This window comes from Buteo buteo, chromosome 24 (genome assembly GCF_964188355.1).
Source record: "Buteo buteo chromosome 24, bButBut1.hap1.1, whole genome shotgun sequence".
In the NCBI taxonomy this organism is placed as follows: Eukaryota; Metazoa; Chordata; class Aves; order Accipitriformes; family Accipitridae; genus Buteo; species Buteo buteo.
The window spans coordinates 14,825,744-14,896,778 of record NC_134194.1 but is presented as its reverse complement, the minus strand read 5'-3'; the positions used below and the strand labels follow the sequence as shown (position 1 = coordinate 14,896,778).

The 71,035-nt window shown below is 40.6% G+C and overlaps 4 protein-coding genes across 5 annotated transcripts; 1 reads left to right on the top strand and 3 right to left on the bottom strand.

The window, feature by feature from the left end:
• Positions 1-15,729: 15,729 nt before the first annotated feature.
• MAT2B (methionine adenosyltransferase 2 non-catalytic beta subunit) lies at positions 15,730-27,914 on the bottom strand. Its single transcript, XM_075056301.1, has 7 exons — positions 27,748-27,914; positions 23,595-23,789; positions 22,570-22,684; positions 22,118-22,270; positions 18,522-18,715; positions 17,441-17,554; positions 15,730-16,396 (listed from the first exon to the last, which is right to left on the bottom strand). Exons 1-7 carry the CDS (start codon positions 27,808-27,810, stop codon positions 16,226-16,228), a joined length of 1,005 nt encoding a protein of 334 aa, XP_074912402.1. The 5' UTR covers positions 27,811-27,914; the 3' UTR covers positions 15,730-16,225.
• A 3,696-nt stretch (positions 27,915-31,610) lies between these two features.
• HMMR (hyaluronan mediated motility receptor) lies at positions 31,611-47,917 on the bottom strand. Its single transcript, XM_075056681.1, has 18 exons — positions 47,832-47,917; positions 46,599-46,697; positions 45,899-45,975; positions 44,968-45,048; positions 44,024-44,212; positions 43,623-43,709; positions 43,000-43,100; positions 41,816-41,890; positions 40,604-40,782; positions 39,625-39,773; positions 39,068-39,282; positions 38,324-38,440; positions 37,285-37,443; positions 35,440-35,592; positions 35,230-35,329; positions 34,808-34,984; positions 34,115-34,277; positions 31,611-33,341 (listed from the first exon to the last, which is right to left on the bottom strand). The coding sequence occupies exons 1-18, from the start codon at positions 47,875-47,877 to the stop codon at positions 33,322-33,324; spliced, it is 2,187 nt and encodes a 728-aa protein (XP_074912782.1). The 5' UTR covers positions 47,878-47,917; the 3' UTR covers positions 31,611-33,321.
• Positions 47,918-48,083: 166 nt separating this feature from the next.
• On the top strand, positions 48,084-54,485 carry NUDCD2 (NudC domain containing 2). Of its 2 annotated transcripts, none has more exons than XM_075056219.1 (4): positions 48,084-48,332; positions 49,445-49,493; positions 50,775-50,926; positions 51,868-54,485. In XM_075056219.1, exons 1-4 carry the CDS (start codon positions 48,153-48,155, stop codon positions 51,949-51,951), a joined length of 465 nt encoding a protein of 154 aa, XP_074912320.1. In that variant the 5' UTR covers positions 48,084-48,152; the 3' UTR covers positions 51,952-54,485. The 2 variants fall into 2 exon arrangements, with proteins under 2 accessions (XP_074912320.1, XP_074912319.1); XM_075056218.1 differs by having other exon boundaries at positions 48,084-48,341.
• A 138-nt stretch (positions 54,486-54,623) lies between these two features.
• Positions 54,624-61,797, bottom strand: CCNG1 (cyclin G1). The gene is made up of 7 exons (XM_075056216.1): positions 61,580-61,797; positions 60,590-60,853; positions 59,236-59,489; positions 58,577-58,655; positions 58,396-58,494; positions 56,870-57,064; positions 54,624-56,201 (listed from the first exon to the last, which is right to left on the bottom strand). The coding sequence occupies exons 2-6, from the start codon at positions 60,851-60,853 to the stop codon at positions 56,873-56,875; spliced, it is 888 nt and encodes a 295-aa protein (XP_074912317.1). The 5' UTR covers positions 61,580-61,797; the 3' UTR covers positions 54,624-56,201; positions 56,870-56,872.
• Between the last annotated feature and the right edge of the window lie 9,238 nt (positions 61,798-71,035).

Genomic DNA, 71,035 nt, shown 5'->3' with positions numbered 1-71,035 from the left:
TTCTTATATACTATCCTCATCATTTACCACCGCTGTTGCAGCAACACAAGAAAGCCCTAGTCACAGGCAGAGGCTCTCAGCCTCAGACACACACTTCAAAGTCAAAGCGAACACCACAGCAGCTTCCAAGGACAGACTGAACAAGTAAGCAACGCTCAAAGAGGAAAAGCTGTTGCAAATAATCTTCGCTGCCTTGCTTCAGTTTAAGTCTATTACATCTCTTGTCTTTGGCAGTGCACACAGAGATTTAGATTAAACAAGATGACGACTCCCCGAAAAAACCCAAACAACAAAAACAAAACCCCCCAAACAAACAAACAAAACCCCAAGCCACCACAACACACACACACACAACCCCCACCTTTCTCACAATAGAATGGTTAAGCATGAGAACAGATCATTTAACGAGACAGTACGCTTTCCAGAAAAGGCTGGTCTCAAGAAGAGGCTTGCTGAACTCTTCTAGGAATAGCTGTGTTTGCTTTTGCACTGAGGCTGGGCACTAGAGTAGACTTCTTCCCAAATCAGCATCTGTAGCTCACCTGTCCTGAAACACACTAGCTTTACACAAATTCCACCCTACTGTAGTTCACAGGCTGTTCACATCATTATCACATACTAAGCTGCACTACTTAATGCGTTACTAGAAGCCATTAGCATCTACCCTGCATTGCTTGTTCCTTTTGTAGGGAAAAACAGCATGCTCAAAAACCAGCTATTGTTTTTATAGACATTGAGATGATTGCTAGCTGCACTTACCTTAGGGAACAAGGCCAAGGAAAAGAGGTGGGTTTTTACCTCACCTGAAGGAAGAGGTAGGGATGTTCATAACTCTCCATTCTATAACCTCTTCCCAGCACAAAACCAAAATAAAAATGTATTCTTAAGACTTGCCCTTAATCTATAAAAGGAGTGTAACTACCATCTAGAAACTAGCACTAAGCTCCTTTGTACTTACTACAGGCTGCAGTTCAGTACTGCCATGATGACCCTGAACCTCACTTAAAGTTCAGAGGAATCTTATTCTTTTTATTCTTGTGAACTAAATAAAGGGAAATACAGGGAGCAAGCAGAGTATGATGATACGCTAATGCAAAATACCCGTGAGCAGTATTACAGTAACCCACTACCCACAGATAGTCCAAACAGAAACTACGATAGAGACACATTTGTAGCCGTAAAACACGCTAACTCAGAACAGCACGTGCATTACCTAGAACACCTGTAAGAGCTATACTTTTTATAGCAAAAACGGCACGTAAAGCACTTGGAGACACAGCTAAGGCTCCACAGAAGTTCTCACAGCCTCAGTAGTCACTGAGGTTACACCAGCACAATAGCAAGTGCATAGCAAAACCACAAAGCTTCACACCTCAACAGCCAACTCATTTTACAACTTGGAGAAGTCAAAAGTATTAAAAAATCGGGGGGGGGGGGGAGGAATTCCTCAAGACTCCTTTTAAGTAAGCAGCTTAAATCATTATACTTTAAAAAAAATTAAGCCCATAGAACCTAAGCAAGCACAGCAGTCTTCTCCTGAAATTTTCTCCAGACAGGGTAACTTACTGCAAAAGAAAGAACAAGACAGCAGTCCTGAACATAACCCTGAAATAATCCTAAATGCTTGTAAGCAAAAAACCAAAACAAACAAAACCAATAAAACCAAACCTGCAGCCACTCCCTCAAGCCTACGCTGCCGAACCACCACCCCTCTCCTGGTCCCTCAGCCGGCCGGCGCCATTTTGGATTTTACAACCGTCCCCCGCCACTTGTGGCGCGCGCAGCCCGCCGGGGAGGGGGCGCTGCAGCCGCCGGCGGCGGCGGAGGAGGAGGAGGAGGAGGGGGGCACCCGCCGGCCTGAGGTGAGCCCTCGGTCTTTACTTTCTGCTTTCACGTTTCTCCTGTGCGGGTGGGTGTGACGCACGTTATGGGCCCTCATTCTCTTCTGCTAGAAGGAAGCTTTCCTTCTCTTCTTGCTAGAAGCCCCCATGAAACAGTCCACTTTGTGCTTGAGCGCTAGAAGATGAGGCCGTCACCTGTGAAAGTTACTCTGAGCAATTTGATTTCCCGATGTAAACCAGGTGAAGCCTTCAGCGCAGAATTAAAATGAGCTTTTGAAGTTATTTCAGTTTTACAGCTCTGGCTGTTCTGAGATCCCTGAGGCGTGCCAGATGCCTCACTGCAGAAGCGGTGGCACTGCCAGCAGCGAGGCCTTAAACAGGAGAGCCCTTATGCAGGACGTGCATTAGATGGGCACTGACTAAAACTGCAACCTAAGAGATGAAAAACTCACTGGGGTCCAATCTGTGAAGAGTTTTCCAGCCCAGCCAAAGCACTCTAAGGTGAAAATGTCCCTGCTCTGCCCTGAGCTAAGTTCTGAAATTTTTCATGTAGAATAAAAGCAAAATCATAAGAATGGCTGCTGGAGATGGAAATAAAAATGAAGATGGAGACCCAGAGAGTTGTCCTGCCTCCACTGGTTTCCATCCCTGAGTTAATGCAACACATGGTCTTAACACATGTTTTAGCACATCCTAAAATGGGTGACTGACTTAATTACTACCAGGGTACTTGATGCCAGGTTGGAGCCCTTCCTCTGTTCCTAAATTCTGTGAAAGTAGATATTCATAAGTGAATACAGGATCAAGCCTTCGCTATAGAAACTGCCGCAGTGACTCAGGTTATATTAGGACAGTACTAAAGTCAGTAGGGGTTACTTACATGCAATAGAGAGAAACACAAAGCCTCAGGGGTTCACTAAGCAGTCTCGGAAAATCAGATGGAGAATTTTTGTAATAAAAGTGTTACATGATATTTATGCCTGTTGTCTCTACCTGCTATAATCCAGTCCATTAGCTATCTTTTCTCAAGCTATGTTTATGGACTTTGAAAATGAGTCATCTTTTGGTTTATGTAGGATTAAGAAATTTTCCCCTCCCTCCCCATAATCCAGATAAATGATATCCACTCTCTCTGTCCTGCCTACTCAGAGCTGCCAAGCACATTTATCTTTCCTAATCTTCTTTTCCAGGATCCATGCTGACTACCCCTTAAGCAATTACATATATCTAAATGTTCCGTGTGCATAATTGCTCTCCATGTATTTTCTGCTGCTGAGATCAGATTTACAAGCCTGCGGTGTTCTCAATCTTCTTCTAGTCATTCTGCTTCTATTAGATGCTCACTGGTGCCTAATGCCATGCTTTGTCCCTTAATATATTATCAGTAAAATACATACTTCTTGAAGAGAAAGTCAAAATGGCCACCACTAATGCTCAAGAAGGGAAACTTTCCAAGCTACGTGTCTCTACTCTCACCCAGCCCAGAGGCTTTTCCTTTCATACAGGCCTGACAATTTCGAAAAGCCAAGTTGAAAGTTCTTAACACTTCCATGGCCAGGGAGAAGCAGGAGGGGCTGCCCATGGGGCAGGCGAGCAGGCCGAGCTCCTCACTGTCTGGCCGCAGCCCCTCCGCACCCGACGGCGAGCGGGCAGTGGCCGTAACCCCAGCCAGCCCCGGGGGCAAAGGCCCCGGGAGGTTTCCCTCAGCTCTTCCCCACAGAGCCTCCCCCAGCAGCCTGATCCTGGAGCATGCTGCGGTGGGTCAGGGCAGAGCCCGCGCTGCAGCCAAATCCAGCCAGGGCCAGGGAAAAGGGGCTGCAGGGCCAGTGGCACCCTCGGGGCCCTGACATCTCTCTGCAGTATGCCCTGATGATCTAAATCTGTATCTCCAAGCCTATCGCTCCACTATTAAATACATTCCCCAGCATTTTTTGTATCTGTTCGATATTTGTTCTGTTTCCTATGTTGTCCCTAGTAGTTATTGCCCTACTCTTAGCCTTCTGGGTTATATCTCTCCTTTCCCTACTGGAAGTCCTCTTCAAAAAAATCAAACAATAAAGAGGCCAATCATAACCTGAGATCTGAAACTAAAATAGAAATAGGAGAAAGACTGAATACGGAGGGTAGTATTTTGGGGAACTTGCATCCAACTCCACATGTATTGCCCCAGAGAGAGGAGGAAATAAGGGTCCTTTGCTCTGTACTGTGGGGGGCCCAGAGCCAGTGTTTCCAGAGTTCCCCTCCTTTTGTCTGGACTCCCTGTTTCTAACTCACTCTCTTCACTTCCTCCGCATTAGTTTAACATTGACCTCCAGAAGTGAAGCCTCTAGATCTGTGGGATATGCAAGCACTTACCAGGAATGCCCCCATGGTCACGGTTTGATGAATCAGTTTTCTAGAAGCTGAAGAAGCTATACTTATCTCCTGATAGAATAAACTAGAACAGCTCTCAGCAGGAGGGAGGAGGACATTGTGGAAAGTTCCCCACTTAATTGCAATGAATAGATAATGAAGAGAGGGGATGTCAGAAGTAGAAGTAAAGCTTCAAATAAGTGTTACGTATCCAGTTCACATTGACTGGATACATAATATTCCTTCTGTGCTTTTAAAAGTCAGGTTGAAATGAACAGTACTCTTACAAAGTATGCAGGCCATGTGTGAATTGAGACAAGCACTGCCTGCTGCAGAATGGTTAGAGACTCAGAGCGTGTAGGATAGGTATTTGCATGTTCCGCTCAGTCTCTGCTCCCAAGCAGCCTTGAAATGCCTTTGTAAAAGAAAATTGTATAACATGTTGAACATTGCTTACATCTCAGTATGATGAAGTATCTCTGTAAGGCAGAGGTTTGCTCTTACAGTATTGTTATTTAAATCTTGTTTGCATGAAAAGATGAGATGAATATTATGCATGTTAATATTTTAGTTATTGAGTCAAGTATATCTTCATTTACACTAATATATTTAACTTGTTTTCAGAAAGAGGACTTTGTTTATGGATACTGGTTATCTTGTACTTTCACTGTGTCTCTTTATACTTTTTTTATTCTTAGTATCTGTTGCCTTTGTGTATCACTGCCATCCGGGTACACAGTTGCATTTATATTGGAGCTAACTATCCACGAAGGACTTGAAACAGTCATGCACAGACTTGGTTCCTGTTTGTTTTTCCTTTAGCTAATCAGAGGAAGTATAGTCCTCCATAGTCCGGGAAGTATGGTACTCTAGGTCCTCAGGGAGAAAATCAGAAGCTACTGCTTCACCTATGTGAATCGAGCAGCTCTTCATAATGTCTCTTTGATGTTCACACAACTGAGAGGGGAAAAAAAATACCTGCTGCTGTCACCCACTGGGCTATGTCTGCCTGTATTGCCTGTTCTTGCAAGAAACAGTAAAAGTATTGCAAGACCATTGATTTACAATTTAGATTAATTATTTTGAGAAAGTATACAGAACATTGTAAAGAGGAATGTATTTTGCTTTCATTTGGACCCTTCTCCTTTTCACAAACTCTTCCCTTCCTCCTGTCTTCCTGTGGAAACTGAACTTGGGCAAAATAAAGCCCCCTTGTATTTTCAGTTCTTCAGACCTACACCCATCTTTTGAAACTCCACTGTTGCAAAGCATGTTCTGCTCAAAATATTTCTCTTCCCACTCCTGCTAGAATACTGAAATATATAATTAATCTTGACCTTGTGCCTTGTCAGCTTTTAATACTTCTAATTGCCTGTCTGCTCCAGCATAATCATAAAACCTTTTAACATCTCACTTACTCCAGTTTCCAGAATTTGACCTTCTTCAGCCTTTCTTATGAATAATGGGCCAAATAAATTCACTTAGACTGCTGGAAGTGCCAACATCATTCATCTTCATCTTTTCTTATGGGGTTTCCCCATGGCTATTTGCTGCTTATAAATATAAAATAGTGTTTCACTTACTTCTACATTTTCTTAGTTCTCTTAACCTTTTTCTATCATGGGATTGTAGGATAATTCAGGTTAGAAGGGACCACAGGAGGTCTCTAATCTGACCTCCTGCTCTAAAAAGGGCCAGCTCTGAGGTAAGAACAGGTGGCTTTATTCATCTGGTCTTGAAAATGTCCAAGGACAGAGACTGCACAGCCTCCCTGGGCAACCTTTTCCAGTGTCTGACTGTCCTCATGGCATGAAAGGCTTTCTTTATGTCCAGTCTGAACCAGTCATGTTTCAGTTTATGCTAATTGTCTCTTCTTCAACAGCTCTTCAACAGCTCCCTGTCTGCCAGGACCCCAGGGCCTTTCCCGCAGAACTGCTCCCCAGCCTGGATCAACTGCAAAGGGCTCTTCCTTCCCAGGTACAGCACTTGGCATTTGTCCTTGATGAATTTCTTAAGGTCTCAACTGTCCATTCCTGTAGCCTGTTTAGATCCATCTGAATGGAAGCCTTGCCCTTGAGCATACCAATTGCTCCTCACAATTTGGTGCCATCTGCAGACTTGTTGAGCATGCACTCCATCACCTCCCCCAGGTCATAGATTCATCCCATTTGTTTCTTCCAGCTGTTACAGAGAAGGACACCATTTTCTTTAGAGTAGAAATGGTGCAGTTGGCATTGTCCTTCCAATATTTGTCTCAGGGCTGGTGTTTGCCTTGGATATAAGTTCTTCGTGGTTGTTGTTAACTAATTAAACTTATATGGGTATTTGTGCTACCTCTTTGTATCTCCTGAGTCAACCGAACTAAGTGGCTAGGACTGGTATACGAATCCAAGCTTCTTTTTTATTGATTCTTTAACCTTGACTCCCATTAAGCCTTTTTTCCATACCTTATTGCCCATCCATCATTCAGGACTTTAAAAACTACTGTCCTGATTTTCCTATATTCTAATGACTCAGAATTTGTGAGCCATTCACTATTAGATGATGATCAGTAATTCTGAAAATTAGACCATTAGCTTGTTGAGTTAAAAATAAAAATACACTGGTTGAATCAATAGGCAAGAAGAGCACCTGGTTTTTAAAATTGTAAAGTAGAGGTCTGTTTTGGAAACTTCCCACACAGGCAGTGGCAACAAGCACAACAAGGTATGCATCAAACTTATCAGACAAATAAAGTCTCTCTCTCTCTCTCTGAAATAAGGATCAGAAACTCCAAGCAATTAAAATTCCTACTGATGACTAAAAAGATTATGTGCTGGAGTGCTGATAGAAGGGGGAAGAGGATAGCAGGAGGTCAGAAAATATTTTTATGTACAACCAGGGGTTAAAAGTACATCAGGCCTGAAGGTTCAAAAGGAGCTTTTACTGGACATAGGGGCCAAATGTGTCTTTTTTGTCTTCTGGCAGTGGGCCAACCTGAGGGACTAAGAGCCTGTTACTACAACCGCTAACCATGTAAGCTGTTCCCTTAGTTCAAATGGTAGAAGCGTGTGCATTGGTACAAGAGAGCTTTTTCCTGTAAAATGTTTCTCTAATTTTTCTGCTCTACTGCTAATAAACTGTGTGAGCAATCAGCTTTTCCAGATTTCTTTAAAGTAAAATCTACACTACAAGCTGTTTAGCCCCTCCTTTGCCTTTTGTCAACACAACAATCCCATAAAATGCAGTGCAAGCCCTATCTACACATATTCTTCCTAGTACAGAATTGTCACTGGGGCTGGGGTAGGATCAGTGGCTTTGGGGATCTGATCAGGTCCATCCCCCTGTGACTGCACTCAGTGCCACCCCTACCACTTCCTAGACTGCAGTAAGAAGATTTGGAACTTAACTGTTCCACTCTTTGATACCAGTATGAATTACAGTAACCCCTACAGAGTACTATCAAAACTTAAAAATACATGTAAGGGCACAATCTGTATCCTTATTCACTTCTCATCAAGATACTCCCAAGCACTGATGCTTCAAAGTTTTATGCCTGTGCTTAAATGTAGGCATGATAAGGAACCATACTGAAATCAGTGGAACATTAAGCACAGACAGAAATATTTTCTGTAATAGTTTTCTTAATGTAATTCCTAATCCCTGCTGTCTACACACTTTTTCTTTTCCCATAACTATTAAGGACAATTTTTCATGCTGGCAAATGCCCTGTAACATTACACAGCAGTCATTATTTTGGAAGCTAGTGTCACAAAACAGCCAATCCTCCTTGAGAGCCCTTTCTCACATTATAAAGAAGCCATTTCAGACAGAAGTCTCATTTCTCTAAGGTTTTAATTAAATACAAATTCAGGCAAATAAGAGTTATAAAGTAAACAAACAACACTGCAAAGCCACAAGTTCCCTGAGCTCAAAGCTACAACTCAAGGTCCCTCAAGACAGTGCTAAGTTTACCATTCAATTTATCTCTGAACTCCAAAATCTCATCAAAACCACTGTATATTGTAGGAGGCTATATATTTCTATCTTATTATACAGTTCATCTAAGCTCCTGTTACATTGTAATCCCTAGATGCTCAAGCATTTTTATATATGCATGACTGGTTGTAAAGTTAACACATTAAACCAGCAGCTTAAATAAAGATGTGCCACTTAAAAAGAGTATCTGGTTTTGATTTAATTATATAGCATGTAGGAACAGAATGGTTAAAAACTTGGATAACTTGTAATTAGTGAGTTAGTGTAAAACAACCTCGCATAAATTAGGTTAGAAATCACAGATATAATTTGAAATTAAGTTATCTGACAGGTATGCACAGGTCTGTCAGAGTTCGCTAATGTGATTTCTCTTTTCATTTAGGAAATAAATTAGATTTAAATTTGGATTGTCCGTTTTGGCATATTACTGCAGCCAATAATCAAAGAGAGAAAAGTTCCAAAGCAAAATGAAACACTGTTTTGAAACTTGGTTCCTGCCACCCCACACCCAATGTACACAGAGAACACCTCAGTCCTCACGGCCCTGCAGCTTCTAGCCCTGTCACCAGTCCATGCACACACAGTACCTCACATGTGAGCATCTAATTCTGCCCTCATACCCCACTGAGTGCTTGTCCTGCTTTTTGCCTGCTCTGACAGATGCCACACAGGCACACATCACCAGGAAGCTCCTGCAGATACCTCCTCAAGGTATGTTAGCGTGGTTTGGAGCAAGAGTTAGCCTGCTGCCATCACGCTCTCCACACACAGCATACTTTCTGAGGCTCCTGAGTAGATGTGCAATCCCTCTGAAGCACATACTGGCAAGGGGGAAAATCCTCCTTAACACACTTAGTTGTTTCTTGTGATATTAACCTCTCAAAAATTGGTTTCAGCCAGCTGTCCCAATTTAGATACCCATATTCATCTCTGTAGCAGAAAAGACTCGAATGCAATGAGTTCAGCCACAGGCTTATGCGTGCGTGATGTTATTATAGGTGGGTGTTGTCAGGCAAGGCTGAGTGAATTATTTCAGCAGAGCTTGAGCACACTGAAGAACAACTTCATTCAAAGGTATTATTTTTTAATGAAGTTTCTCTATGAATCTGTATTAAGAACTGAACTAACACATTACACAAATACTGAAGCAAAGAAAGCCTGGACAGCAAGATGACTGGATTTTAAGAAGTAGTCTGCTCACTGTATTTCACAGAATTTGAGTTGTTCTCTGACTGTTATACTCCTCATTATAAAATACACACATGAAAATCCCCAACCCCACTGCTTCAGTTGTAGTCCCCATGTTTTACAACAGCCTTTTAAATGCATCTTCTCAAAGGCCCATAATGGGTATGGGAAGGGAAAACTACTGACACAGTTGCACCTTAAGCCATTTTAACTTTATGAATCAGTATACTAGTTCTGAGTGGACTACAAAACAACTGTAGCCTAGTGGAGTGATCTGGATATTAGAATGTTGTCTCGCCTTTGCTCAGGGATGCAGTGTTTGGTGCAAATTGCTTCTGCCTTCCTTCAGCTGTAGTAATTTAATATGGAACTGACAGGTGCATTGATCACTTGGCCAGATCCTCCTCCAGATAGCAGACAGAAGATGGGAAAAGTGCCAGTCTGCCATTTTGTAACTTAGATTTCTTTTTATGCGATGAGAAATGTCACCAACTTCTGTCAACCTGGTTTTATTTGAAATCTATTGTATAATATACAGTAGGAAATGAGAGATGCTAAAAGATTGTTTTGAACTGAAATGATATTTTCCTAGAGTTTTACATGTTTGCAAAAATGTGGCTCTTAACCAAAAGGATTTCATACATCGTCTGATGTTCCCGTTTCACCTTCACCCCATAAACTATGAATCCCAGAGTACCAAAGCAGAGTAGAGATGTAGAGCTATGACATAATTTTATTTTTCTTTCAGCATTTAACAGAGAAAATATTAAATTTTGAAAGTTGAGAGAATCTAGCACTCCAGAATCCAGCAAGTTCAGTTCATACATTTGCTATTTATTTTTTTAAAAAAAATTGTTTACAAAACCCTTAGCAAATTGGGAATTTGCCTATTAGCAAACTGGAAATATGGAAAGCCAGGAGGCAGTTTAAACCTTACTTTTGAAAAAGAAAAAAAAAAAAAAACCAACCCCAAACTGGCAACAATCTATTTCATAAATCTGATGGGCATCAAAGTCCAGCTGTGCACAAAAGCCCTTGGAGATTACTGGCAGTGGCACTTCGGCTACAGAGCTTCTACTGGAAAGCAAACACTTCTTATACCTTAGTGCTTCCCAAAACAGCCAAGAAATTTCCTCAAATGACTCACTCCTGAAAAATGTCAGGTTTCTATTGAACTCACAGGAGCCCAACTTTCTGGGAAATTGGTAGTAGATATTGCTTCATGGCTTCAAGACCATTGGTCTAATAAGAAGTCTCTACCTTTCCCTGATGGCTTTTCAGTTTATCAGTTACAAGAAAAGCATACCATTTTTGGAATGGATCCATACTTTAGTTACTTACAACAAACTTTTAACAGCAAAATGGAGTCAACTGGAGAGAACAACAACTCTGTGAAGGTTTACAGTGACAACCTCTTTGCAGTGCCTCAGCCCAGCAATAAATCAGAAAGTACTGAGTTTAAAAACAGAGTTCTGTCACTGTTTGATGAACAACATGACTCTTTTCTGTCCACAGATATTAACAGATATCACTGCTATGAAGCCATGCTAACAAAATTAGCTTTAGAAGGTAGAAAAAGGGCTCAACATTAAGTTAACAAGTTACATTTCTCTTGAAATGGAGTAAATAGGTTGTATTGATTTTTTTTTTAAATTCCAATATTGCCTTTCCCTAGAACAACAGTGGAGACCTAGAACTAAAACATTCATAAAATGCTAACTTAAAACTTTGTTGTACTTTCATTTTGTTTAGGGACAAATCTATATGGTCTTTATCTCATCTTTATATAGAAATAAATCAGAAGACACCAGATGATACAAGAAACTTCATTTCATTCATTAAAATCTGTCCTTTGGGTTTAGAAGGCCTGGAAGATAAAAAGGGAAGTGCATCTTTGCAGTTTAAACAGAAAATGAGACTGTAAAACCAGCTACTTTCCTTTCTTTATCCCCTTTGCTGACAGAAAGCAATGAATAAATTAATATAAAGACCAAATAACCCTAGAATGGGGATTCGGGCAGGACTGACTCTATATTGCCATACTTTCACAATCACTAAGCTGGTAGAAATTGGCATTGCTTCTGTAAAAAGAAGCCATTCTTTTCTCTGCACACAAAGATTGTGTCTCATGTGATCACAATGATTTTGACCTCAAACTGTTCCTGGGCTCTTGCTGACCAATACAAAGACCTACAGAGCCATGGAGCCACAACCACAAACCCAGAGAAGAAAAGGGAATAATATGACTGATTCTTTAAACAGCAACATAGCTTAAAAGTGATTGGAAAATTACAGTACCAGTACCACCGTCTCTTGCAATATCTATAGTGCTCTCTTAAATATCTATAACCAAAGGAGGGAAATGTCATGAAAGGTGTCTGTCTAGTAATAGAGTGTCTTAGAGACTACGTTCTCCAGGGCAACTTCTTCTATGCTTTGTGGTGGGGGGGATGCTGAGGATGCAGATTCCCTCTGACAAGATATAACTGAACAGTAGTCTTTTCTTCACAGAAAATGACACTTAACTGATTTTTCATTTCCTACTGGAACCCATGAAATAATGATTCCTTATTCTTGACTTGGTACAAAAAAAAAAGGTAAGAGGAACTGTTTTTTCCTGTATTTTGGTTTAAATATTTATGTCAAAGATGATAGACTGTTACTGATTTTGTACTGTTATCATATGTAAAAGCTATGATTTTCACCTTTCAAGCATTAAGAACAATTTTTCTTGGCAGGAAAACTATGTAGTGAACAGACATGACATTTAAGAACATACTTGCCTTTCACCTTTGTAATCTGTCACAGCCTGCAGGTTATGGTAGTAAAATAAAGAAATGATAGCCGGATGGAGTTTGGTATTTATTTTTCATAGACTACATATGGAGCAAAATGGAAAATATATCACTAAATAAATATAGATTGCTAAATTTTATCATTAACATACTGAAATACAGCGCATATTTATCTGAACAGAATCCAGATCTTAACACATATTTATACAAAAGGATTGACTACCTCAGCTTGGGACTTGCCACATCTTTCATTGTGACAGCTTGATGTTCATGATCATTTTGCCAGAACTTAGGCAGAATTACCCCAAAACTCTTGGTTAAAAGGATTAATGTAGTGAATCTTCAATCTAGGTTATACTTTTGAGCCGAGCTGTAAAAGTTAATGAATTAAAGGAGCTACCCGTTTAACCCAGTTATAGTCAGTGTGACTTCAAAACTTAAGTTGATTTTCCTTACACTTCAAAATAAATTTTGAATTGTTGAAACTGTACCTAAGCCATTTTTTAACAGCACTAGTAACAAAATCCTTGGACTGCAGCCTAGCTAGGAATATAGTTTTCATTGAACATAGCCTTTGAATACATGTAAACAACTTTCTGTGGAAGGGGTGCAATAGGAGGTAGGAAAAGTCATATCGCCTTAACATTTGATTTTTCTGTATCTTTGGTCATCCAACTATTCCAAGCATGCAACTGAGAGAATCATGTTTGTTTGATACATCTCTTGTCATCTTTGTATCTTCCAGTCATACTGTCATCCTTTGAAACTTACTCCAGAGTTACAACACTTCACTGTAACTAGCTCCAGATCCTTTTCAAATGAATATATTGTCCCTCTTTTTGAGTGGAAAAAATTAAGAACTGGGCTGGGTAACAACATATACAAGGTGCAACATATACATAAATTAAATCACGCTGCCAACACCTTATAAGGAAATATTGTCTGGAATGTTGCTTAAGAAGCAAGAGTTCCCCTGACCACACTTTCCTGTTTGAAGAACTGTAGATTTTACTAAACACAAAAGTGATTCTACAAATGTAGAACTCAAGAAAAAAACAAACTCCATACATGTTTTTAGTCTTTTTTTTTTTTTAACCTGGAAAGGTCCACGTACCCTAGGATGAAATGTATAGATTAATCCCATTTAAGAGTGGGTAAGGTTGAACCACCCCCATATTTAAGAATCAAAACCACTTAGAAACTTGGATAGTCAACACCTATATTTCAGTGCTCAAAAAAAACCGAGAACAAAAGAAAAAAGGAATGAAAAACAGTGATTAGCTGCCATCTAAGTTTCCTTGAGAACTACAAACACATGTTCCAGATACAAGTTCCAAAATTCTGCTCCTATAGCACATTTGTTTTTCAGTTTCAAGAGTATCCATCAGCCCTGCAAGATAATTGAAGGAGGTATTTGTCTGCCCATGTCACCTGCAGTAGTTGCAGCAGTCTTAACAGACCACTGGCTGCTGAACAAACCAGGGCAGGTGGGGGGGTAAATTATACACTTTTATTTCACAGTTTAGTGTTTAGACCACTAAGACTGGGACTCACTTACTTGCTCAGTGTGAGGAGAAATCAAAATTGCAATTTTCTCCTCCCAGTAAGATGCCCAACTCATCCCTATTAGGTGCTTTACATTTGGGAGAGAAGTCATCCTTTTTCCTTCCTGATCAAACTGCTCCATTTACAATAATGGATGCAGTGCCAATTAACTTATGCCAGTTGAAGGGTATGGATAAGTTAGAGCCCTTTTCTGTAGGTGGAAGAGACAGTTTTGCATCATCTTGGGGAAGAAAAAAAAAAAAGAAAATAAAGCCCCTTCCACTAAAAAAAAAAAAAAAAAAAAAAAGAGAGAGAGAGAGAAAGAGAATTGGATAGTGCCCTAGTCAGTACAGTAACATCTTTCTTCTTTTTTTGTGGATCTAGCAATACGCAATTTGAGAACAGTTTAACAAAAATCAGCAATAAATCCAGAATGGTATATACTGCCTTCCAAATATTGATGTATTTTCCCACATTTTTAAAATGGAAATTAAATAAAAAGCAAACCACTTACAGAATTATTTACCTACTTGATTTTAATAAAATTCTGTCACTTCTGATTATGTATGCCAAGGAAAAAAAAAAAACAAAACCACACCACACAATGAAATAGCAAGTCTACTGTCCACCTCAGTGTTCCTTAAATTTTTTCTTCTTGTCGCTTTTCTCCTTATCTCCAATTTTTCATATCAGTTTTAAATTTACTGTGATTTTTTAAAAAATATGGCATCAAATTGAATAAAAACTTAGCTGCCTGCAAGCGGAGGGGGATGTACTTGGCATCTTCCTGATCAAACACTGAGGCCCAGGATGTTTAGGCTTGTATTTTCAAAACCTTCTGTACCTTTTTTTTTGTGTGTGTACATTTATCCCATCCCCAAGGCAGCAGCACACTGACACAGTAACACTAATCCAACCTAATCTAACTCTGGAAAGAGTTCATTGAATTAAGGGGTGTGGGGGGGTGGAAATCACTGAAGGGGCACACAGATTGCAAGAAGAATTGCAAACATTTATGATTCAGATAAACGAACCATGATGGTAAAGAAAGAATCAACAACTGTTTCTCATGCTGGCAACATATATTTATTGTCATTTTGGAGATAGGTTACCATGTGTATATCAGGACTTCACACTAAAAACAAATCGGGATTATGAACTCTTAGCATATGCCAGTTGGAAATTAAAGGACTGAATATAAAGCTGACCTTTAGAAGATATTCATTCAGTTGGTCAATTTTTGTGTCCACCCCCCCCCCTTTTTTTTTTTTTTTAATTAAAAGCTGAGCATCTTCCCCTTCCCCTTCATTTCAACCTCAGAAAAATAAATGATCATCCAAATGCAGCTTTTCCTAGTTTTACTAATAATCTGCTGGCAATCTCAGAACATTTATATTGTTGATTCTACAACTTCAGAAGGAAGCTAACCTTTACAAACTGTGTTCTTCCTCTACTTTGCTTGGCTACCTAGTCCAGCTTTAAGGACTAGACTTAAGCAGATTAAAGATTTGCTTATATTAGACTATTGTGGTTACATTATTATGGTGCAAACCTTCAACATATGCGCTTTGCTGTTCCAGAACAAGCTACATCAGTGCAAGATCTGACAGTCTGTGCAAAAGAAGCCGCAGTGCTACAAATTCTTGAAATACCGTTCCTCTCCATCTCACATGTATTGACTAACAAACATCTCACTCCCACTAATTTGACCAATCCCAAATACTGCCCCAAAAAAGAAGATGAAGATATTTCATGCTTTTATACAAAACACAAACCAACCCCCACTAAAAAAAAAAAAAAAAAAATCCGCAATCCCCCCCCCAAACATGTCAAAACTATGTTCCCCACCTTCCCAACATTCTAACTTTTATATGTCGCCATTAAAACAAATGCATACAACTTACTGTACAAATATGAAGCTGCAGGCATTCAAGTTACAGAACATTCTGAAAATATTTCAAGCATAAAAAGTACACTTGATAATTGCAAAAATAAAGTTTCACTTTTTTAAAAAACATTTTGATCAGAGCTCAAGCAAAACAAACATTTAATGATACCTACTTCAGTTTAACTCCATAAGAACACCACCGTCAGAATTTAAAAACAAAAAACTCAAGATTTTTGGTGATAAAGTAAGTGACCATGTCTTTTAATGAAGAGAAATGGTATATACAACAATGGCACAGACCTTAAGCATCAACAACATATTTCAGCCAAAAGTAAGTCTACAAGTGATCTGAGTCATTCTTAGCATCAAATGGTACTGATTACTGAGAACCATAATCTGCTAGAAATAGACATTAAGTTAGACTAGTACGAATGGAAGGAAAGATTCATGACATCAAATAGGCTCAGTTTTTGTCACTGAACTTTTTTTAGGCTAACAATTTCACTAGTGCAAGACCATATGTTTACCTGATTAAATGAAAACTCATAAATGTCACAATTTAAGAACACTCATACAAAACTATTTTTTTTCTTTTAAAAAAGTGCCACATACCATACTTTTACTAAAAAAGTTACAAACTAATGGAAGACTGTCTGTCTCCATCTCTTGTCAACAAGGAAAGGCCAAAGTGATTCTTTGATTCCAGCTCGAAATGGCGTTCTCTGACCTATCCCCAGCATCTCCAACTTCGAGCAGTCTAGCTGAGCATTCCTCGGACGAAGAGCACCCACAACTGGACAATCAGTAATCTAAAAAATAAACAGAAAAAAACCCCAACACACCAGAAATGACAGAAAAATATTTATTCTTATATAAGCTCATTTAGAAGTTTTCCTTCATCGTTTTCTATCTAGGTATGTTCCCCTCCTCCCTCCCAGCTATTTTGTGCGTTGGCTTTTTGTTTGTTTGCTTGCTGCTTTTATGGTTAACTTATTTTAACATAAGATATGTCAGGCGGAGCAACATAAGGTATTTTAAGTTAAATTTTTCTCACTCAGTTACTGCTCACCATTTACTGACCAACTTTTCTGTGTTTTATTCCTATTTTCACGCTATGACTATAATCACAATGTAAAAAATGCTATAAAATATTGACAGAGCCATGTCTTGATCAACATACTTGAAGAGAAATGGATTAGGGCAGAAAAAATTTAGACTAACTTAGTGTTGTCCATTCCTTTTCTCTCCATCTTCCAAACCACATTTCAGTTCCAGCCTTTACTAATTCAGAATCATTGACATTTGTTTTGGATATAAAAAAAATCTTATTTACATGTTATATTCTTGCAAAATTATCAGTATGTCTTTAAGAGTAGTCTTAAGTGTCAATGAATCTGCAGGACAGGTATTTTAAGCAAAGCAAAAATGATTTGAAGTTCTTAAGTGCATGTATTCAGAAATAAACCTGGACATTGAAAAGCCCTTAGAGTTTCCTACCTTCAAGTTAATGTTCTGTCAATCTGTAAGCTTTTTTAAGGACAAAAATACAGCAAAAAATATGGATTTACTCATGACTAAGGGGAACTGTTCTGCAGAAATACCATTGCACTACAGATTGTGAACCTGGTTACTGACTGACTGGGCAATCTTCCTAATTCAGCAGGTCAAAGCAGCTGTTGTTTTCCTGTGTTAGATACCAGACAGCATCCTCAGCAATACATCTGCTGTGCTAGACATACTCAAACAGATCGTCCTGAAGAGGAAGCTTATTTGTATAGCTAGTGTGAGACCTACTATAACGAAAACGATAAAGCACATCCATCTTTCCACAGGTCGAACAACACATCACTTACTGGTCTCAAGTGGCTGCTGGGAAGATTGAAAGCATCTGCAATTGCACATGCCATTTCATACTTAGTCATCTGTTCATTGCCAGACCAGTGAAATGTTCCTTTTACTGATGGGTCCTACAGAAGAAACAGGAAACACAGGTGAAAAAAAGCAGCTAACTAGCCCTCAGACTAATTCCTGTGCAAGAATTATGCAAAATAATCTTCCAGCAAGATCCTATCCTGAAAGGCATGTTACAGCACCTCACTCATGTTCTAGAAATGTCTCATGCATTCTCAGAGAACACCTGACTAGGGATTGAGACTGAAAACTGGTGTTACATACATCTGTCCTGACTTTTCACGAACAGCTTATATTCTGTAGAATTCACAAGAGGGAAAGGAGGGAGCCAACCAACCATCCAAGGTCAAGTAGCTGGGAAGGAGGAACTCGGCTATTCTGTACTATTCACTTATCAAAAACAAATGCAAAAGGCACCACACGCATTCTGAATGTTAAACTGCAAACAATGTACAAGTCCTATCAAACAAACTGACTGCACCACGTGCACCATATGGGCATCGTCCATTTTTTTCCAAGTAATATGTATGAAAAACAAGAACGTGGTCGGTTGGATTTGTTATCTTGCAAAGGTGGTAACCTGAAGATGCTGTGGTGAATAAACACCATAAAGTATTTAGTCCAGTGGCTCCTTTTTGCCACTTCAGTGTTCTTAACAGAATAAACAAGGGCATCTTTGAGAATTACATTCAACCACCATGGCGGTTTTTTTTAGTCCAAAATGGCAATTTGTAAGAGGCATATTAAAGTAAGTTAGGTATGTGCATTTCTCTCCTGTATACTAAAAGACACATGACAACTTTCAGAAGGATCTGTCCCATCACTCACTTTTGTTTCAAATATCAGAAGATCCACACACTGTCATGTAAAGTTACTGTAGTATTACAGCTAGTTCTTTCCTCCCTCCCAGCATTCCAGAAATGCAAATAATGCAGCTTATATGCAGTTCTCAGTTGTTCAGAAACAAAGCCAAGAACTCAAACTGTTTTTACCGTAAAGAGGCTTGTTTCTTTAAATTCTTACCAGCATTCTCTTCTCTGCTAGTTGTCTGCAAACAGTTGCTACATCCTTGACGTTAGTAGGAAATCTTTGTTGCCAGTGGTCCATGTTGGCAGATTTATTACTGAACTGCACTTTATCAAACATAACAGTCACAGCACTTTCCTCCAGTCTTTCTACATCTCCATACAAGACAGGAATCCGAAGTACTGCAGCATCTAAAAGAAAGAATATTTTAAAAGTATTAATATTGTTAGGAATAGGTATGAATGCTGTAGCCTAACCTGAAAAGTGTTTTGGAAGAATTAAAAGTATGTTGGTGATATTAAGCATCTACAGATCACAAAGAAAATGCAATTAATATGTTTGCCCTCACAATATAATTCTAATTTACATCAATTAAGGCAGTTTATAAACACTAAGTTTATATAAACTTATTTTCATTTATGCCATTGATTTCCAGAAAGTTAACAAGCTTTCCATTAACACCGCAAGAGAAAAAAAGAAGGCCTGTTTGGGTTAGAACAAAAATTAAAAAAATTAGAAATAACAACTGCACTATGAGATTACTCCAGCACTCCCCATCTTCCCTGGGTAAGAGCAGGAACAAAAATTCCCACCAATCACAAACCACCATACTCAGACATCAATTACAGACAAAGATTTTTCACCCAGCATCCAGAAGCCTCTGCGTAAAGGAGGGTATTATTTACCAGAAGACAGACATGAACCTTGGAATGAATAAAAAGCTTGACAAATAAGGAATAGGTTTACAGAATACAGCAGTAAACAATATTAGATTTCAAGATAGTGATTTGAGAAATTAAACTAACAGTAGACAAGTGCAAAAAGAAGGATTTTTTATGATGGTATACATTATACTAGTCTATCTCAGTCATAAAGACTCACAAGGCCTCTTTGAGGGGAAATCCAAGATGGCTACGACAAATTCATTAGAAGTAATACAGATATTTTTGCTTAAAGGAAAAAAAAAAGAGTCCTGAAATTAGAAGTGCAAGTCACCAAATCATTGCAATTCTTAAAGATTTGTAGGAAAATGTTATAGCTATTAGGAAGACAAAAAGAAAAAGATAACACACAAATTACTCTCACAGAAAAGTAGACTGAAAGAAGTACTTCAACAAGAACAAACAAACAACAAAAAAAGCCAACATGACACTCATTTCCTGCTGCTCTAAAAACAATTACTTGGTCGCTCAGCAAATATGTTCTTCCTCTGTTTAAATACTTGTTGAATTATCTCTTTTTTAGTATCTTTACAAGTATTCATTATTTGCGAAAAAGACTGCGTTCCTTTTGTTCTCAGAGAGCTACCTGATTACCGATGGTTCTGAAGACCTACTAAAACTTTTCAGTTTTATAAGCATGAGTGCTAAATATAACTTCTATCCCCTCCTAACCAAACTAAAATATATTTTTTTAAAAATACGCAACCCCCCTGAATTATTAGTGGAGATACTTGCATTAATTATACAACAGAAGTGGACAGGGAAGTTCTTCACACAACTACAGACATTTGATAGGGTGAATTCTACCTATACGATATTAGCAAATTAGTGGTTGGAAGACTAATGCATGTAAAATATTTATATTTGTATTAAACAATAGAATTGACGTTTTCAAGCATCTTACTCAGCACCACCTTGAAATTCCTTCTGCTAATACCACCACTGCTGCAACCCACTACTGCCTGACAGGTCATGCTCAAAAACGTTATGAAACAACACTGAATAGTTGAGCTGGGGGAAGGATCTAGCAAGATACCCACACGTACTTGAATTTGGTGCAGTCTTATCTTCATTACCAATCTAGAAGAGGGAGCAAACAGCATCACAGTCAAATTCAGAGACGATATTTAAGTAAGAGGTGGAGTGAGTAACTTTTCCTTTAAATCGATTTTTACTTAAATAAGACTTTTCCTATCCAAGTATTTTTTAGAAAGTCTATTTCTTACTAGTAATCACAAACCTATATTAAAGGCCTATCATTTTCAAGTATTCAAATAAGTATATATTTACTTATTGAAAGACCATCACACTAGTTCATCAATTGTTCAATTCTCTGGTTAGGCAGAACAGAATCACATCACGAATATCACATCAACATGCGTCCTTGTTTCAACTGGGATAGAGTTAATTTTCTTTCTAGTAGCTGGTATAGTGTTATGTTTTGGATTCAGTATGAGAAGAATGTTGATAACACACTGATGTTTTCAGCTGTTGCTAAGTAATGTTTATACCAAGTCAAGGACTTTCCAGCTTCTCATGCCCAGACAGCAAGAAGGCTGGAGGGGCACAAGAAGTTGGGAGGGGACACAGCCAGGACAGCTGACCCAAACTGGCCAAAGGGATATTCCAGACCACTTGACATCATGCCCAGTATATAAACTGGGGGGGGGGGGCAGATCACTGCTTGGGAACTAAGTGGGCATCAGTTGGCAAGTGGTGAGCAATTGCATTGTGCATCACTCAGTTTGTATATTTCAATTATTTCATTATTACTATTGTCATATTATTTTTATTATTAACATTATTATTATTTTCTTCCTTTCTGTCCTATTAAACTGTCTTTATCTCAAGCCATTAGTTTTACTTTTCTTCCAGTTCTCTCCCCCATCCCACTGGGTGGCGAGGAGTGAGCGAGCGGCTGCGTGGTGCCTAGTTGCTGGCTGGGGTTAAACCACGACAACAGATCAGAAGCCTCTTCTGCAAGTGCACTGAGATTATTTTCTTCAAATTCTTTAAGAAAATAGAAGTGCTTCTTTCGTTATAATCTGTGAATGGAGACTGACAGCATACTAACTAGAAACAACCAAACCTCTCTTTTATACAAGAAATAAGTTTTAAATGCAAGGGACCGTGTTCAGCCCCAAGCTTTTTTCCCCTATTAAGTAGAATTTTTAAAATTATGAGTGTATATTTTGAATGCCAATTTCCATTAAGAAAAGATTTAAATAATAAATTAAAAAAATAAAAAGTTAGTTGCTTAAAACCAGAAATATGTTACTAACCCTTTAGAAAGTTTTACAAGCAGGAAATCTGGTGTGTGTGGTAAGCTGGGTGATTAAAAACAAAATGGATGGCCTGATGGCTTACGTAATGAGAGCAAAACAGGAGATCAGCAAAAAACCCAAGAGAGTAACAGAAGCCTATGGTGATTTTATCTGCATTATTATTGAATCACAAGTCTGTTTTTCCCTCTAGAGTAAACATACATTTAGAACAAGTACAACACATCCCTCCAAATAACAACAGCTATATATTAAAGTGTGGTAAAGCTTGTGCCTTACAATATATTGATGATGTATTTTAGCCTTCCTTAGAATAGTTGATGCACAGTAGACAAAGGCTTGTGAATGTCCATCAGCAGAGACTAGTAACACAAATGAAGACCGTAACAAGTAAGAAATAAACCTTTAGTCAACCTATAAGCAATAGGAATCATTTATGAGCAAGGAGAATGAATCCTAATCACATTCCTTTCTAAATCTCGTTTCCATGGTTTTGCAACTTTACCACTGACTTAGGAGTATATTAAGCTAATATGCAACTAAGTAAAAATAGAAAGTCTCTATTAGAAGTGTGTGAGTGTATTCTTACCTTCGTTATTTTCCAGGACTGCCTTTTCACCCTCCAGTTTGGTTTTACCATATAAATTCAGGGGATTTGGTACATCAGTCTCTTTATAAGGAGGGCTTGTTCCATCAAATACATAGTCTGTACTAATGTAGATCAGAAACGCTCCAACTCCAGCTAGGAATAAAATGTTTATACATAGTCTATTTTAATTCATGCCTTGTTTGAAATCCCAATAAACCTTTAAACAAATCTCCAAAGGACCTCATCTTCTAGCCCCATTCATTCCCACTGCTTTGTCTTTTCACTAATCCTTCACATAGACATGCATGCTACCCTTACAGAAAATGGATTGATGGCACACTTATCATAGAAATGACATTCAGCACTTTGAGTAACTTATTCATATTTATGTCCCTCTATAAATAAATGCACTATTTTAAAAAGAAACCAAATCTATTAGATGGTCTCCTTACCTGCCTCTTTTGCTAAGTTCCCTGAAGCAGCCACATTGAGCTGAGAAGCAGCATCTGGTTGACTTTCTACAACATCTGGTCTTCTCTCAGCAGCACAATGCACTATAACATGAGGCTGGAAATTAAAGACTAATTTTAAACAACACACATTATCAAGAGATTGCAGTTCCACCCTAACTCTAGCGATGAACTCCCTCAGGCAAAAAGGCATTTCACAAAGTTGTGAGAAGTAATAAAAGTAGTAGTATTATTAATCATGGCATTCTGAGGAGCATGTTTTCTTTAGGAAGTAAAATAGGACCATACTGCTCCAAGATACCAAAAAGATTAATCATTAATTTTGCCATTATGATCTTCAGTAGCATTGATTTTACAGCAAGATTGAAGTTGTTCCTTGGGTTTTTCTTTTTAATTCTGTGTAATATAATAATGTATCTCACACACACCCCCATAATGGTACTTAAAAAACCCCACATTAGCCAAACTATTTTTAGATAAGCCATTTACACATGGCTTATCTGACATATGCAGACTATTAACAAGATATTCAAAGCCATTTTATAAAATGGCCCTGTGTTGTATAGTATTCATTTCAGGTTTTATATATTCCCCTTGCAAGTTAAGATTGAAAAAACTGAACTTCTTACTGCACTGCACACTAGACACACAGTTACTGCTGTTGTATTCAAGTATTCTTCAACTTGAAAAGAACTGATTCATATGACTATGTCAACAACTCATATTTGTCTTTTTCTTTCAACTATCAATGCAAGCGTGCTGACACGTACATCTGCTACCTGCAGGCTGCCCATGGTGATGATAGCAAAGTTCAGAACTATCTGTATCTACAGAGCAAACCTACGCTCCAGATGTGGCAGAAGAGGCACCCATAAATGTTTCAGAGCTCTGCCAAAGCATTAGCCCCACTAAAGCCACATGAACTGAGTATCAGAACAGCACTATCAGCTGATTACTAGATGTATAAAGCACCCTTTATCCATCTACTTCACACTACAGAAACTTACCTGAAAATCATGGATAATGTCATGAACTGCAATAGAGTCCAGAAGATTAATCTGTTCAAATCTGGGCTGAGCTCTCCTGTATCCACAGCCAACTGCATTCCAATTATTTTCATTGAATTCTTTAAACACAGCTCTGCCAAGAAGTCCCGTGGCACCAGTAATCAAAACTCGCCTACTGGGAATATGAACATCTTCCTAGGGAAGTGAGAACAGGAAAAAATTTCTTTCTACTACTATTTATTACTGTTTTTTCTTAGAAAGCGTACAAGGCTACAGTCAGTGCTACTGTATTGAATAGCCTTCCTTGCCACATTAGTGTATTGGAGTGTCTCATGGAACACAAACATCTGGGAGCACCAATATGGTACCTAGTCAAGTATTTAAACATATTTTTGAAGATAATGAAAACAAAACTTAAATGGGAAACTCATTTATTTCCACAACAAGAGGAGAAAACAAACCAAACTACTAATGAAGACAGAATTTTAAGTTCACTCAGAATCTGATTAACTTTGTGCAATATGAAACGAGGGAAAGAACTCCTTTTGAAAATGGACCCCAAATATGTAACATTTAGGGTCCACATCCTTCAACAAATAATTTTCGATAGACTGTGCCTGTTAGAGGCTGCAGCAATACAACACAACTCACTGTGGGCCTACCTACAACGACTGTAAGAATTGAAGAGTTGAATTTTGTTATTAAATAGAACAGTAATTCATCATTATGTAACACAATAGCCTAATAATAAGTAAAACCAAGATATAGCTCCCTTCTCAGTTTTACAAAATGCATCTGAAAGTGATTTGGTAATTTAAACTCTCAACCTATACAACATACTAAAGCTTTACTTCAGCTACTGCACATTTCAGTACTTGAGACAGTTGTCTACGTCTGTTCACACAAAGTTCATTCCTCTCCACCGCTCACTAGACCATCAAGTTTTCAAGGCAGCAAACTAAGACTCATGTCTGTCTGTGCAATCTTTATTGTCCTTTCATGCATTCCTTCTGCACTTATCACGAACAAGAGCCTGCTAAGAACAAAAATAAAAGCATATGCTTACATGCCAGTACAGAACAAAACTTCAGATATGCAGACTCCATAAATATTGGGTCTCCTGACCACTTTATACACAAGGACAGTTTGTGATAATTGATTAGAATTTTGTAAATGCTCCCTACTATGTAAATAGCCCAATCACTTCTGAGCATTCATACATTTTCAGCATTGTAACAGACCACTACTTTTTGATTGCGGCATAGGAAGCAACAAAAATTGCTTCCAAATGGCTGTCTGTCTTTCACCCTTAAAGTTAAAAAAGCTTTTGTTCCATAAGTGTATATGCAGAGCTGCATTATGGAAACAGCCTATCCCAAAACAGGTGCTTAAAGTTCCCAGCACAGTGCATGCATTTTCCTCAACTCTAGATCTTCAGGCAGAGGACAACTCATTCCCATCAGTACTGGATGAAAATTAGTAATTTATATCTGGACAGTTTCCCAAAAACGACAAGACTACAGCAAATGACATTTTAAAAAGTTACCTTTATCTTTACAGTCAATTTGACCTCAGGACACAAGTTTGTTTACTTTTTTTAAGGCTGCCCACGTTTCTCTGAAAAGCATAAACAGGAACATGCCAGTACTATTTTCTTTTTTTGTTATATACTTTTTATCTTAGCAAAGGCTGGACAGAGCATCATAGGACAGATTATCAGGGCTTCTATAGCCAGAAGGTACCCACTAATAAATATCAAAGACTTGCTGCAGAAGACAGAGTTGAAAGGTTCTCTAAAAATGTCACAGGATACCTTTAATAAGTAGAAGGTGACCAACAAAAAAAAAACACACGTCATTTGTAAAACCTGACATTTTCAAACATCGTTCATCTAAGTTCGTTTATTCTACACATCATAAAGAGGATGTTACATTAGCAGCACAGCTTGAACTGAACACAATCCCAACTTATACCAAGTTAAAGTACAGTTTGCATCCTGTTGCTCTTGTCTGCAAGACTAATCGGTTGTAGTCACTTGTTCCTGGGAAACCACGATAAGTGACGGATGTTTTCCACAACTTCAATGCAAAGTGACTACCAGTTTAAACGTATTTCGCCTTGCCAGAAGTTAAACATTCTGGTAATACAAAACCTGCACAGATTAACTGTTTTCCCCTGTATGTCACCTTGCTCCTTCCAGAACGCCACTGAGCTGCAACAGCATTTCTGTCTCAGACCTAGGAACTACAGACAACAGAACTTCTGAGTCCAAAGGACCTCTGAGGTTTCATGTTCCCACCACTGCTGCTTGCAAATGCTCTCACGGACTTGCAGAAGCTACTGCTGCTGCCTCACAGCTGTCTACACACAGACAAGTGAATACATGTTAACAGCACCATATACTTCAGTGTAGCAACCAGGTTGCCTTTAATAGTTAGCAAAGCTAAAAAATTAATTCCTGTTACTTGCTTTGTCTTGCAAAGAATTAATCATAGTCCTATAGAAGAGGAGGCAGTAAAAATCTATAGCTACTATCTAGGAGTATCAGTACTTAACCGAAACCACATATGGCATAACATCTTTTTAATTCTGTTAATTTACCTATTTTTTCTTAAATATGGTTAGAGTATTAATAATGTGATGCAACTAAAAGATAAGACCGCTCTTAACTCTTGTCCTAACAAGCTAAGGAAGTACACTTGGAATTTGCAGTAATTCTATTGACAGTTGCTACATGTAAAGAATAAAAGACATTCTAGAATAACTCAAGCATTACCCTTTTGCCTGCAAGTTTTATAGGCTTAAGCGCAAGTTCTTGTTTAGATTAGCCCATCTGCTAACAAATCTTTTGCGCGTGTTTCTCAACTAAGAGGCAATCATGTTCAGAGTCATCAACTGTGCAAAACATTCTCTTAGCAACTGACCTTCAATAACGCTACTTAAATGCATAATTTTGAGTTTTACAATGAAGTACCCAATTTCATTTTGCTTTATCTGACGTTCAATGCTCACTAAAAATTAATAAAACCAGGGCTGTACTCAGCAGTCCCATCCACATAAAAATGTGCAAGCAACAACATTGTAAGATTCAAAAATACCACTTATGGGGGCCAAGATTACTTTGCAGACACTACCGACATACAAAATAAGAGTGTAATTTACAGAATTAGTAAAGCGTGATGCATTTCAAGGTGAAAACCAAGAAACAGGTACTTTTTAAGCTTTACGTAAAAACCGAATCTGACACATCACGGTGAACTCAAACCCGATCCGTTCTAAGGAACGCCCGCTGAAAACGGAAGGTACTGGGGTGAGGCAGATTCGCAACGTAACACGACGACAAAAAAAAGTCGCTCGAGGGAAGGGGCCGCGAGACCCAGCTCTTCCTTCGGCCGTGACATCACCGGCAAACGCAAACAAGCGGCAAACGCAAACCCAGCGGGCCTCCTCCGGGCCAGGGGCGGGCAGCCCAAGCCGCCCACAGCCCCGGCAGAAAGCCGCCACGCGTGTCGCGGCCGCGTCGGAGACTCCCGGCCGCGGCAGCCGAACGCTGCACCTGCGGGACGGGATGGGCGACAAAACGCGGCAAGAGAAAGCGGCGAGCCCGCACAGGCAGCGGCCGGCGGAACTCCCGCACGGCGGCCGGTGTGTGTCGTTCCCCCCCCGGTTAAAACCTTCCCGCTGAGCCGGAGCGGTCCGACAGCGGAGCGGCCTTCACAGGCGCAGACCGCTGCGGCGCGGGAACGCCGTCCACGGCGGTCAGGGCGAGGGGAACGCCGCGGGGGCACCGAGTCCTTCCGACCCCGAGCCGGCGGGCGATCCCCAGCCCAGCGGGGGCAAAGAGGCGACGGAAACAGCCCCCAAGGGAGGGGCCCGGCGGGCGGCGCGGGCCAACGTGCCGCGCCGGGCAGGGCCGGGCCGGGCCGGGCCGCCGCACCGCGCGTCAGCACCTGGCCGCCGGCCCGGCGCTCGGCCCGGGACCCCGCTCAGCGGCCCCGCCCGGCAGCGGCGGCCCGGCCACCCCCTCCCCTCCCCGCGGCCCTGCGAGGGGCAGGGACGGCCGAGCCCGCCGCGGGCGAGCCCTCCCCGGCCGCCTCGGCGCACCCGGAGGTTAAACCGCCGCAGAGGCGGGGCTCCCGGCGCCGCCGCTCACCTCCACCAGCTCGCAGCGGCCCGGCACGAAGCGGATCTTGAGCTCCTTCTCCCGGCCGACCATGGCGGCGGGGCTGGGGAGGAGCGGGGGGGGAGACCCGCCGGGGCCCGGGCCTACCTCCTGCGCCGCGCAGCCCGCCGGCCTCCGCCTGCCGCTGCGGGAGGGCGGGCGCGTCGTGCGCCGCGCGCCCTCATTGGGCGGCGGGGACGCCGCCGCCGCAGAGCGCCTGCCGCCGCCGCGCGTTGATTGGCCGAGGAGCGCCGAAGGGGGAGGGGCCCGAGCGGGGCTTTAAAGGGGCGGCAGCCGCCGCGGCGCTGACCGGGCTCGGCCCGGCCCCGGGCGGGTCCGTCAGCACCCGCCGTGGAAGGGGGGGGCGGACGGACGGACGCCGCCCCCGGGGCAGGCCGAACGGACAGAAAACACGCAAAAGCCTTTTAGAGAAAATGCGGGGGACGGGCCCAGCCCCCGCCGTCGGTAAGAACGGGGCCGAGGGGACGGAGCGCTCTCCGCCCTCGCCCCCGCCCGGGGAACCGCTCCCCCGTCGCCCCCGGACCGCAACCGCCGTCCCCGAGGAACTCTGGGCCTGGGCGTGCGCTGCCCCCCCCCCCCCCCCGCGGCCTTCCCTCCACCGCCGCAGGGCCGGCCCCGGCCACGCCGCCCCGCCGGGGGGGGGGGCGCTCCGGGCAGCGAGCGAGCAGGGGGAGCGGCTGCGGCGAGGACCGTCGGGGGGGGAACGGCACCGCGGCCGCACGGAGGAACCGGTGAGCGGGCAGCGGCGGGGCTGGCTGCGGGCGAAGGGAAAGCTGGCCCTTAGACCGAAACACCTCACGGGGCTGCCAAGAGCTACCCGGAGCAGGGCTCTGGCACGTGTTCAGCAGAAATTGCTTCTTTTTCCTGTGAGAACACGGGACAAAATTGCACATTTTCAAAGTGCCTTTACCCACAGCTTTATATAAAAGCAACTGCTGAAGACCACGAGGAAAGGGGGGGACTTTCTCAGAAACAACCACTGCTTGTAGTACTCATCCCATATATATAGTGTTACACTTACAAGATGACACAGTTGTGTTTTTTTTCAATGCAAGTTTTTGAAGTATCACGACTCTGTACACAAAGCTTTTCTCTGGGATGCTTCTGCCCCACGTCAAGGCAAAGACTGGATACCTAACACTGTTTTTAGCAACAGGACTAAAGTTAAATAGATGTATAAGAATTAGCAGCCAAGAGTTATTTTAGCTATGTTCACAATGACATCTTCACCTAATAAATTTATTTCAGCTTGACTTAATTAAAATAGTATTTAACTGGTAATCAAGGGAAAAAAACCAGCTGATACTACAGGAGTTAACACACAGTTAAAGAGATATCAGAAAATCAACTAAAAATTGAATCAAATAGTATAATAAATGAACTTAACTTATGGCAAAAAAACATGGCAGTTGCAGGACAACATAAGTACATATATACATAAACCACTTTACCTGGTTTCTACCTTCTTGGAATGCAGATGCCCCATTTTTCCTTGTAATAAGCTATGGACATGTAATTCCCTGTCATTAATCTTAGAATTCTATTAAAAATACCAGCAATTCATAACTTGAAATTCAGAAGAAAAATCTACACAGAAATACCGAACTGTTGAGCAGAGCTACAGTAACAACTCCAAGCACCTCTCATGTCACACCCTGTCCTCCCCACACAGACTGAAGGAGCTCACTGTACATCGTAACAAAAACAACGAAGTGGAAATAGAAGTTTTGCCCTCCAGGTTTAGAGCAAGAGGAAAATAGGGTCAGCATTAAAACCAGCCTCAAACTAGAACCATAAAATGGCCTGTAAAAGACTTGCACATTTTTGTCACCAGTATAACAGTCACAAAACCTATTGTAGTTTATCCTCATAACAGAATCTAGTCTATTTTTCTCTCAAATATTTACACTGAATTCAGTAGCATTCTAGCTTATATTTTCAATTTCTTTATTATCATTATGTTCACTTTGTGAAACACGTATGGAATAGATAAACAAAAAAATTATCAAAGTGCATACCACACTCATTTAAGCATAATGCATCACTGGGTGACTAAATGCACCGCTCATTAAATTAACATTTCAGACTGTAATTCACAGAGACTAAAGCATAATTAAGTCTCTCTCTCTCTCCCCTCCTGTTTCCTTTCCCCTAGATTCTGTAATCAAAGCGTGGCAGCAATCTATTAATGCAAATATCCAGAGCCTTACCTGCTCCGTTTCCACCAGCATTTCAGGCATTGCCTCAAACTATAGAAGGAATTATATCAGCCTAGGAAATTATTGCAGTTCAACTGCGCATTTGTCCCTTTGTCTGCAGAGAGCACATGGACTGGAAGAAGCAATAGCTCAGTTGACCTTTGAAACCAAAACGCTAATCCAAGCCCTATATCACGTGTGGCTCTGAATCCTGTTATGCTTTTCGTTTGTTCCCAGTGGTACCATTTAAGCAGCTCAGTATGAACTTAAATTTTTACTTCTTAACAGCCAGCATGAGCAAGTGCAGCCATTGTGTGTAGAAAATTTATTCAAAGCACTGGCACTGAGTCTTATGCAGTTTTCCTTTTATAGGGAACAGGAGGAGGGCTCTAATTAGGTCAGCCAGGTTGAGGATTCTAGCAGCTCTTCATTTTATGTTTAAACTAAGTACAACCCTGATCTTCCTACAATACAGTGAGATGGATGATCAGAGAAATAATTTCTTGTAAAATTACATCTTTTTTCAATTAAAAAAGGTGTGTTCCACAACATGAAAGTAATTGATTCCTGCAGTGAATACTTAAGTCAGTTGAACTACCAGTATCAAGGTGTCAGTTTTTAATACGTTTCACACGTACGTGAAACTGACAAAAGCACTTAGATTGAAGTTGACACAAAGCACTCAAAATTTCCCCTTTACTTCTACTTTTTACATCTCTCCCCATCTGTCCTACGGTATTTATCTATATTTTAAAGCTAAAACCAAAATCAACATTGCTGTAAGGCTAGCATCATTATTTGCTAGAATTTCCCTATTCTTTTGTCAACATAAGCATGCTCTTGATAGCCTAAAAATGATTTAAAATGACACTTAAGTATAACTCCCAAATAAGCTCGAAAGTTTTAAAATGAAGGCTGTGGCCATCATAAAAGCATAGTCCTGCAATATCTGCAGTATTTTGCTTCAATTGGTATACTTTCACCCTTGGACAAACTCTTGCTAACTTGATGCAGGACACGTCAAACACCAAAACTGAGGTTCAGTTAAAAAATGTACCTTAAGTCAGTGTCCCCATTTCCACATTTCAAGTTTTGTGGAACCTTCTGTTAACACCCACTTGCCCTCATCTCTCTTGAAATAAAAGGCTTATTCACATTTTTAAAAACACATTAAACTAAGGATGTCTTTCATTTTTTGGCATGAAGGCTTTTCAACAGCCTTTGACGTTCTGATTTATGAATAATGATTTTGCCTTAAAAATCCCCGTATGAGTAGAATCCTGGAATGGTTTGGGTTGGAAGGGACCTTAAAGCTCATCTAATTCCAACCCCCTGCCGTGGACAGGGACACCTTCCACTACGCCAGGTTGCTCAAAGCCCCATCCAACCTGGCCTGGAGCAGCACAGAAAGCGTGCAACTTCCAGCAACCATGCATGAAAGACTAATGCTATCTTGTGATAAAAACTCTAGTGTGATTAGCTGTGGACTGTTACTTCGTCCATTTTCAGTTATTTACAGATTTCTACCACCACCCCCCCATTTTGCTATTTCCCCTGCTGTTTGCTAGGAGTTTGTTTTAAGCAACTGCTCATTTCACATCCACTGGCTAGTGGCTATAAAGGCTGTGTAACATCAGGATTTCTGCTAAGTCTGTGTTCTCATCAAATGGGTCACAGTAATGCACGTTTCCTCTATGCTTTTCTCTCACCCCACTTATATCTTTCGGCCATGAAAACTCTTATCTTTTTCTCCATAAGGAGAGATAACTCCAATATTAAATTCTTTCAGCAACTGCCTTATTAAAATATGCCTCTCAACACTTCAGGCAAACTGCTAAATTGAACACTAAGTATTTCTCAATTCAAACACCTGAAGTTAATCCTCATCCTTAGTCTTCAGAAGTTCAAATAATCCAGCAAATACACAAAGTTGACATTAACAGAGAAGACATAGCAATTTCTTTCCTTAGACTTAATATGCATTTTTGGTATCTCATTTCCCCGTATTATCAATCCTCTGTAAGCTTATAATATCAGTATAAATGGCAATATAGTCAACATTCTAAGCTTTGTGTACTCTCTGCAGCACCCATATGCAGGATATTAGTAGATACAATAACAGAAACAGAGTTCCACATTTCACTTAAGTTTCAGTATTTACTTTTGTATAATGAGAAATTCACAGGAAATGAGAGGATAAGGGAATTAGAGGTTATATGTATTGTACAGCTCAGCTAAATAATTTCTGTAAGATTAGAAAATATATAGTCTGAGCAAGACCGACATTGGTCTTTGTTATGAAGATTTAAGCCTCGAACAAAGAACATTATGTCAATTACATGATGTAATTTTAGTTTGGTTTTTATCCCTGATTTATGAAGGAAATAGACAAATTCTTTAATTTAAAATTTTTATTGTGCTAAAACGTTCTTAATTTTAGATGCAGTTAAACAGATCCTTTCCACCCTGCCAAAATTCAAGTCTGTACAATGTGAATGCCTGTACAGTAGGTATCCTCCCACCCAATTAAGACAAGTTCTGTTGTTATTCCCCTTCACTTAACATTGATCAATTACAACGTTGGCTACAAAGATATGACAATTTAAAAGCCCAGTGAGCACAACACTCATAAAATAGACATGTCTCTTAAAGCACTAATCTTAATCACAGTATGCAGACGTTTACATAAATGCAGTCAATTTGAGTTTGACCTGAAAAATCCTCTTCTGAAGATCAACAGCTGCAATATCTAGCCCCAGGATTTAAATCAGCATGTCCTGAATATAGATACCATTAAGAATATAAAAACTAACTGTACATTCCAATTTTCTACATTGGTTCTACATTATGTAGGCCGCAGAGGAAAAGGGTCTCTTGGCAGCATGCCTGCCATTGGTATTGAAGTAACCATAAACAGCAAAATTAATTTAACATAAAATTGTATACATGAGATAGATGCAAAAAAAATCTTATATGAAATCAGATTTCATCTGTCATCCTTCTTCTCCAGCGCTTATTCACCCTTTTCTGAACCGAAGCTGCTCTGTAGAAATGAAGCTAAGCACCTTCAGCATACAAAAAAAGTGAAACAGTGAACACTCTTCAGAGTTCAAGAGTGCAACGATGTTACTAGGAGTCTGGAACATGCAGCCACCTGTGGCTTCTCAGTAAGAGTGTAAATAGTTTTTCTAAAAATGTACCATTTTAGACCATTTCTCTAGTACTACTACTAATCTGTAATGTATACACCATCCAAGTCCACCTTGAACAAGTAGTCTGTTGAAGTCTTCAGTAGCACATGAATTTATTGGCGATTTATGATATTTTTCTTAACACCAAGGAGAGATTAAATTTTGTTTTTACTACCTGCAATGGAAGAACATTACTAAGTTTGGGTTTTTCACTACTGGTCCCACCACATCAAGTAATTATTTGTTTGCTGGGGGGGGAAGAAGGTACTACACTCCACATAACAGGCAAGACAGAATTTCAGACCCTGGAATATACTGTAAAATGAAGGTCTGGGTGAGATCTATACCCTCCCACACTGCTACCCTTTGTGCACCCCTACGTGCTTGCCATGCTTCCCTCTACTCTACATTCATCTGCAGGCCTTTTGCATCTTACCTTTACACCTGCAGCAGTATAAGGACCCACCAGGTAGCAGCTAAAGAACCAGGGCTCAAACCTCTGGCTGAGCCACTTCCACCCCTACCACCCATGCAGGAGACACAGCCTGCCACCTGACTGGCTGTAATGGATAGCTGTATGACAGAAGGAAGATTGTAGGTGATAAACAGTAGCAAAGCAAAGTTCACATCTTACAAGATCAAGCAACCCAGCTGCTTCCCTGTAACCCACTCCTTCTCCCCTACCAAACACACTTTCTGTTGTCTGACCTGACATACCACCTGCTCAGGTCAGGTTGTAAGAAACTGGGCTGGAAAGCACAACAGCAAACCATACACTGGAAGTGCCCCATTGATTCAGCCTTCCAACATCTGCTGTGAAACACACAAGAGATGCCATTCTCCTCCTTTCCCCAAATACAGCAGACTATGCAAGACTGTCAATACCTTCTTTGGTTGAGTTTAGGAGGTACGAGGACATGGCTACATCAATATCTAATCTAAGCTTACCTTCTTTAAGAGGAGTTTTTGGAGGAATGTTTTCCTTGCTATCATGCTGGAAGGCTTTGGAAGGATCAAAACGCCTAATGCCCTGAATTGCACATAGTTGCTCCTGAAGATCTCTGTTGGTTTGCTTTTCTTTTGCTAGCAATGCACGCAGTTTTGAGACATCCTAAAGAAAACATAATAGCTGAAAGTTAGATTAAGAACAGGAGAAAAGCCCGCTTCATGATTTACTGAAGTAGCCCTTTTGACTAATGCTAAGCATAAAACGTACATACACAAAATTATTGGTGGCATTAAAACGCAAACCATACAGGTGTAGAGAAACCAGCACCACTGTATAATTGCTGTATAACACCACTAAGTAGTATGGTAGCCTGAAACTTTCCAGTGCTGCTTTCAGCAGCTAGTTTACGAAGTCTAGAACCTCCAAAAGAGGTAAGAAAAACCAACCAAGCTAGAAGTAGGGGTGGTTATTTGCACTGGTGATAGCTCTATGTAACATATATTCAGCTGAAACTGAAACAGATTATCTTAGTGTTTCTGGAGACTGGTGGTTTGTTCTAATCTAGCTCTTGCAGGGAATTTAAGAACCATAGAAAGCAAGTAGTTTGCAGGACTAGTCTATAAATGTTTAGAGAAACAAACAAAGGAATCAAGCAAACGAATAACAGATTTCTAACTTTCCATTTCACAAACCTGCTTCAGGTGGGTATTGTCTTCCTTCAACTTCATAACATGCTTGATTTTTTGCTTCTGGTTCTGGTGGCCAAGTAGTTTAGCATATGCATCACTTAGTTTATTCAGTTCTTCTTGGGCTGCACCATGCTCATTTAAGAGTGCATTCTTCTCTGCTTCAAATGCATCTAGCTGTTGCTGAAATATATATATTGAATCTTTGAGAAATCTTTAAAATAGCTTGTTATTGAACTGAAATCTATAAAGAAAGATAGGTTTGGGAAGGGGAATAGCTGGCTCAAGGGACAGCACCTCAGGAAATGGTTGCAGGATAAATGCCTTAGAATGGGAAATAGCATGTTTACTGCTCAAGAACAGAACTTGATTCAACTGCACAAGTCTTAAGTCAAGGTATACTAATAAACACCTACTTCATAACATACCTGAAAAGGCTTAGTTTTGTTATATAAATCTTCATATAGAGTACGCCAGGTCTTTATCTCTTCTTTTAAGCTAGAGGTCACATCTTCATTTATGGTTTTCCTAAAAAGCAAGAAGAGGAGTTTCATTATGTTCATCATTAGCTTTCAGCACTTCTTTGCACTAAAACTTTGATGTGCTACAATATGCAGGTTTAGTTTGACAAAAGTCACCTTGATCTTTCTGCTTCCAGTTTCCTTTTCAGATCTTCAGTTTGCTCTTCCAGTTCTTCCTGAAGTTTAGTCATTTGTGCAAGGTAAGACACTTTTGTTCTCTCTGTTTCTGCTTCTTTTAGTGCAAGCTTTGTCTGGACTTCTAAAAGCATCCTGAGGAAAATATCATCCATCCTTAATGAACCTTTAAATTTATTTTATTTTTTACATTACTCTAATCTGAAAACAAAAGTAACCATGATTGAAAAGCTGTTAGCAGAAGAACAGAAATAAAGGCTTGCACAAACAGTGCTATAAGAGAAGAACAGCAATACAGAAAGCAATCAAGTTCAAGATGTACAACATTAACTTCTATGAGGAAGCAAGCAGTACTTTTGAAGCAAGGAAAGATCCTATGTTTCTTATTTATGGCTGTTTAATGTCAGTAGCTTTTAGAGGAAGACACTTTAGTAGTTAGACTTTACATGCAGAAGTTTGCTTAAGCAGAAACTAGTCAAGACTGTTTAGTGTGGATACACTCAAGGGTTCAAAAACTATACACCTAAAAGCATTCCCTTCCCTCTCCAAACTCAGCTGTTGGTTATATCACCTAGGTGGAGACTAAGAATTCCTTCCATGCCACACACAACCAGGAAATCAAACAGGAAATAACTCTTCAGTTGTTTTTCTTTTACCAGCTCTAATAAAAACTGGAAGCAATATTAAGCAGGTGGGGAGGAAAGAAAGAGCAACATCTTAAGCGGCACAGATGTGTTAAAATAAGCTGGGATAAGGAGTAATTGTCCTTTGGACAATCTTAGTATACTGGCTATGGGTGAACAAGACAGCAGGAGCATTACAAAACTTTACAGAAGCATTTGATAAATCACCAAGGAGATAAGTGTTGGGAAGATCATAAGTGCCCAATTCAGTTTGGCCAAAGCAGCATTCTAATGCAGTTGAGCAAGTGATTTATCCACATGCAACAGTTAAAAACGTTAGAGCATAGTTGTGATTTAAATCCAGCTTCAGCTTTAGAAGCTAGCTAGGAACTACATTAAAAGAAGTGGGGAAGGAAATCTTCCAGCACATACACAGTATTTTCCATAATGCAACTCATGTACAAGCAGTTACCACAGTTGCCTAATACAGGTGATAGTACACCGGGACCTTTTAAGACCAAACTCCCCAATTTCCTCAAATAGTCAGTTACTTGCCCACAGCAAGGGACTTTCTCATGTTCTGCACAGTGAGCTGGAAAGAGAACATACACCGCTAAGCTGCTGTTACAGTCAGAGAAACACGTCCTCAGCTAGTGACCCAAGACGACTTCTTGGGTGTTACTACTTATCAGCTGCACTGTGGTGCTTCATATTTGGCAGAGGGAGGACCTTTGTTTACCTCCCCGCGGTGTGGTAATTCATGGATGGTTAACTGGCACCTGCTTGTCAGCAGGATTTGAGGCGACACATCATTCAGAGTAGAGTGGCAAATGGCAAGCTCTGCGTTAGGTATTTGTTTGTCTGCCCCTGTGGATCTTATCTGTGGAACAGTCACTGTGACTGATATTTCTGATAAAGACAATATTACAACGTATTTCAGTTAAGTATTTTCCTTTTCCTATATGTTCCATACAAAGGAGAAAGTCAAAGCAATTGATTGAACAAACCAGTTTTCTAATGCATATATAAGCTTAATGAATTTTGTTTGTCAATATTTTCAACCCTCTGCACTGGGAAAAGGAAGAAACTTAAGCTTACACCAAATACTGATTTTATATGGTAGACCACCATGTTACATTCTAGTTAAGAAGGCAAGCCTTAGTTGGCATTCTTTAGCTTAAGGAAAAGTTTGTCTGTCTAGTACCTTGCACATTCTTCTTTTGCTTTGGTCTTAGTGTATTCTGCTTCCTGAAGTAGCTGAAGATTATCTTGGCCTTTTTTTTTTAGGTTGGCAACTTCATCTTGCAGAGAGGTGTTCTCCAGTTTAAGACTCTGTATTTCTTCAGCTACTGTCTTCTTGTAGCTGGTATTACAATGCAAATAAGAAAAATCTTGTTATTTTAGGCAAAATACAGATTGACATGTTCAGGCCTTAAAAGAGCAATACAAGCTCATGCTAACATGTAGAAGAGTTTTTATAATCTGGAGATATGGCAGTGTCCGGGCACTGATAAATCAAAAGTTTAAAAAAAACAAAATAAAACAAAATCAAACCCAAACAAACAACAAAAAAAACCCCAAGTAAAACCCCACACTTTTCCATCAAGCCATAAGCAGTAACACTATGACAAATTCTGCGATACAGGTATTTTCACATTTTGGTAGGTATTTTAAAACAGAAAAGATCTACTATATCTGAAGCTTATTTAAAACACCAGAAGACCTACTCTCTGCAGCTTGCACTGGCTAACACGCCAGTGGATCCTTCATGGGTGCGTTGCACAGTTAACAATAACAGTATCTCTTTTTACATACATTCACAACCTGAATATCTGAGAGGAAAGATCTGCAAGAACTGTAGGAAAACAAATCTCAATTCTGTGCAAGTTTTGAGCCTAAACAAGAAGTGTTTTTGCAAGAGATTTTAGTGGTAAGAGAACACCATCACTAGTTACAGCTCTCATTGAGATTCAAGAGCACTTGAGTATTCTAATTGGTTACACTTTGGAAGAAAAAACAGTTTCCTGAACTAGATACTGAATACATCATTACACTTGACTAGTACTCAAAAAGCATAAATTAATTTCTTAATGCCATCAAATACTCCATCACAAAATCCTCTGCTCTAATACTGTACCAATGCTCATATATAGTGTTAAGTACCAAGGCACATGAATAAACAGCATATTTTATTGTAATCTTAGAGATAATCCCAGTCCTAGATCTTAATGAAACTTAAATACCTTTCAAACTCAGCAACAGTCTTTCCAAGTTTACGCAATGTATTGCTATGCTCTTCTTGGATTTGCAGAACAGCATTACTGTGCATTTCATTGATTTGCTCCAACTCAGCATTCTTCCTGAAATAAAAATTCAGCGTTCCACGCTGCAGATAAGTATGTCTGAACACATTACCAAATGCTGTTACCAGTTACAGAAGGCTTGCAGCGGCAGCAATAAATTAATTGTGACAAACCAGTAACTTCTCTGCCAGAACTTCTCAAGTATTAAAGCACAATCTTCATAACAGATTTAACCAAAGCATTTCCCCCTCCCCTTGTTTTCCAAGATAGCTATAGAATAGCTTGAACACCTAATACTAAATTTTCAATACGTGAAAGGAAGAAAAAACTTGCTTGAAAAGCTTTCCTAGTCATTGCCCTCTCCAGGGCAGAAACATCCAATACAACATGCATGTAGTTGGCCCTTCACAGCAGCATCACTTTACTACAGTACTGGCATTTCAAGCAAGTGTCAGCATACTAATTAAATAGTTTTAAATTAAGACAATATAAAGCTGATTCAAGTAATTTTTGATAGTGATTAGTTCTAATCACTATCAATAATCAACAACCAGGAAGAAATAAGTTCAGTTCTGTTCAGGTCTCTTTAAAACCTGAATGAGGTGCAGAAGCTTTGTTTATACTACTGATTTAACTTTTTTTTTTCTTTCAAAGCTTTACAATCAGAAAACTTATTTCACAAACCCTTTCAACTTTACTTCCACCTGCGCAAGCTCAAGAGCTTGAGATTTGATTTCTTGTTCCAATCGCTTCACCAATTTCTCAGCTTTCTTTTCCTTAGCATGTAATTTATTCAGTTCATTCATTGTATCATTCAGCTCCTCTTGAAGAAGTTGTCTCTCACTTGTTACCTCATCTTGAAATTCTAGTAGCTTCTGGTGCATTGACGCAGATGACTCCTGTAAGCCAAAGGACCACAGATTTTAAAAGTACCAGTACTTCTCTAGACATTAAAGGCTAATCTGCAGTGTTCAAACTTTAAAGCACAAGAATAAGGTCAAATCTACAGGAGGAACCATAACACCCATCATACCAGCTATGATTCTTAGATCTATTGGATAACACACAGTTTCTGCTGGCCAGCACCCACTTGTACATTCCACAGATTAGACTATTATTAATACAACAATCTCATGTGTAACCAAAATCAGAACCTTTAGTGCCAGTCATTGGGATTAGACTCTATTTTTAGGCTGTCTAAAAATATGTCTAAATTTGTCTAAAAATTTGTCTGTATTTACCTTCTCTTGCTGCAGCTGAGAGACCACTTCCTCATGTTTCTGAAGCAGGTTTTGGTGTTCTTGTTCTTCTAAGCCAATTTTTTTTTTCAGGTCTTCTATTTCAGCACTCATACTCAGGTATTTTCCTTTGGTCTCAAACAACTCTTTCTCTGCACAGAGGAATTATCAATATAACACAAATCCCATTCTCTATATTCAAAGAGCTGCAACATCTATTCTTCATAGTACTTTGATTCTAGCTTTAAAGTTAAGCTAAGCAAGGGGTAAAAACAAAAACACCAAAACAAAACAAACCCACATCTTTAACCCATCTGGAAACTCCTCAAAATTGGCTGCAAGTAAACCACTTTGAAAATTATTTTCAAACAGCAGGAATCTTTGGATCAAGCCATTTGCCTTCATCAGAACAGCAGTATGGCTGGGGAAAACCAACTAAATGATTTCCCCAAAGCTTCTTCCACATAATACTGGCACATACAAGCCAAGTGGTACACAGAGAACTGACTACCAGTCTCAGGCTGCAGAGTTGCTAGTTTGGGGCGGGGGGGGGGAAGGGGGAAAAGAGGTGAAGAAGGATTCCTAAGCACATTCCCAATACCTCAGTGAACTTGCTCACAAGCTGCTAACAGTGAATTGAGACAATATCATACTGCTTCTCAATGAAGAGTAAGGAACAAGTAATTTGTGTTCACCTTTCAGATTAAAGCCATTCCCACTATGTAAACAATTTTCATCCTATACTATCTACCTTAGTAACCTTCTATGGCAATAAATATTTAGACTTAACAGATGTCAAATTCAAGGTGGTTTCCATACTGTTAGAAATATGCCTAGTTGTTTTCAGCTGGAGCTCAGAGACATGACTTTTAACTCGGAACAAACCTGTCAATTGACTTTTTAGAACTGACCTATTTGAGGTGCTTTAAGACATGGTAGTGATTCCCCCATATGGGAACAGCATACAAGCACTAACAATTACCTTTTTCTTGTTGAAGCAATTGACACCTTTCATTAAGTTCTTTTATCAGTTTAAGTGATTCTTCCTCTTTTGTTTTGAGAGTATCCCTCAGGAGCTCAATATCTTGGTCTTTCTTCATCAGTGTCTCTTCCATCTGGGCAATATCTACTTTGTATTTCTCAGCTGTTTCTGCAACACTACTGTAGGAGAAAATTCAGGTATTGTTACCACTAAATTTTGTTTGTAAGCTTACACTTCAGCACAAAAGGAAAAATGCTTAGGACTGTTGGTTTCCAACAGGAAAACTGCATTCACCTAATTTCCCAGACACAAGTTTTTGCACATTAAGGCATGTTAATTAACATTAATAGCAATTCATTTCAACATTGATTTTTTTTTTAAAAAGAAACATACACAATCACACAAATAATATATAAAGGTTTCATTAAAACAGAATTAGTCACTATAATTGATTTACAGATGAATGCTACATCCAGGTGGTGTTTTTTTTTCAAAGCTGAGTTTTCACAGAAAAGCATACACATTAATAAACCAGATTTTACAAGAATAAGCAGGATATTAAGATATATAGCCAGTTGATGAGGTATCTCAATGATTAAATTGACAGTGGGGGTGCACAAAGAGCGAATAAGTTAAAATTAAATACTGTTGTATTTTCACCATGTTCTGAGCTAGGGACACATTACTGTGAAGACTGGTTAGAGTTTCAATCAGTTACAAAACACCAGATTAGTAATTTTTAGAATCAGACTGATGCTCATACATACATAATTCATCGCAGCTCTTAAAGACAAGTTGGAGTATTGGAAAGTTCACTGGAAGCCAAGATTGTGTGTTTTTTTGCCCTACCATGCATTGTTTTACAAGCGAGGGCTAAAAGACATTACTGACAGTACCTTCGAGAAAAAGGATTTAGCTTGATTTATGTACAAGTAACTCAGGCTAAAAACATGATTTCAGGACCCTGATACAAAGCTCTTCCAGTAGTATTGCTTAGCCTGGAAAAGCACAGAGACATTTAGACAGATAATTAAAATAACATCTTATGACTCCTTTCCATTGTGTGGAAAAATACCTGATTTCTTTTCCCCCTCTATTTTAATACTGTTAAACAGAATTGTTGCCAAGGTACTACTTCACCAGTCATAAACGAGGCTTAGTTTTACTGGCTTTTAACTTACCCAGTCCAACTCAAGAACAATTTGTTGTTACCTGAGCTCTGTGATATATTCCAGGAGTTTGTCAGTGTCAGACTTTTCTTCAACTTTCTCTCTCTCAGTAGCAGACCTAAAGCCAGGAGGTTTTCATGATGGATGTATTTAAACAAATTCAGAGCTACTTGTAAGCTGTTTGTTTACAGATAAGCAAATAGAAATAAACCATTGAATCACGACTTAGGAGTAGTAGTAAAGATGCTGAGCTATATTCTGCCACAAGCAAGAATGCTAGAACAGCTGCATTAGCTAGACAAATTATCATTTCCTCCCTTTCTGAATTGCACTACCTGTATTATTACCTTTGTGTATTTTAACTTTAACATAAATATAGAAATTCTACTCGTATTTGAGCACTTGGATGTTAAGTAAAAGCAGAAAGCTTAAGAAGGATGCTGCAGTGCAAAATTGACTTAATATACCTTATAAGTTCATCCTCCTTAGATTACCATCCTCAGAAATAGCCTATATGGTAGTGCACTGTTCCTGTGCAGCAAATGACATTATTTGGGCAGAATAGAAAGCATTGATTTGGAACTCTCTCTTCTGCTTCTTTCTACAGCTGCTTAAGCCAAAACACTCGGTAGTTGCCTTTCTTCAGAGAACGCGGCTGCTATGAAGCAACTTTGAAGGCACCACAACAACTCTTCAATACACTTAGCTGGAGAATACACACACGTCCATCAAATTTGTGTCAAATGCCTGGCTACTGAATTAGGATCTCAACTCCTGGCCCAACACTTTTTCATTCTTGCTTATTCCTAACTTAATAGTCTAAAGGGCCAGACACTGAATTATCCAATCTACATGAATGTCTTGGTCCAAGATGAACAACAATCCTTTTCTCAAGACAATTCTTCCCTCCCCACTCCATACCAATGAAAACTCTACCCACACCATGCTGGAAGACAAAGGGTTGAGACAATACAGGCTTTTGGAAAAAGGTTAGATACACTAAAGGAACAATATTTTGTATGTTCATTTTATAAGAACACAGCAGTTCCTAGAACTTCATTCCATCAAATTTATTCCAGCTTACAAATGCTAATTATTTCTGTTCCTTCTTAGTAGGGAGACCACCAGTATTTTCCCTAAACTATGTGCCTACCATAAGGTGTAAGCATGTAAGCACAGCTAGATGATATAATACCATCCAAGTCAATTCCCTTCCTTACTACTTACAGTTTCTCTTCTAACTGTGCTACTTTTCCTTTTGAATGCTCTAGATTCCTTTGCACTTCCTGCAACTTCACTTCCATGTCTTCCTGCTTTGCAAATGCAATCTTAAAAAAAAAAAAAGACAAATATTACCACCAAAATGAGATTTAGTAAAAAAAAGAAATCCATCGTCTAAGAGACAGTGGTAAACTGAAATTAATTTGTAGCTACAATTTAACGATAGTGCTTGCCACTACACTAAATGTGATTCCAAGTACCCCTTTGTAAATATATTAGCCATTTCGTAAAACCACCACCACCACAACCCAAAAACTGCAAACATGCAGAAGAGTTTCAAACTATACCTAGGACCACTAGTTTTCAAAGAAATTAAGTCTGACCAACAGATTGATATTGCAACAGAGGTATTTCTAGGCTTCCTTACTTTAACTCAGATTTACTCTGTGCATCAACAGCAAAATCAATAACATTCATTGTTAGATCTTTCTCTGTTTTCACGCTACAGAAAGTAGAAGAAACTACTGAGGACAGAAAAAACACATGATCTGCAGTTCTGTGGTAAGCCCTTCATTGTCTGTTCCTGAACAGCTCAGAATTACTATCCTGTGCAGTGCAAGTGGTCATACCTTTTCCTTAGCATCCCTCTTGTTTCTGAGCTTCATTAACTCCATGCATAGGCTGCTCATTTTCTTCTGCATGCCATCTTCAGACAGCTTATTAGAGATGAATATAAAAACCACTAAGCATAACTCCTTCAAATGAATTACTCTTCACACTCTTTAAAAGTGTCCCCCTCCCACCCACAACACTTATCTCTACCCATCCTTGAGATGGATGTTAGTAGGTCCCTCTCTCTCTTTAGACAGAAGCGCACAAAATCCCAAACCAGACATGCTCTATCCCTGTGCCAGTGAAGGGGCACAGGGAACAAGAAAACAGATGCTGATCAGCAACTAGTGTTTGTTCTTGCCCAGGGAGCTTAACAACAGCAAAGGAAAAGCAAAGATGCACTTATTTGTCTGAATACCTTTGACTTGAGAAGTTCATTGGTTCTCGTTAGTTCCAGAAGCTGTTTTTTTAGGCATGCAACATTTGCCAAAAGAGATGTTTTCTCCTGAACTGCAGCACTCAACTTTGCTTCAATCTTAACAAAATCCTCATCCAGAGCCTGAAGTTTTTTATCCTGCTCTCCACGCTCTCTCACCAATGCACGAATCTAAAACAAAAGAGTTATTTTCTTTATTTCCTATTATTCTTCTTAAATTACATCATTAATTTATACCTGTGGTTTTCTTGGAGAGGCTAAGTATCCAAACTGTATTAACCTCCATTGAGAATACATATCTTCAACTTTGTCATTCACAGGAAAGGAGGTAACAAAATCACCACAATTCTCTCTTACGACACACCACAGATTTACAGTCCTAGCATTTCATCTGACTTATTTTATGCTATTGAGCCACTACAACATGTTAGAGTCAGAAAAGTCTTAGCTTCAACTTGCAACAGAAGCCAACTCTCCTTTTTGGCTGCGGAACAGAAAAACAGGATGTGACATTTGAGACACGAGGCAGAGATTAGTACACAGAAGTGTACTGACAAGGAAAAGCTAGCTGCCTCTTAAACTTTAAAATTATGTCAATTACTAAGCAAAAATCTCAGCAAACAGTTGCTAAATAATACAGAACCTTTTTGAGGTAGAGAACATAGGACTTGGTTCTTTTTTTAAAAAAAAAAAAAAGACTGGCTGCATAGCTGCTCACAATCAACAGGAATTAATGTAACTCCATTAACAAACGCAGTGCTTTCTACATACCATAACATTTGATAATTGCTGTTCTGCACAGAGCTGTTTGCAAACTACTTGTATGCTACGTTATGCAAAGGAGGCTAATTTTACCAGCTTGTTATTTTTTATTACAGTAAGTGGGAAAAACATTACAGGACTCCACTCGCATAATGTGTTCATACCTCCTTCTCCAGTGTCTTCTGTTTCTTTTTCTCTTTCATAAGGATAAGATCTTTTTTAGGCTTCAGAGTCCCATGAGCTGGCTTTGAAAACAGATGTATTAAAAAATTTAAACTGATCTCTAGCTGCATACTAGTTTAACAACACAGTTAAATATAGGAGTGGATGCCTTCATCTAGACAATACATTAAAGATACACACACACACACAAAATAAAAAGCAAACATCTCTCTCCCACACATAGGGCAGACAAGTATCAGGCTAAGATGGGTTTTACTATTGTACGTTCTCATAAGCATTACTGTGAATGGACAGCTCATAACCACTGTGACAGAAAGGAGATTAAGGAAGTTTGAGATATTAGCACCCCCTAAACTCCATAAAAACTACTTTAATCTCTTAACCACAGGTTGGTTTGCAGAATTTCATCCTACATCATGAGTACTAGTAAACAAAACTAGTAAGTCAGAGTTATCATTTTTCAACTTGTTAAGCTATGCATCTTCAAATCCACATCCTTGCACATTGCACTGAGAACCTGTTTATACAGTATCATCCCCTCTTTGTTTCTTTTACCACTAGGTTTCTGCTCAGCCCTGTCCACCTGCCCTGTATGAAAACAGAAACAGGGTCTTCTTAAAAAGAAGCAGACACAGCGTATTTACATGGTGAGCAAGAGGCAAAAACCCCCAGCATTGTAACACCAAAGATTACAAGCCACTCTGTAGTCCCAAGTAATCATCATGTGATTCCCAAAGACGCTGCAATTTCATTTTTCCTTCTTAGTTACTAAGGAATACAGGCATAATAGTGTGTTTCATGGTTTGCTCAGGTAGGTTAATAGTAACTGTGTAAAGGGGCAACATGATTTAACTAGTCACAGTGAGGTTTAGCTGGAATTTAACAGTGCTACAGACACTACAAGAGTCTTACTGTTGATCCGAGAGATGTGAGTCTCCTCCCAGTTACAGGGGTTGGTGCACTCTTCTCACTGTTCAGATTTACCTCACCTGCAGAAGGATGCAGAAAAGAATGGTGAAGGAAGAGGGTGTGCATGCACACAGTGAGGAAATGTAACCAAACTAGACAAGGTTAATTAACTTTTTATACAAAAGACAGAAAGCCACCTGATTATTAAGACTATGCAATTCACCACCTAATGCCAGCTGTTTTCTTACTGCCAACAAGCAGCCCAATATTAGTCATCTGGGTACTTGACAGAGTTTAGAAAGAGACTACCCGATGACAGCCAGTTTTGAGAATTCAGCTTCTGCCAAGTTTCCCCGCCACCTTCCAGATCCACGCTGTCAGTTTTCAACTAAGGGATGCTTTATATCTGAAAAACCCATCAAAATATCACTAAAAACAAGGTTAAGGAAGTAGTTAAATCATTTATTTCATCTCCAGAGGTCCCCCTAATTAACAGAAGTCATATAAAGCTATTTTTGGAAGATTCAGTTAGATGTGTTTTTACAGTTGCTGTCCTCTTGAGCTAGAAGGTAGGTAGTGAGTCCCTTCAACATAAAACAATTTCTAAACAAGAACAGAGCAGTAATAGCATGTAAGCACTAACACTTGTAGCATTCAAAGATATTATACCATTGTGTTCTGTGCAACTTCTATGACTACTTACCCTTCTGTTTCCTAACCCGTTGACATGTTTCAGAGAACAGAGAACTTTTCAGTGCACCTGAAGATTTAGCATCATAGGATCCTTGCAGCGGGGTACAAACTAGAAATGAGATTTTCAGAACAGCAGAGAACTATTAAGGTAAATGATAGGGTTTTCAACTTCAATGAGTTGAGGCTTGTAACACATTTAAGTTAAATCCACTTAAAAAAAGAAAAAAACCCAATCAACAACTGGAGTCTCAGTTCTCCTCATCCTCCCCATAAACATGAAAATATACAGCACACATGGTAGGGGAAAGGGTTGGTTTATTACACATTAATAAAATTAGAAACTGTGATTTACATATACAATATTGCAAGGCATCTTACTAGTGATAGCAGTGCATTAACTTCCATAAAGAAAAAATGCAAATGGTGGGAAGATCTTAATAGCAATTGGTGGAAAAGGCAGCCTAAAGCATTAAAGGATAAAAAGCAAACTTAACTGTTGGGTTTTTTTTAAACATCTTCTTCCACTTTAGAAGACACTACTTAGATGTTCTTGAATGCCAAACTTTTCCTCCAAAAAACTAAGTTACTTAAACTTTTATTTAAAAAAACAAACCCTAAAAGTTCTTCTAAAAATTAAACATTTTTAAGGGAAACAGCAGACAGAAACAAGATGGCTACAAATTCTTCATGCAATTGTTGTTATAGTCGGGTGGTCTCAAGCCCAGTAAATGCTTACCTACTTGCTTCAGCTTTCTGCAAATGAGAGCAGCTTCATTTAATATGAGAACAGGCAACGGTAGCAGAGAAGCATTCAGCTACAGCCAAAAACTCATTGTGAGAAACTTTTGCATTAGAAAATGCTCTCAGTAGCAGTACTTCAGTTGTGACTAGTTCTGTAGGTTTCTCTTGTAGTTTTGTATCAGAAGGCTAGCAAATCCTGGTTTGTCAGTGTTTTATTTACTACGTACATATATATGCATGATCGCTGCTGTATTTAGTAGCCCTTTACCTACGACCAGGATTCGACCTGTAGCTAGAATTTTTTTTCCTCAGAAGGAGGCTCCTACAAGGGCTTGGACAAGCGGCCCTCAGACACACCGTTACAGGCGGCCCCCTCACAGGTGGAGCACAAGCAGAAGGACTGGGACACGCGGAGGTAACCGCAGCCGGTGCCCCTTCCCCCGGCACTACCACGAAGGGCCCGGGGTCCCTCCCCACCCCCGGAGAACCGCCGCGCACGTACCGGAGCTCTCGTTGAAGCGCCGGAGCGGCGCCCTGGAGAAGGCCATGGCGGCGGACAGAGCCCGGCGCGGCGCGGAGCGGAGCGGCCCTCTCGGCGTTCAAAGGGACCAACGGCCACCAGGGCGCGCCCCGGTCAGCCAATCACCTCCTCCCGTTCGAGGCTGGCTCAGCCAGTCAGCGCCGCTGGCACGGAGCACGCGCACCGCCGCTCCGGCGAGGTGCCGAGGGGGTGGGAGGAGGGTGACGGCGGGGCTGCGCGCATGCGCGGGGGGGGCCGCTCGCCTCCGGGCCCGGGCCGCGAGGTGCGGGGCCGCCGTCTCCCATGTCGGCTCCGTTCGAGGAGCGGAGCGGGGTGGTGCCCTGCGGGACGCCCTGGGGCCGCTGGTATCAGACCCTGGAGGAGGTCTTCATCGAGGTGCGGGTGCCGCCGGGCACCCGGGCTAAGGACGTCCGCTGCAGCCTGCAGAGCCGGCACATCGCCCTCTCCGTGCGGGGCCAGGAGGTGCTGCAGGTAGCGGGGGAGGGGGAGGCGGCCCGGGGGGGCGCCGCGCTGTGAGGGGGCCGGGGCCGGGCAGCCCGGGGGGGCGCCGCGCTGTGAGGGGGACGGGGACGGGGGGCAGCCCGGGGGGGCGCCGCGCTGTGAGGGGGACGGGGACGGGCGGCCCTGGGGGCGCCGCGCTGTGAGGGGGACGGGGACGGGGCCGGGCAGCCCGGGGGGGCGCCGCGCTGTGAGGGGGACGGGGACGGGGGGCAGCCCGGGGGGGCGCCGCGCTGTGAGGGGGACGGGGACGGGCGGCCCTGGGGGCGCCGCGCTGTGAGGGGGCCGGGGCCGGGCAGCCCGGGGGGGCGCCGCGCTGTGAGGGGGACGGGGACGGGGCCGGGCAGCCCGGGGGGGCGCCGCGCTGTGAGGGGGCCGGGGGCGGCGGGCCGCAGGGAGCCCCGCTGCGTCCCGAGGAGATTGGAACACCCCTCCGCCGTGTTGCGCTCTTTCTCCTTCTTCTGTAAATATCTGGATTTTGCTAAATTAAACGTGAAACTCGCCCGAAACGGTTCTGTCGAGCTGGACGATCTTTCAGAGACGATGGGAAAAACAGAGGCGACACGTTCAGGTGGATTTGCGTTCGTTCCTCTTTTGCAGAGACTTGGGCGGTGTTGAAGTGCGTGGCTTCGCTCACCGCTGAAAGCCAAAAAAACCAGATCAAAAGCAGATTTACTTTCACATGGGTAACGAACAGTTCTTCGTAGCGTAACATGTATACATTGCGCCATAGCTGTACGTTACCCTTGGCAGAGACACTGGCATTTTCATGGCAAGTCTGTTAAAAAGGCATTACCCTCTGAGAAACACAAGCCCTTTCAGTGAGTTGATGTAGTGGAACAGAGACAGGTATTTTTACTGTATTAAATGCTTCATTTAAAAAAAAAAAAAAGTTGTGTTACAAAAAATAATTCTTTGATAGTCTATGTGCAAGTCTGTACTTGGAGGGCCAGATCACCCTATTCATTTTCAGTAGAAAACAAGACAGTAAGTTGGGAGTAAAACTTCACAAGTCAATATGAGCTGGATACTGAACAGGTTTTCCTGGTTTGTAATATTGTACATGTCTTTTGCAGGGTAAACTTTTTGACTCCACAATAACTGATGAAGGAACGTGGACGTTAGGTAATAACCTACATCTGAAATGACGTTATGAGGGCAGTAGAACATCTCAAAGTATGCTGCAGAAGAGTTTACCTCCTTCTTTTAATGGGAAGGATTACTTGCTTCCCTGTACGTAGCTTTGTAAAAAAGACAATCATTATTGCCAGATTAAGGAACTGAGGTAGTACAAAAGCCCTAGAGATTAAAATTAACGGAAAAAATGCTATGTCTTGGAAGGTAGTAGTCAATGGATTACAAACACTTCCCTATAACGAGAAGTTTTTTGCACACCCTTGTTAAAGCTAGACAGTTATGGTACAGTTATGTGGTCTGTGCCATACTGTTGCTTTTCTTGTTTTTTCTCCTCTTATGCATTATTTTGGGGGGATAGGTGACATCATAACATTATATTTTTGGGATGAGTGACAAAACCTACAGTCCAAGAGAATCAAAACTCAATCTAAAAATCACACTGAGATACCTACAGATAATGAGCAAAAAAAGTTTCTCTGATCATTACATCATAAATATTGTGAAGTGTTGAGAATATTGTGGGTTTTGGCAATCATATTTGTGGACAGTGCCTCTCACTTAATGTTTTCCTATGATGGAGTTTGGTTTCCATTCAATATTTATTCTAAATATTGAGTAATAATTTAATAACTTAAACATGAAAACTAGAAGTGTAAACAAACATTGTGAAGTGAAGCCTACTCTTTTCTAGTATGCGAATAATCTTCAAAATGCACTTTATGATGCTGTATTTATTCAATTAAATAGAACTAAAAATCCTACATATTAACTTTGAAATGTACTTCCAATGTATTGTCTATAGGCATACTGTCTCTGTTTATACGTCCATATGTTGCTAAAACTTAATGCTGGCTTTTGTTGGTAATAACTCTCTGTAAAGCCTTACCTCAAATCCTTCATTATTGCCTTAGCTGAGATGTATATATTAATAGATTAAACCTTTTCTCTGTTGTGAACCTCTCTAAAAGGTTAGTTTATGTTTGTAGTAGAAGTATTTATGAACTATGTTTTAATCCCTGAAAACAGCTTCAGCATTTTACAGGCCAGAAAGGGGAGAGGTGGCTGTATAGGCTATCTTTGCTTCAGCCCTTCTGCTTTTTGTTAATGTTTGTTTATTTATCAATAACCCTGTTGGCACTGGCATTAAGAATTTAAATTACTTTGCCAAAAAAATGCTTGTTAAGGGTGAATTCACCAAAATAACAAAAAAAGACTAGCAGATAGGACTGAGTTTAATGGTTGTTTTATGTGTCTGTTTTCATTCAACAGAAGACAGGAAGCTGATACGAATTGTTCTAATGAAGACAAATCGAGATGCTGGAAATTGTTGGACGTCTCTGTTAGAAGATGAATATGCTGCTGATCCTTGGGTGCAGGACCAGATGCAGAGGAAACTTACACTGGAGCGATTCCAAAGAGAGGCAAGTTAAAGGACCATAATTATTCCTTGTATTTTGTGTTTGCACACAGAGGTTACAGCCATGAAAGCTGAGCAAAATTGTTCTGCTGTCCAGTGCCATGGAAACATATGCTGTAGTTCAGTATATATAGAATGCTTATGAGGCTTTATCAGTGTACTTTCAAGAGGTTATTCTGTCTGTAGTCTGTCTGAAGGTTTTGTAAAAATTTAAGATGAGTTGGGGGGCATACTGCTGGTTTAGGGTTTGTTGCATATTACTAACAACTTTTCACTTAAATTAGGCTACACACAATTTCTGTTATTATCTGGAATTATGACATACCCATATTTACAACAAAATTCTAACATCAAGTTCTGTTGAATACGTTTTGTTTATAATATCAGATGATGTAGAGTAGTTGGCTGGAAAATATTTTCCTTGCCCTTTTAATAAAGTTGCTTAAATTCTTTTGGTACACCTTTAGCACACAACTATTTCTATGCATGTCTGCAGAGTTGTAGAATTACAACTTAACAGCTGAATCAGCACACTACATACTGCAACAAAGAACATTTTTATGAAACTTGTTATCCAGCATGGCAGGTACTTATATTTTCAAATAGTGATTTCAAGGGACACCAGAAGCCAGAAATTGTTCTTAAACTTTCCTTACTATTTCTTTAGTGGGAGATCTAACTGCTTGCCAAATTGAGAACAGCATTACAAAATCACTTCAGCAGTAGGCAACCAAACTATGACAATTCAAGGGTTATTTGTTGATGCATTTTCCAAGAATTCCAGTGCCATGACAAATGGATGACAAGCTGAACATTACACGTCCTTGTTACATTGGCAGAATATTAACAGAAACAGTTTCGGACTTTTCTTTTGTTGTTTGTTTGGTTTTAAACATTTTTATTACGAATAATCTATCTATTAAACTTTTCTCTTACCTCCATCAGAACCCTGGATTTGACTTCAGCGGGGCAGAAATTTCTGGAAACTACAGCAAAGGAGGACCAGACTTTTCTAGTCTTGAAAAGTAAACTGGTTTTATATGTGTTCCTTGAGAGGAATTGCACATTACACTCAAAGTCTAGAATCACGTAACTGGTGAAGACTTCAGTGATCTCTTCAACGGATTGTCATCAAATAATTACTTCAGTGAAGAGAAAGAAGATCTCTTCCAGTAGAATGAAGACAAAGTGTTAACAGCTGATTTATAAGCTGCGATAACTTTCTAATACTAAGGGATAAACTATAGAGAAAGGTGTACACAAAAAACTAACATCTTTAAGCAGAATGTTGGGTTTGTTTCGGTTTTTTTAGAAACACCATAGTAAACTAGTCAGTTACAAATATACCACTTGTCTTCATGCAAGAGCGTCTTATTCACTGTTGAAGAAGAGATGTTATATGCAAGATACTTAATATTTTCTCTTAACTTGTAACAGGAAGGATATTAGGATGGCTACAGTTACAATTTCCCTCTGTAGCAGCCTTCTGAGAGCTCATAAATATCCTTCTAAAAAAGTGATTTAAAAAAAGAAACTACTGCATCTTGCCTCAAATAAGGTTTTGCAATCCACTGTGCTGTCAAATATAGCACTAATGATTAATGCTTGCTACCAGGTAAACCATACTAGAAAACTGAAAGGTCAGGTGAAAGTCTGGATATAAATAATTTTATGTTAATGTAATACAGCCTGTCAGTATACATATTTAAGATTTTGAAAGTAAGAGAATATAATGACTTTTGAAAGAAATAGGAAGTCCATAAGTAGGAAATGGTATGTTGCATCTATTCATTACCAACATATAGCACAAGTTGTTGATAGTGCATCTACGAAGCTGTGGATTTTTGTAGATACAGTTTTCAATTTAATAGCCACATTTTAAAATTAGCTATTGCATGATATAATATTTTGCATGTGCTAATTATGTATCAGGAATTTTCTAATCCTTGTTAAGGATGCAGCTGAGAAGCACTCCAACCACAGCATTATACAGGATGAAGCCTGTGTCAAACAGAATAACAGAGTAAGAAAACATGATTGCCAAATCCTGTTGTATTCTGAACACTGAAACTACTGCTTAGACTTAAGTCCTAAGCAGAAGTCTCACTGGAGATAAATTGCCAGCAGCTGTCCATCAAACTGCTGAACCTTATTTCTAAAATTGTATCATTATTTCAGTTAACATATGGCAAGAATAAAGCAATAGTTGAGGAAGAATGCTTTCACTGTAATTATAGCCACTGCTTTCTTGTTGTGCAAGCAAGCAGTAATACTCCTGAAATAATCAATCAAGTGTGCTCTTCCTACCCACATCATCTTTATAGCATGTAAAGTAAGTCCATACACTGTGCTTGGGTTTTAGAGAACTTGCCTTACTATACAAAGGAAAGTAGTGTGGTATCACATGCTGATTTATAGCTATGAAGTTTTGTCTTTACCATGATCCTAGAAGGTGGATGGTATAGTTAAGAAATGAATAAGACTGCTGCAAAAGTAACTGAAGACAGAGGGAAGACAGAAAACAGTTAATGTTGCATCAAAATGCTGAAGTACTATCCAGTGAAAGTATTTTTTGTTACAGCAGTTGGTTTGCACAGGACAGTTTTGTATGTCTTTTGCTTATAGCAGAAGTTTAGAATGGCATCTGACACTTTGGTGCATGAATTTACATTTACTATATGCACTTTCAAAGCTAAACTTTATTCCCATACTTCCTGCTTGAAGTAACACGAGAGTCATCCTACAGCTAAGTCCAACGATGTGAAAGAAAGAGGACAACTGTGATGTATTTGGCATCACGGCCCTGAATTATTTTAAGAGGAAAGGTTTGAACTACTTGGTTAGCTACTTCTATCATCTACTCTAAGTTACAGACCTCCAATTTTTGAAGAATCTAGATGAAAATAAAAAGAGATTGATGCTATGACTTTCCTTAATTAGTATCTATTCAGTTCTTAGTCTGTATTTCAACAAATGGTGGTCTGTGTTCCATCTCACAACAGTCTCACTGGGATTCAATCCCTTGCTTCTTAGACAGTAACAACTATTTGACAGATGCATAAATTGGGGTATGTGATATAGTATCAAGAGCAACCCACTCTATAGGAAATGATCCTCTGCACTTATTCAGAGTGCTAACTCTGCTATGTAAATGAGCGGAGGACAGTCTGCTGGCATTTTTTCATGTATCTGGTTCAAGATCAGCTCAGAGTGATGCCACAGCATTGAAATGTATAGTTAAACTTATACCTAGTCAAACTGGGATGCTCAGTTTAGTGCAAAATCTCTAATCCCAAGATTTGAAATCCGAGTGGCAGATTTTCTTAAACAAGCATAATCCATGTATTTACTGCAATGTATAGAAACAGGTGATATGTACTGTTAAATAATGGAAGAGGTTTGAAGTCAAATTTGAACAGTCTAAGCTACTTAAGTCAGTCTTTTCAATCTTGACACTTTTGCATCTCAAAGGATTTAGAGTAATAGTGGGTAAAGTTGAAATAATTTTAATCAAGCACCTTGTGTTGGTTTCCTGTTGGTTCTCTAGTCTTTCCCATGCAGCCTCAACCTCTTAAAAAAAAAAAAATCTCCATAATCTCTCACCTCCTGCCTGGAAGTTTTCCAGGTACTGTTGTGATATAAGTCACTTGATAGGCTTCCTACTAAGATGTTTTATAACAAACGGGAAAAAAGTTACTCAGTTAAGCACATTTCAATGTTTAATTGAAAGGTACATATCTTAAATATTGAGACATGACAACTAAAATTGCACATTAAATCTTCTCCATCTCTCCCAGTAGGCTGACCACACCTTTGTCCAAATCATTTGTATGCTCTTCACAGGCCAGCACAATGCAGATAGCACTGGCAGATGCAAAACCCAATTACATGTTTTGCGGTGCAGTCACTTCCACGAGTTCATGAAAAGGCTTGATTTGTCCCGTATAGAGCTTTGGTACAAAGTCTTCTGCGAAAGATTTAACTAGTTTGAGATATGCAAAGAGTGGTTTCCCCCTCAGCTATTACTCTAAAGGGGAATGGGTTGGTTGGCTAACATCTAAGCCCACACTATATTCAGAACACTCTGATCTCTTCTTCTCCACTGAGTCGATTCATATGGCAATCAGTTATTAACAGCCTATTGCTAACAGCCTCTGCTCCACAGTGACGCAGAATTGAAGAGGTCATTAGCAACATTCCCCCCAACACCTCTATTCAGCTTACATACGATAACACGTTCTTATTATTCACTTCCTTGTTAGCACCAGAAGCACGATATGCCTCAAGTACTGATCTGGCCTTCAGAAAAAACAGTTGTATTTTACAAAGCTTACCATTAAAGAGATCAGAGTTGAAGCACTCTTCAGTGTTTCTCAACTAGACTGCTCCTACATACAGGCCAAGATGGGACATTAGCCCTGCTCCTACTGTGCCTGTAAAAATGCACCTGTTCATAATCAACATTTACCTCTTGTACAGTGAAACTTTGGAAAACTGATGTCAGATTTGGGGCAGGTGACCCAGTACTTTCCCTCAGCCCTTATTAGGTATCATGAGGTTTTACACTCCATGAAATAATTCATAAATCTCAGTAAACTACACCTACAAAATACTGAAGTTACTGCCTACCTTTTATAAGGCAATGAAATAAGGTTTCTCTTTCCTCCTGCTCTAGTGACTTGACATGTTCCGTGGGTATCACATCGCCTACTTTTTAACATTTCTGTGGTAGAAGGCCAGTGCCCTGCCCAGCAGGAACACGCAGACATGTGACACTGCCCAAACAGCCCGTCAGGTGGACTGACAGACATTTGCTATTGTCATCAGCATTGAGCGGGATTAGTCTTTAGTTTGATTGAGACACTGGAGCACTGTGCTACTGCACATGATGTTTTCCTAGTGTCACGTAATCTTTGGAAAGTGAACCATTTTTTAAAAATTAAATATATAATTCACCTGCAATTACAGTAAACCAAGGTTAGACTATACAAGCTGCTCTATAAACTATAAGGTGTTAAAATTCCTTGTATCAGTATTGTGGTATTTCACTGAACAGTAAACAGTCTAACAAATAAGACTGAAAACTGACACTGAATATTGTTGTAATCATCGTGAAAAGAACATATTTGCTGGAATGATCTTTAGTCTGAAGTGTTACATATTCTTTCTATGAGTTGAGTTCTTCATTATTAAGATCATGTTTCAGACTTTGTTTCTCAGATATTCATGTGTCTGTTAACAAGGTCACAAGATGGTTCTCTCCTCATTTTATTATACTCCTGTAAAACAAAAATAAAAATAACAGTCAACTGAAGGGCTTTCTACAAGAGCCAAACAAAGCATCAGACTTTAATACAGCAAGACAACAGCAAGACAGCTGTTACAGAAAATATGTAGCTATTGGACTTAAAGTCTAGATAAGGAAGCATTTCACAATTTCTACAGAGTAAAACAACAGTAATATAAATAACTGAATTACAGTTTTTAGACTTTACTAAACAGACAGTTATACAGTTCTACTTCTATAAAGGTGTCTTCCTTTTAAGTGGTTTAAGTGAACGATTACAAGAAACTCATTCTAATAGGCAACTGTTTTCTCTTAGCCAATTCTTTTTAGGATAGGAGCAAGCCAAGTTTTTTCTCTACTTTTTGCCAGTTTTACTCCACATTTTAGTTTGAATGAGGTCCCAACGTCTGTAGAACACACATCTGCTCCCACAGCACACCAGAGGATCAGCTTTCTCCAACATTCATATATTAGGTTGCCACTTCTTTAGATACAGCACTGGCTCAAGCATGAACACGAGAATAGACCAGCCTCTATGACAGGCCTACTATGTTTATGTTACATGTCTTCAAGAGGTTACCTATACAGAATAAGAAACTTTGAGGCAGTTAACAGCTAATTACTTCTACATTATCAGAAGTTGATTTTTCAAGGGGTTACCTGTTATGAGCTGGTCTCTGGAATTGTAGGAAGATGGGTTATTCTGTAGTAGCTATGTTTAAGCTGCCGTGCTGTACGTCCAGACACAATCCATTTTAATTTCTGGACATTTGGTTTGGAACACTTGCTCGAGGAATATTCTGTAAGGCACTTTAACACCAGTTCCTTCCAGAAGGTCAAATCTCTGTTGTTTATCTAAATAGCAAGACAGAATCTCATATGTTAATAACTCATTAAATCCTCATTTCATTGGGTTTGCATGGCAAGGGTTTGGTAGCTGGGGGGGCTACAGGGGTGGCTTCTGTGAGAAGCTGCTGGAAGCTTCCCCTACATCCAACAGCTGGCTCTAAGACGGACCTGCCGCTGGCCAAGGCCAAGCCCATCAGCGGCAGTGGTAGCGCCTCTGGGATAACAGATTTAAGAAGGGGCAAAAAAGACCCTGTGCAACGGCAACTGCAGCCAGAGAGAGGAGTGAGAACATGTAAAAGAAACAACCCTGCAGACCCCCAGGTCAGTGAAGAAGGAGGGGGAGGAGATGCTCCAGGCACCAGAGCAGAGATTCCCCTGCAGCCCATGGAGGAAGACCATGGTGAGGCAGGCTGTCTCCCTGCAGCCCAGGGAGGTCCACGGTGCAGCAGGTCTCCACCTGCAGCCCGGGGAGGACCCCACGCCGGAGCAGGTGGATGCCGGAAGGAGGCTGTGACCCTGTGGGAAGCCCACGCTGGAGCAGGCTCCTGGCAGGACTTGTGACCCCATGGGAGACCCACGCTGGAGCAGTCTGTTCCTGAAGGACTGCAGCCCGTGGAAGGGACCCATGCTGGAGCAGTTCATGGAGAACTGTCTCCTGTGGGAGGGACCCAGGTTGGAGAAGTTCATGGAGGACTGTCTCCCTTGGGAGGGACCCCATGCTGGAGCAGAGGAAGAGTGTGAGGAGTCCCCTCCCTGAAGAGGAAGGAGCAGAAGAGACAACGTGTGATGGATTGACTGTAACCCCCATTCCCCGTCCCACTGTGCTGCTGGGGGGTTGGAGTTAGAAAAAATTGGGAGTGAAGTTGAGCCCAGGAAGAAGGGAGGAGTGGGGGAAAGGTGTTTTAAGATTTAGTTTTTATTTCTCATTACCCTACTCTGGTTTGATTGGTAATAAATTACATTAATTTTCCCCAAGTCAAGTCTGTTTTGCCCGTGACAGTAATTGGTGAGTGATCTCTCCCAGTCCTTGTCTCGACCCACGAGCCTTTCTGTATATCTTGTCTCCCCTGTCCAGTTGAGGAGGGGAGTGATAGAGCAGCTTTGGTGGGCACCTGGTGTCCAGCCAGGGTCAACCCACCACATTCATAGATGTACTTTTAGCTTCTTCACATAACATAGGAAGCCAAAGATGGCAAGCCAAATGGAAAAAAAAAAAAACCCACAACAAAGCCACAAAAGAAACCAGTATGCCAATGGACCTCCTCCTTCCCCACTGTATAGGCCCTTGCATGCATTTTTTTCCTTCCTTCCTCCCCTGAAACTTTATCTATACATACCTTGGAATGCAACTGCAGAAATTCCAATGCCTCTGTCAACTCCAGTAGTTTTTGTTCTTCTATCTCTAGTGCCATAATAGACAGTGCCAAGACAGAAGGCTGGAGAGAGAGAAAAAGTTTTTAGACACTGCTTTGTTAAGTTTCAGTACTCTCATTGTCTTTGAGCTTTCAAGACGTTTACCTTGGCTTTTGAAAACATGATTCTGCAGTGACATGCTTTGAGCTGGGTCTCAAGTCTCTCAAAACTGAGGTATTTTCTCCTATAATAAAAACAGATGAATGAATGTAGAAGAACGCAAGCTTGATCAAGGCAGCACCACCCTGGGAACTCAGAGAAGCAGTGAGAATGTCCATTATCTATACAAAGCCCTCATTTGTCCCAGAGGTTCTAGGGTTACAGTCAAACAGGTGTTCAGTTTTGGCAGTCCTAATACCAAAAATAAATCTTGTGTTACATTGGGGAGAGTTGCATTGTCAAAATTGGCTTAGCAACAAGGAATTTTAATGCTTACTAGTGAAAGGAATCTCTTTCTAAGCCAGATTTTGAAATCTTTGCAATGAGGCAATATTTAGTGCAGTGTAAGCAGAGATTTATTATACCATCATTATTAAGCACTTTTTGTTTTTGGCTCAGAGAGCAATACTCTTCAGATCACTTTAGGCAAACATTTAAAATTAAAATAGGAAACCACAGATATCCATATTTATGATATTTACCAATAAGGGAGAAAGTTTGTGGGTTTTTTAAGTATAGAAAGACAAGCAATTTCCCTGCTTACTTTTCTACATAGGCTTCCTGATCATATGCAGTCATAGCAAAATAAGTATTAGATATTTTACCTTTCACAGCTTAAATTCTCATGAATGAGCGAATGATATAGTTGTAGAAATTGGAAGGCTGTTGTAGCTTTGACTTTCCAAGACAGCTTCTCCAATATGATTTTCTCCATTCTCATCATATCAGAAACAGTGAACCTATACTGGCTTATTCGAATTAAGTCAGTGGCTAAGGGAACATTTCTCTCTTCTTCTGATGCCTTCACAGCCAAGTAGAAGCAGCTGAGTCCAACACAGCCCAGGTGTTTAGGCTGTACCTAAACAAAAGTAAATTGTTGTTACTTTCAAAGAGGAAGGCCTTTGATCAGCCATTTCAACATGTAAGTACCAAACTGTATAGGCACCAGTGTATTTTAGGAAAAAATTACGGGGTGTGGGGAGGGTTGTTCTGTATTTTGAAGATCAAGAAATCAGTCTTTTATCTACTTAAATTCTTATCTTTATTTAACTGAATGAGAAGACCATTACACACCACAAGTTCTTCCTCATTCATCTAAAAAGCGAGATTGCAGAACAATATATTTTGATTGACGTAGAACTGGTTTCTTAATGAGGTTCTATAATAGCCTAATCAGAAGCTTTTAGGACTTAAAGTGTTGTACATACTGGCTTATGCAAAAAAAAATTTGGGTTTTTTTTACTCTTTTATATATTACACACACATGCTTATATATGTACATACATATATAGAAACTGCCTTATTTTATTCCATAGGCATTACAGTCCCCATTTTTACTGCTTATTTTGGATTTGGAAGTCTTTCAAATAATCATTTTCCTATCCGCTCCATCTAGCTTTCTCATTTTTGTTTTAACACACAAGGAAAACAAGCTTTTGTTCTTGACCAAATAGTATAGTGGCAATCCTGTCTCGTTAGACTATTAAAACCAACCCAGCTCAGCATGCCACATATGCACATTAGAATGGAGTGCTAGCAAAATTTTTTACCAGATTCTGAGTGCTGAACAGCGTCAAGCCTCTTGATATACATGAGGCTTATGGGTAGGTTGAAACAGCAGTAAAATAAGAAGTAATTTAAGATGTTCTTGCATACATGCAACAAGCAAGACAATCTGTCTTGATCTAACCCATTAATACGGCCTGCATTTCCAAGCCTATGGGCATCCTCAAGTTGAAACCGATGCCCTCTTCCTTCTCTTCTCCAGAGGGAACAGCTTTCTTAACAATACTAAAATCTGAACAGGGAAATCCATTCTTTAGCTCTTGCACAATCAGAATCTCTGGAAGGAGCTTAACCTTTAGCCATCTAAACCCAAGATGTTCTAACTTACAATAGGAACAAGGTTGAGAAGAGCAGAAGCTAATGAGTGAGAGCTTATACTTTAAAAAGCCTTACCTTCATTTTTGACAAGAATCTATCTAAGAAATTCACAGCTAGTGAAAACGTCTCTGTATGGAAGCCAAAGAATTGAGTTAAGCTGAGGAGGTCTTTCACTTCAAAGTCTCGCAGCCTTGCAGTCATTCGGAGGCCATTATCGTGAGCAGATTCAATTAGTCTCAGGCCAGAGGCCTTTGGCTGACATCTTAACTCCTGTTCCAACAGGGCCGTGAGCTGGTACAGCAGTTCCTGAGCTTCGGTAGTTACAAGCGTTTCGATCATCTGTAACCAGAAACAAATCTAAGTGTATCAAACTGCTAGAAGGGAAAAATCAAAGTTACAGTTGCCTCTAAAGCAAAGATTGAAACCTCCTTTTCTCCGTAGGTGTGCAAACTACTTATTCGTAAGTCGAAGTACTTCTCTCAGCGAGCAGCCGCCGTGTGACGCTCGGAACGGACGCATCAGCTCGGACACACACCGGGGCATCGGCGCCCGGCCCGCAGCGCCGGCGTCCGGACAGACAGTCACACACCGCCTGCTACGCGGGCAGCGAAGCTCCCCCCGTTCGGAGCGAGCGGGGCCCCACCGCGCCCCTCAGCCGGGCGGCTGGGGCGGGTGCAGCCACCCTCCTACTCACCGGAGTAACGCTCCCCAGCTCCAGCTCCGGAGCTACGCGCCCGCCTCGGGGGCTGGCCGGCACCGCGGCTGAGCCAACACCGGCCCCGGGGGTGTCACAGCCGGGGCCGGCCGGACGCCGGGTAAATCCCAGGCGAAGGCGCCGGGCAAGCCCCGCACCGCCCGCCCCCCGCCCCGGGCCCAGCGGGGCCGCGCACGGCGCACGCGCCGCCTGCCCGGGACGTGCCCGGGCCTGCCCTTCGCCGCCGCGGGGGCTCCGCCGGCCGGCCGGAGGGGCCTGGAGCTGCGTCGGCGGGACGGACGGGCCGGGCGCGGCGCGGAGGAGCCCAGACCCGCCGTCGGTGGGGCCCGGCCCGGCCCTGCGCCTCTTACCTTGTCGCTGTCGCTCCGGTCCCTTCTCTCGTGGACGGGGGTTCCGAGCCGGTGACGACCTGCAGCGACAGCGGCGCCGAGGGGTCACGCCAAAGCGCTGCCCGGTTCCTCGGGCGCCAGCGACCACCGGGAGAACGCCATGCAGCCGCCGCCCCGCAGCCAGCCAGCCAGCCCGCCCGCTCCCCTCCTCTCCGCTCCGCTCCGCTCCCCTCCTCACGTCCCGTGCCGCCCCGCCCCCGGGCTCCGCTCCGCCCGGCACGGGGGGGCGGGGCTGAGTGAGTGATAGACCTCCAGGAAGGCCAATCACGAGACGTGAATGGCGAGAAGGGGCGGAGCGCCGTCGCGACGAGACAGGCGGGGCAGGGCCGGGCCGGCCCGGTGGCGTCCTCTGGTGGCGTCTCTGCGCAGCACCACCCACCCACGCGCCTCATCCCGAGGCTGAGGGCGCGGCTCCTTCCCTGCCCTCGAGGCGCTGGGCGGGCTGGAGAGCGCGGGGACCGGGCCCTCGCGGCGTTCCCGCCCTGCGCCGGCCTTCTCCTCCGAGCGCGAGGCCGCAGCCTGTGGTAACGGCGGCGGTGAGGGCCGGCCGCGCCGCGCCCGGGGCTGCCAGGGACTCGGTACGGCCCCTCGTTGGAAGCCGAAGGCTTGCTGAGCGTGCGCCCAGGCCCTCGTATGAGTCGCTTTTAAGTGCTTGTGGCGGCTCCTTGCTGGGCGTTCGGGTCAGGGGAGTTGAAACCGCTTTCCTGCTGGGCTGAGGAGAGGTGGGAGTCAGCGGTGAGACTGCTCCCGCCTCCTACAGGACTGACCTCTTTAGGTATAGAGCAGTAAGGATTTTTTTTCTTTTCTAAACCCTTTCCAGTCCCCCAGAAATAGTCTTGTATGTTCATGGAAGGTCAAGACTAACAGACGGACCCAACCAACCCCTCACTTAAAACAGTCTGGGTTGGCAGGCTTTGTTTGGTATTCAGGTGGTCATTTACAAATACCCCTACTTTCACCTTCCTTGTTTGTATGTGTTTGGTTGAGTGAAATAACAACTACTCTTTCTGCTCAGAAAACTGATGGGAGTTACTCAGGGTTATGTTAAGGTGAATGTGTTGCTGATGCAAGTTGATTCTAGTTTGTTGTAGGTATTGGGTCAAGTTGTGTATAAACATTTTTTTTCTTTGAGATAAGTAGTTATGTTACAAGATCTGGACAAGATATGGTATTGTTGAAAAACACTTTAAACAGTGCTTAAAACTATTCCAGGGGCAGAAAATATTCCACTTCTGAACTGACTTTAGGCAAGTAAAGGGAGTTGCTTACTATAGAGAGCTTCTGTTTAGGGCACGCTTGAGGCCCAAGACTTATTTATTTATTTAATAAACATTCCATTATCTGTTATTTTATCAAAAGTGAAGACCAGTTTCTTATAAAGGCTGAAAAATGGCTGAGGGAGGTATTTTGCAGATCTATAATGGATGCTATGACTTTTAAATGGGTTAAAGGTGCTTAAGTACTTGCTTTCCTAAAACTGTTGGGGTGTTATTTCTACTTCAGTCTCAAACTTTAAAGCTATTCTGTGGTGATTGCTATGAATTGGTTGAAAGGCTTAAAATTCTCTTAAGGAGTGAACTAACATTTTCTGCAACGCAAGGTTTTTAGGAAGGCAAACCTCCTAGCTATATTTGATCTTCTGACTCTTCAAAGAAAATATATATTGATATGTGACTAATAAAGGAGGTGATATGCAGCCCTAAACCTTTTTTACCATTAAATATATAGATGTTGAAGATATATGCGTCTTGCAGATGGGAGGAAGTACTCTGAATCTCAGAAGGGCTTGAAAGAGTTCAAATCCAGGTGGGCTTTATGGTTTTAGGAACTTCTTTTAGAAACTCCAAGATTTCAGTACAGCCTAGGTGATAACTGTCCTGAGAAGAATGCTTTTTTTCAGTGATGTCTATCAGCTTGTCTGATGTTCAAAAATCTTCCTGAAAGGGAGGCTGAATGACTTATGTAGCTTTTGGGCAGCGTTCCTGGCACCACTTTTAGCTAGCTCTACTGATAGTCTACAATTGAATGCACAAGTCAAGTCGTCTTATATCCTCTGAGACAGGATGTTTTTCTGTCTCTACATTTATCTGCTTATGAAGGTGTTTGTTTTGCATTTGCTGTAAGCATTATTTCTAAAGTGCTTTACACCTTTCTTTAAAAAAATGGAGGGAGGCTGAGTTGTGCTTTAAGTGGTGGCAAACTGCAAACAGCCAACACCTGTTCCAGGCAGTATTTTACCCTCCCCTATAGCACAGGGGGTTATATATATGAGTTACAATATTCATAACATTAGAGCTTGTCACATCTGCCATGGGGTACAGGACAAGATGATTTTAAAGCCCTTTGGGGTAAAATTAGCATAATATTTGTGAGACACAAAAAAAGAGGCATGTATCTACTCTCATGAGACAGTTTAGCTGACAGATGTGATAAATAATACTGCAGTTGTTCAGAACAGGGTACTCTTGTTAGCCAGAGGTATGTCTAATATAGTTGCTACCAACAACAAACTATGATCTGGTGTGCATAAATTCTGGTCCATTCTACCTGAAATGAACAGCATCGTGGATTTGCTCTGAGGTAGGCTTTTGCATTATAGCTATGAGAAACTGCAGTTGTTTTCATTATCTTTATATGTCTTGGAGTAATGTTGTGGAATTACTTTCACCTTAAAGCAGACTATGTGGAAAATAAAGATTAGTTATAAGATATTTCTGTTCCGCAAAAATTGTTCGTATGTGTGGGTTTTTTACTCTTTAGAAACATTGGCTAAATACTGGCAAGAGCATTATGTGTGTTTTCACCAAGAGTGAGACTCACCAAAGCAGCAGTTAGCCTGAGTTGCTCTAAATACAGTGATCCAAACTCGATTTTAAAAGCACTTTGCACATGCTCCCCTTTTCTGTTTTAATGGCTATCATTACCACTTTTCATTGGTCTGTTGTCCTCAAGGAAAGGAAGATGAGGGAGCAGCTTTCTTGGGAAGCCTCCGCAGTTGTGTTCCTTCATTTGAAGGAGTGTGAGTGTAAAACAGAGGGACTGTTTTGTGCATGAATGAGCTTTATCATCTTATTTACTCAGTATATGCATTAAAAGCTGTATTCATCCTACTTTCTGCCATTGTACTCCTCACTGATTTGTTATGGGTTTGTTTCATTCTCCCTATGACTTAACTTTGGAAATTAAAGTTTCTTTGATTACAAGAATCTTTGTGATTCAGAAGGCTGGAATGAATGACAAGAAAGGCAAGACCAGAAAGAAGTATGGTTAGAGATGCAGAGATTTTTAAGAAAAATGTGTTTTGCGTAGTAAGTGTTTGGATTTCTAGAAGGTTCAATGGAAGTCAGCATGAGTTAACTTGAAGGAGCCCTTGGGTGTGAAGGTGGAATGACCAAAGGGCGTGTCTAACTCTCCCCTCTAAAGCACCATTCACTTGCACAGAATCTAACTTTTAGGTTTCCACTTGCTATTTAACTTTTTTTCTCAGACCTTAGTTAACTATTGGTAGAGTGAATGCATCTAAAAATCACTGTTTTGACCCTCATGATAATGACCTTGATTTGTATGTCTGTTACACAAGAAAAAGTAATTTGTTCAAAAATGAGGGTGGAAGCATCAACCCCAAATCTTATGCCACAGCCCTTCTGAAAGAAAATGAATTGGCTTTCTGTGCTACAAACTCTTAAGTATAAATCAATCTGTTGCTGTTCTATGAGATTCCTGTATAATTGCCCATGAATGCAAACTCAAGTACTTCAAGTATTCACAGATGCAGAACATCAGAAATAAAGATTATAGTAAATCAGATCTCATGAATATGCATATTTTTGTTGCCAGTAAATAATCTGAGTTATCTAAATTAAAATTCAAAATTATATATTGCAAAGGAAGTGTTCTTCTTTTTTTTAAGAGTTGGAAAACATTTGCGGTAGTCTTCCTGTCATTACTATGCACATAATAATCATGTGAAGCAAATGATACTTCTTTTTATGCTGCTTGTTTTAAATAGCTTTTATTTCTTAAATTGCTGTTAAAAATAGACTGAGAACTCTAAAAAGCTGTGGGCCTTGGAGCTGGTTGGAAGCCACTGACAGCAGCTAAAGCCACTGGCCTATTTTGCATTCTTAATATAAGGATTCTGGACTGAAGCAACACTAAGGAAAACCAAATCGTGTCAATTAAATGTAATGCACAGATTCTGATTTAAAAACATTCGTAGGGCTTAGACACTTAGCAAGTGGAAGCCCAAAACACCTTCATCATTGTATGTAGTTAACATGCCTGGTGCAGAGTCTAGGCTGCTGTTAGCCACTTGGGCAGCAGCTGTGAGAAGTGTCTTAGTCTAAGGTGCCAGACTTGATGCTGAAGTGGCTGAAGCGAGTACGCACACCATCTGCTCTGCAGTCTGCTGTGTGTGGGTGGAAGACTCTTCAACAGAGTGGCAGCAAACAGTGAAGGCACCAGTAACTTAAATGTGTTGCAGCTGTTCCCTAGTAGCTCTGGCAAATATGAGATAGAGGATTAAGACTGGATAGCTAAAGGTGTTAGATCTTCTCTGATAGATGTCTATTTTACCTCTTTGGTGGTTGTGATGCCTGAGGCAAGAACATCCAATTTTCTTGTGAATCGGTCTGGTGGCTGAAGGCACATTGATCTCGGTGCGTATGGCTGTACTAAGCTGAGGAGTGTACTAGTCCTGGGACTGCTGCAGGGACAGGTGGCAATCCTGCCATAGAAGCAGAGTGGATAGCTGTGGGAGTGACATCTTCCCCTCTTTTCTATTTCATCTATGTCTGTATATTTTTCAGATATCTGTCTAAATGTCTAATCTTTACTGCCAGAGCCAGAGAGCACCAGTAGGTTTCAATTACCTGGGCCAGCCTCACCTGGGGCTTCCACCCATACTCACTATGTAGGGGTTCGGGAGCCTCACTTAAGCTCAGAGCTATGGTCTAGGAAGGACTGTGGTCAGCCCTCTCCCCTGCTTGTCCAGACTTGTTGATTGGACTTCCCAGACTGACCTTGGACTTGCCTTGTCACCTCTCATTTGGTAATCACAGGACTGTCAACACAGCCTGTGGCTGTCACCAGACTGCCTCTGCTCACCCTGCTGTGGGGTGGTGTCTTTGGTGAGGTCCTGCCCTGCCTTTGCCAAGGTTGTCCTCAGCTTCTGGCTAGTCTTCCCTGTTGGAGCAATGCTGCTCCATGGCTCTTTCATCTTTATGAACTGGTCCTTAGATCTTTTGTCTGATTCTATTGAAAATCCTGTGTCCTTTCCACTTCACTTTGTCTAGAAATGCCTTGTATTAAAGGGAAAAATCCTATATGTGTCTTGCTGTAGATAGCATCATTGTAAAAGAGCTTTAATCTAAAGCAGGTTTTTATGGAGAAGTCTTAGTACTTTTTAGTATATAGTTTTCTCATTATCCTTCTACTGTATTTATGTTAAGTAACATTCACAATTTCCCTTACATGTTTATATAAGATTTTAAAAAATGCTCTGTGAAGATACTTACTGAAATGAATAGGGCTTTCTTTTCTGTGAGCTGTTCTGGACAATATCAAGAGTTTATGGTTAACAGGCAGAGGACAGATCCTATAGTTAATTACTGTGAAGAGTATAAACCTCCTGTTATCAGATAGAGGAATTTCTGCTGTAGCAGAAATATGATTATTTTGTGATGGGTGGCAAACTGATATTGGCTTGCCTGAACAACATCAGGAAGCACTACAACATGCTTGTCTTAATTGGAGAAATGAGTGCATGTAGTCCGAGTCCTTGGAAGTGGGAAATACTATTCTCTCCCCAACTCCCCCACTCCCTCCCCACGTGGAAAGAGACCTGTGTATCTAATATCACTCTGTTCTCAAGACTAGTGAAGTTAATGCTGCCTTTTCACAGTTCACCATATAATGTTTTATGACTAGCATCAGAATTAAGATAAAGCTTTTGAAACTATTTTTGCTGGGATTTCAGTAAAGGAAAGATTACTCTAAGAGCTGGAAGAGTTACTTCCCTGCACCTTCTCTTGTGTTTCATATACAATTCAGGTAGTCACACATACACAAGAAGAATCACAGTTTTGATTACAGCTGTCAGTAGTTATGTCATGCTTGTTCCCTTATTGTAATAATTGTCTTGAGTTAGTTCACTAACATAGTTGTAAAGAAGTGCACATGAGAAAGAAAGGGAAGTAAAAGGAAAGAGGTGAAGTTTGCCAAGTAAATGTGAGGCCCTGTAGGAGATTTGCTGTGTCTGGTGTTACTCCTTCACTGAAGCTCATTATATCAAATATGTCAGAGGAGACAGTAAAGATCTCTTGGATGGATTTAAGTACAAGCACTTGTCAATACAGCCTGGGAGGTTAAGGAGACAAGTCTCTAAGCCTTTTGGACCTGCTTTAGGGAAAATCTGTTCATAATTTAAAGTCCAGCACAGGAGAACTGTGGGATTCTAATTTCAAAGGCCTCATTTAAGCTTACAGAGATCCAGGTCCTCAAAGGTATTTATGCATCTAACTGCCACTATCCTTAATGTAAAGGATTTAGTTGTTTCAACTTCACTGGAGAAGAAAGGTCATGGAGATCAGAGGGGGTATCAGTTAGTCCTGACATTGATACATTGAGTGATTTGACTGAAACTTAGATTAAATAATTTCTGAAGTTTCTTGTGACTTTTGCTTTCCATTGCATTCTTCAGCTTTTAAACAGAAAGAACTCTACAGGCCAAAAGGAAAGGCAATGAGCTCTGCATTTTCTTGCTATAAAACAATTGGGAGAAGGACACTTTGTCAGACTGAATATGGAGATTGTAACACTTTCCATAAATACTAAAACTTGGAATGGATCTAGAAGTTGTAATTAACTCTTACTTGATGTTCTTATATTGATCTTAGTCAAACATCCATCACATGCTTTCTTCTCCCCTTTCTTAATAAAGAAAATTTAAAAGGTAATAACAGGATATCTACTTTTTCAAACTGGAAAACTTATTAATGCTTACTTATGTGAAATTGCTGAGTCAAGCAGACTTTTGCGTGTTGCTCCACCTTGATTGCCATGATAATGCACAAAATCCCACTTTGGATAGGGATAATAGCAGTCCATTAGCTTTTTTATTAGTGTATTGGAATAACATGTAATCGAAATGCCCCAATGTCTTGTATGTATCTGGTATCTGATCTGTATGCTTGCTTATGTTTATTGTGATCTCTTTGAGTTATTTTTGTGATGCACTGATTTTAAAAATAATCTCCTTTTACCCCAAAAGTATTTAAGTCAAAAGTTATTCAGGAAAATTCGTTGCTGTTTCACACCCCATTCCCACAACCTTTGTTAAAACAGTCAACAAGCACCATAAAGAGGACTAGTGTGTAGTTAGCTGACTATTAGGCCTTGTGAACCCTATTAGCTGCATCTTGACATCATGGAAATATGCGGTTTGTCTTTTTTGTTAAAAAAAAAATATTGGGAAGCAGAGTAATTGAACTCGGAACCTTTTAACAAAAAAAATCTGCTTTTCAGTAAATCCAAAATGAATGCAACTTGAAAGACTAATTGAGAGCTCAGAGGCTTAAAAATAATTGAAAATAGTTTGCTAAAAGCAGTACCTGGGGATCTTTTGCACTATGCTTTGTTGATGAACCCAAAGAGATGGACTGAACAAGTGTTTTTGTTTGATGGATCACGTAGTACTTGGAAATAAGCAAAAATACACAGAAAAGATTGTTGGGAAAAAAAGTAACTGGGTAAAGACATTCTCCCTGCCACATCCTCCAAAAGCAAGGTAACGCCCTGGCAGCACTGTTTAGGGGAATTCATCTTTATTGGGTTTGTGTCACAAAGATTAGATGCTCCCTGAAGCACTGGAATTGAATGCATTGAAATGTGGAGTTAGGTTTCCCACCATTCACTCATCTTCTCAGTTCTGAGCTGATCTTCCTCCCCAACCCCAAGATCTGATCTAGAGGCCAGTTTCTTTAAACTAGTTAGTGCCTTAACTTCCCTATAGAATAATATTTACAGCTCAAGCACTTTCCTCTGACTCTAGTTCCATCCAACCTCAAGAGCTATTAACTCAGATGTATTTGCAAAAAAATCAACTCTATGGTGAAATTATTTTAAGCTTTTTGATTGAGAAATGTAACTGTCTCATGATACTAATGCAAAATCCTTTTTATTACCTTTAAAATTATGGGATTGAGGGTGTGCTTCCACACTGATATATTGGCTATTGTCCCTGGTTGCCCATGAATGGCCTCTCTTGGTTTAGCTTTAGCACTTAAGTGGCAAGTTAGACTGGAGAGCAGATTCAGTAGAAACCTTTTTTTTTTTTTCCTTAATCATTGTATTAAAATGACAGTAGAACTGTATCTTTAAGGGTTGGAGCCTGTGAATGTCTTAGCTTGATGGAAAGGAAGAAGCCTCTCAAGCCAGGCCCATACCTCCTGTACCTTGCTGAAGAATGTCCTCCAATAAATGCTGCTGTTGTTTTTCTTGAAAGTGGAACTCTGTCACACTCTGCAAAGTGTCCCACAAATAATCTGAGTATTCAGAACATTGCTCCATGTCAGACTGGAATAACTCATTCTCCCAATGCCCCTCTTTTTTTTAAGAGGGAATAGATTCCTGCTTATCTGTGTCTTATTGTCAGGATAAGAGGGTCTACTAATTGATTGTGGTTGCTAATGTGCTTTGCCAAATGAATGAGTTAAGTAGTTCAGGTAGCAGTTTAAACAATCAAGAGTTAAATATCTTTTTCCAGACCATAGATTTAGAGTACAGCAGCTTGCCAGTCAGTTAGCATCCATGCTATTGTGGGAACTCAGTGGTTCAGAACACATAGCTCAGAGCATGAAGCATTTGGATATTTCAGTTCATGTGCAGAGCTACATTATTCTTTTCAAAAGCTGTTTTAGGATAAAAATGTACTGGTTTTCACAAAGGCAGAGCTGTGATTAAAGGACAGTCTGCTTCCATGATGGACCCTTTCAGTTTAGTAGAGGAGATTTTCAGATAACCTAATGAAGCAAATTTTGTTCTTGCAGTGGGAAACCATAGCAACCTGCCACTTTAGAATGCATGGTATATAATCTGTCTGTCCTTCAGATAGTATTTTGCAGTCCAGAAATAGTCATCATTTCCTAATGTGTGAATGTAAAATGTCAGACAAATGTAGCTGGAGTGACAGTGTTGTCTCTGAGGTAAACATGAGCCCTGTTGTGCTGCTTGTCTGTTGCTGCACATTTCGAAAGCAGGTTCCAGAGGAGGGTAAAGGTAGTCTATTTTTTATTTTGACTTTTTAATAAATACGTCACAAAGGTGCTCTGAAAGTTGGTAATTGAAAGAGCTCTCTGCAGTCCCCTTAGTGCCACCCTTACCTTCCCCTCCAACCCATACATGTCCCTACTTATTTTT

Coding starts and splice junctions, on each gene's coding strand:
- MAT2B (XM_075056301.1), bottom strand. CDS start 27,810: ATGGTCGGCCGGGAGAAGGAGCTCAAGATCCGCTTCGTGCCGGGCCGC. Junction 22,271..22,569: donor GAACTTAGCAAAAGAGGCAG/GTAAGGAGACCA, acceptor TTTTATTCCTAG/CTGGAGTTGGAGCGTTTCTG. Junction 18,716..22,117: donor AGTCCTGGAAAATAACGAAG/GTAAGAATACAC, acceptor TCTTTCTTTTAG/ATGCTGCAGTACTTCGGATT.
- HMMR (XM_075056681.1), bottom strand. CDS start 47,877: ATGGCCTTCTCCAGGGCGCCGCTCCGGCGCTTCAACGAGAGCTCCG. Junction 43,710..44,023: donor ATGAACTTCTCAAGTCAAAG/GTATTCAGACAA, acceptor ATCTCTAATAAG/CTGTCTGAAGATGGCATGCA. Junction 39,283..39,624: donor CTCAGCTGCAGCAAGAGAAG/GTAAATACAGAC, acceptor TTTGGCTTACAG/GAGTCATCTGCGTCAATGCA.
- NUDCD2 (XM_075056218.1), top strand. CDS start 48,153: ATGTCGGCTCCGTTCGAGGAGCGGAGCGGGGTGGTGCCCTGCGGGACG. Junction 48,342..49,444: donor GGGGCCAGGAGGTGCTGCAG/GTAGCGGGGGAG, acceptor TGTCTTTTGCAG/GGTAAACTTTTTGACTCCAC. Junction 49,494..50,774: donor TGAAGGAACGTGGACGTTAG/GTAATAACCTAC, acceptor TTCATTCAACAG/AAGACAGGAAGCTGATACGA.
- CCNG1 (XM_075056216.1), bottom strand. CDS start 60,853: ATGATCGAAACGCTTGTAACTACCGAAGCTCAGGAACTGCTGTACCAG. Junction 59,490..60,589: donor GATTCTTGTCAAAAATGAAG/GTAAGGCTTTTT, acceptor ACTTTTGTTTAG/GTACAGCCTAAACACCTGGG. Junction 57,065..58,395: donor TTCTGCAGTTGCATTCCAAG/GTATGTATAGAT, acceptor CTTGCTATTTAG/ATAAACAACAGAGATTTGAC.